Source organism: Asparagus officinalis, chromosome 2 (genome assembly GCF_001876935.1).
Source record: "Asparagus officinalis chromosome 2, Aspof.V1, whole genome shotgun sequence".
NCBI lineage: Eukaryota > Viridiplantae > Streptophyta > Magnoliopsida > Asparagales > Asparagaceae > Asparagus > Asparagus officinalis.
In genome coordinates this window covers 47,308,540-47,380,628 of record NC_033795.1, presented here as the reverse complement: position 1 = coordinate 47,380,628, position 72,089 = coordinate 47,308,540, and the positions used below count along the sequence as shown (strand labels likewise).

At 39.3% G+C, this 72,089-nt stretch overlaps 1 protein-coding gene across 3 annotated transcripts; it reads left to right on the top strand.

Moving 5' to 3' along the window:
* On the top strand, window positions 13,169-64,139 carry LOC109831117 (alpha-L-arabinofuranosidase 1-like). Of its 3 annotated transcripts, XM_020398458.1 has the most exons (20): window positions 13,169-13,264; window positions 13,953-14,146; window positions 14,885-14,939; window positions 15,848-16,050; window positions 16,504-16,625; window positions 16,718-16,871; window positions 17,187-17,256; window positions 18,525-18,670; window positions 18,789-18,834; window positions 18,912-18,964; window positions 19,683-19,827; window positions 21,125-21,243; window positions 21,433-21,504; window positions 21,597-21,700; window positions 21,798-21,854; window positions 22,437-22,635; window positions 29,246-29,389; window positions 29,631-29,664; window positions 43,554-43,614; window positions 63,903-64,139. In XM_020398458.1, the coding sequence occupies exons 2-19, from the start codon at window positions 13,964-13,966 to the stop codon at window positions 43,583-43,585; spliced, it is 1,938 nt and encodes a 645-aa protein (XP_020254047.1). In that variant the 5' UTR covers window positions 13,169-13,264; window positions 13,953-13,963; the 3' UTR covers window positions 43,586-43,614; window positions 63,903-64,139. The 3 variants fall into 3 exon arrangements, with proteins under 3 accessions (XP_020254047.1, XP_020254048.1, XP_020254046.1); XM_020398459.1 differs by lacking the exons at window positions 43,554-43,614; window positions 63,903-64,139 and adding an exon at window positions 42,222-42,241; XM_020398457.1 differs by lacking the exons at window positions 43,554-43,614; window positions 63,903-64,139 and having other exon boundaries at window positions 29,631-29,982.

Here is a 72,089-nt window from a genome sequence, read left to right as displayed (position 1 = left end):
ATTGTAACTCCCGATATTGACTGTGAATGCTGTTGAATCAGAACTTTCATTGGTTGTTGGGAAGGTTGTCAGGTTGTAAACTTTGTCGGTTGATGTGAAAGTCTTTAAATTGTAATCTTCTAGAAGCCGTCAAATTATAACTTTCATCATCAGTGTTTGATGGGGATCAACAATCTGTAGTAATTTTTAGACAGCCTACAACACCAATGGGTGTCTCGCACGTGAGAGACACTAATGTGTCTCGCAATTCGAGACACACATGGTGTCTCACACAATGAGACTCCCAAGACGCGGTTTTCGATAGATTTCTCGAGATTCGTGCGATCCACTGCCTCCACAACTGCCTTGGGAATATCCTTAAACACGGAAAAGTCATTTCTAACTGAAGATCAACTCAAATCACGAGATCTTATAAACACAAACACATGTTTTTATACTGGTTCCACCTCCCTGGTGTACATCCAGTCCCCAAGCAAATCCCGCTTGAGATTTCCACTATGATTTTGAAACCTTACAAAATCAAAAAACAAACCTAACCAATTTGTAAGACCATACAAATTGCAAATAATCTCTTCACCAAGAGATCAACACCTCTCACACCCGAGAAAACTTTTTTTGAATCAACAACTCAATTCCTATAAGCCTTGAAAGTGTAGTGATGTGTAACAATAGCTTAGGAACGTTTTTAATCTCTAAAAGTTGCCTAAATAAGTTGTATATTGGATGAAGATAAAAGGCAAACTCAGAGAACACTTGTTTCAACACTTAGGCACAAATCTGAATATTTTTCTCTTGAAAATGCACAAAAATTAAAAGCTTATGGATAGGAATTCGTGTGTGCAAAATCTGAACTTGTAACCTATATATATCCCTTGAAAAGACAATTTTTTAAACCAAAGAAACGGATATAAACGATTACAAACAATCATAAATTCAAAATCTGAAAAGTTAGAAAACTGTCTCTGTAGTCGACTACAATATTTAGTAGTCGACTACACTGAGTCAAAACAGACTCTGTGAAGTCAGATTATTTTATATAGTCGACTATACTGTAATGTAGTCAACTATAATATAGTTTGACAGAAACTTAAAAAATTGATTTTGGCTTTTGTAGTCGACTATAATATGTAGTAGTCGACTATACTGACAAATGATAGAAACTGATATTTTGATCAAAGGCTTGAGTAGTCGACTACTATTCTAATTAGTCGACTACTAAGGGTTGAAAAATAATATGAATGAAATATTTTTGAGACTCATTAATTAACTAAAAACTCTAATGGTTAACATAGGAGATTTCTATTGTTAACCAACACACTAAGCATGTGTTAGTGTTTTCTAATCTCTATGTGTGTGTATGTGTGAGTGATCAACGCTTGTAAAAAATTTCTAAGTAAAGAAAATGTAAAATTTACATTTATATATAAGCTCTTCATCTTCTTTACTTCACGATGCCTTGAACTCATCTTGCACTTGTTCATATTTGATGTTAAAAGCTGCATTGATATGTTAGTGCACAATAATACACATAGTAATACACATATGAATAAATTGTTATCATCAAAATTATATCTTAGAGACATGATATCCAACATTCTCCCCCTTTTTGATGATGACAAATAATTTATGGATATGTAAGTATATTCTAAAAGAATTAAACATTTAGGAACAAAATATATTTACTCCCCCTGTATAAAAGCATATTAGAGTCCCTACAATTCATAGACCCTTCTCCCCCTTTGTCATTAACAAAAAGAATTAAACATTAAATCCTAAACATGTTAGTATTTCACCTTCGTGAGCCAAGACGTCAAATAAGTCTTCCAAATTGTGAACATAGTCTATCACTTCACCCATCCAAATAGATAAGCAAAGACTTGCCAAAAAAAACAACATTTCAATAATTTCCATCTTCACAATCTGTTTTTAAGATAAATAGCTCATGAATACACAATATATATAGGAAATTTTGCTGACACAAAGCTTTATAATATAATATACGAAGCATGATAATATCAAACATAGATTCATACATTGTCTTAAACACATAAAACATAACCATAGTAGCAACATAAGACATATTACAAAAACTAACACATAGTTTTGACACATAATTAAACACACAAACAAACTAAATTGTTTTTGACACATAAACTGAAACTAGTGCAATTCCTACATGATGCATGAATGAACTTCTAATTGGACGGGCCTGATGGAGGTTGATGTCCTTGGAAATATGTATCAAACTTAGCATTAAGGTCCTGCATTATCCGCATTATTTCGTGCTATGTCTCCATGAATTCACGCTGGTTGTTCATTATGAAATTGTTCTGATCATACAGTGAAGATTGACCAGTCTCTAATGACAAAATACGAGCAGAGAGGGTGTTGTATTGTGCATCCGAAAAACAGGAAGTTTCAGATTGTATAGTGGAGGTATGGTTTGACTTGTTGAGGGTCCAGCTGTATGTGGAATATCTTGGGGTAATGGTTCTTGTGTAAGATGAGTCTCATTTTGTTCATTGAATTCAAAATTGGTCAACTTCATCTTTGATAGGGCATTGGAATTAAAGAATTCAACAGTACGAACCATAGAAGTTTCAGAGGCTAGGTCAACATCAAAAGCCTCAAAAATTCGAGTTAGAAATGCTCCAAATGGAAGAGACCATTTAGGAAGAATTAAGAAAATTTCATAGTACACTTCAGTCCAATTCACTTCTATATTAGCCATAATGGCATAAAGGGCCAAGGCTACATATTGTGAGATAAAATGAAATCTACCAGTTTTAGGAAAGAAATTATAGGCTAAGATACAAGCGATAAATCTAGGAATTGGTCGAAGTTTGCTGGAGTGATTCAAGGGTAGACTACGACCAGGAAGAAGAATGTGATTTGCAAGCAAGTTTTCATCCGACATTTTGATATCATCAAGACGTACACCTTTATAAGGAATATTTAAAATTCTTCCAATTCTTTTGGGAGTTAGACTAATCTCAATTCCCTTAACAAGAGTTTTAAGAATGTCGGATTTATTATCAGATTCATGACGAGTGATATTGATGTAAAAGAGTTAAACTAGTAGAGGATAATGAGGTTTTCTATTTTCAGAAGCAAACAGTGTATGTAGTCCAACATTCTCAAAATAGGATTTGAAATTATGGGTCTGAAAATCATCAAACTTAATGAATCTACCTGGTAGTATCTCAAGAGTTTAGATTTCTTTGAATTTGGCAAGTAAACTAGGATTTTTGAGATAAATTGAGTAATCATCAACAACATTTGAAGGACTAGATCTTGGCCTCTTTGATCTAGACATGATTCAAGTATGAATTTCAAATAAAAATCAAGTGAAGAAGAACTTACCCAACTGTTGAAAAACCCTAGAAATAGTCGGCTAATATTGCTTGTAGTTGACTATAAGAACTGACAAACTACAGAAAACAAAGAGAACTTGAGGAAATTTTTGAAAAAATGAAAAGAAAGAGGATGCCTTAATCTGGAATCGGATGATCTGAGGAAGGAGAATGGTCAGTCGGTTTTTGGGAGAGCGAGAGTGGGTAGTTTTGAGGAGTTAGGGTAGTTTTCTTATGTGAATAATCAATGGTCAAGATTAGATCTAAAATACAAATGTAAGGTTGAGATTTGATCTAAATAAAAGTTGATTTAGGGCTAGGATTGATCAGGTAAGAAATGAGTGGTTGTGATCTATTTAACTTAAGTTTAACGGATATTGGGTTTTGGGTTTGGTAAAAAATAGGATCCTATAAGATATATGAGATACTACCAGTCTTAGTAGTCGACTATAATTATTTGTAGTCGACTACACTATAATCGACAGAAAGCAGATAATCGATTTGAACTTTTAGTAGTCGACTACTCAATCTATTAGTCGATTACAAATAAAACAACAAAATGATATATATGCAATGCTTGTGCACGTAGTCGGCTACTAATATAAATAGTTGACTACAAAAAGTGTATATGCATATGTATTGATCTTAAAACTTTAATTTAAATCTTCAATTGAACATATACCTAAATCCATTCTTAATTTAACATAAATTTCTTCTTTTAATGGTTTTGTTAATATATCTGCTATTTGTTTATCAGTAGATGTAAATTCTAATGAAATATCACCTTTAAGCACATGATCACGTAAGAAATGATGTCTAATGTCAATATGTTTTGTACGTAAATGTTGAATAGGATTTTTAGATAAATTAATTGTACTAGAATTGTCACACATTTTGGATGATGTGGGACAAACTATGCCATAATCAGATAATGTTTGTTTCATCCATAGTACTTGAGCACATGCTAAACTTGCAGTAATATATTCTGCTTCAGTCGTTGATAATGATACCAAATTTTGTTTTTTACTAAACCAAGATACAAGTGAATGTCCTCAGAAATGACACGTACCACTTGTACTTTTTCTATCGGATTTGCATCCGGAAAAATCAGCATCACTATATGATAATAAATCAAATGTGCTATTATTTGGATAAAATAAACCATAATTTGTAGTATCTTTGAGATATCTAAAAATTCTTTTTACTGCTTTAAGGTATGATTCTTTAGGATTAGATTGAAATCTAGCATATAAACAAACACTAAACATAATATCGGCTGTACTAGCAGTAATGTAAAGAAGTGATCCAATCATACCTCGATAGAGCTTTTGATCAACATTCTTACCCAATCATACCTCGATAGAGCTTTTGATCAACATTCTTACCATTTTCATCTTTGTCAAGTGATGTAGTAGTACTCATTGTTGATCAACATTCTTACCATTTTCATCTTTGTCAAGTGATGTAGTAGTACTCATTGGTGTTGGTTTGCTTCTTGTATTTTTCATTCCAAAGCGTTTGAGTAAATCTTTAGCATACTTGCTTTGATTGATGAATATTCCTTCCTTTAATTGTTTGATTTGAAGTCTAAGGAAGAAGTTGAGTTCACCCATGTGACTCATTTCAAATTCATCCTGCATAGTCCTAGCAAACTCTTGACAAAGATCATTGTTAGTAGAACCAAATATAATATCATCTACATATATTTGAATTAATAATATATCTTTATTTATTTTAAAAAAAATAGTGTAGAGTCAACCTTTCCAATTTCAAATCCAGAGGTTAAAAGAAAGTTCTTTAATCTATCATACCAAGCACGGGGTGCTTGTTTAAGACCATATAAAGCCTTTTTAAGTTTAAAACCATGGTTTGGAAAACTTTCATGCACAAATCTGGGAGGTTGTTCTACAACAGCTTCTTCTTTTATAAAATCATTTAAAAATGCACTTTTAACATCCATTTGAAATAGATTAAAATTTATAAAACATGCAAATGCAAGTAAAATTCTAATTGATTCTAAACGAGAAACCGGTGCATAGGTTTCATCATAATCAATACCATTTTCTTGATTATAACCTTGTGCAACTAATCTGGCTTTATTTCTAATAACTTGTCCAGATTCATCCAATTTATTTTGAAATACCCATTTGGTTCCAATAATGGATTTATCTTGAGGTCTAGGTACAAGATCCCAAACGTTATTTCTTGTAAATTGATTTAGTTCATCTTGCATAGCTTCTATCCAAGAATTATCAAGTAATGCTTCTTTTACATTTTTAGGTTCAATAGTAGAAATAAAAGCTGCATGAGCAATCAAATTATAATGAGATCTAGTGGTGACTCTATTAGAAATATTACCAATAATCAAATCATGTGGATGATTTCTAACTTCTACAAAATCCTTTGGTAAATTATTTTGTAAATTATCATCTTTTGAAATATCTAGCATTGGAGTATCATGAATAGAATCAACTAAATCATCATCATTATTTAAAATATTATGTGTTTTTGTAAAAATCTCATCAAAAGAAACATGCATAGATTCTTCAATAACTAATGTTCTTTTGTTATATACTCTATAAGCTTTGCTATGATTAGAGTATCCAACAAAGATTCCTTCGTCAGATTTAGAATCAAATTCGTCCATGTTATCTTTTGTATTTAAAATAAAGAATTTACAACCAAAAACTTTAAAATAATAAATTTTAGGAATTTTATCATAAAATAATTCAAAAGATGTTTTTTTTTAAAATAGGTCTTAATAAAACTATGTTTAGAACATAACATGCTATAGAGACAGCTTCCGCCCAAAAGTACTTTGGTAGGTTACTATCACACAACATGGTTCTAGCATATTTTTGTAGAGTTCTATTCTTCCTTTCTACAACTCTATTTTGTGGAGCCGCTCGAGGGAAAGAAAAAGTATGAGAAATACCATTTTTATCACAAAATTTTGCAAAGAGTTTATTATCAAATTCTCCTCCATGATCACTACGTATAGTAATAATAGAAAGAGACTTTTGATTTTGAATTCTTTTGCAAAAGATAGAAAACTCATTAAAAGCATTATTTTTATGTTTAAGAAATTTTACCCATGTAAATCTAGAAAAATCATCAACAAGTACAAATACATATCTACTTTCATTTAAAGATGCTACTCTAAAAGGACCAAAAAGATCAATATGAATCAATTCTAGTGGTTTACTTGTAGAGATTACATCTTTAGATTTGAAAGAAGATATATACATTTTTCCTTGTTGACATGCATCACAAAAATTATCTTTATAAGAAAGCTTAGATAAACCATTACAAGAATTATTCTTAGAAATCTTAGAAATATGTTTAAAGTTAACATGACCAAAACATTTATGCCATAAAATAGAATGACTAGAAGATGTAAAAAAGACAATGTTCATTAGAAACATTCTTCATAGATAAAACATATATATTATTTTTTCTATGGCCTTTAAATAAAATAGTAATCAAATCAATATCATAAATTAAGCAAGATTCTTTTTCAAAAACAATTTAAAAACCTTTATCACAAAGTTGACTTATACTAAGCAAATTATGTTTAAGACCATTAACTAATATAATAAAACATTATCGATAATAGGTTTATTTGGATTACCGACGGTTCCTATACTAATGACCTTTCCTTTGTTGTTATCCCCAAAAGTGACAGTACCACCATCCTTGTTTTGAAAAGACGACAATAATTGTATGTTTTCGGTCATATGTTTTGAGCAACCACTATCCAAAATCCATCTATCTTTCTTAGGTACCTGAAATAATAAACATTTTCAACTTTGGTACCCAGGCTATGTTGGGTCCATAAAAATTAGTCTTTAGGAAATCAAACCCATGAAGAGTTTGATTTGCCTAAATAGTTAGTTGATAAACAAACATCTTTAATAAAGGCAGAAATATAAGACTTTTTCTTAAATGAAGTTAATTCTTTAGGCACCCAAATAGATAAGTATTTTGATTTCTTTTCACATAAAACATCATTTTTCAAATAAGCATGCGAAGAGATAACATTATGTTCATGCAATTTAGAAGATGATTTTACAAAAGTGGTTTTCTTAGAAATATCTTTGTTAACATGAAAACCCAAACCTTTTGCCTTTTGAGATTCTTTTTGATATGAAAGTAAATTGTTAATATTTTCTTTACCTTTATTGAATTTACTAACATTCAAACACATATCATCATATTTTGATTTAATAGAATAAATATCTTTATCTAAAACATTAATGCGAATCTTTAAATCATTGCATTCTGATTTTAGATAAATATTCTTATTAGTCAAAACATGATTTTCTTTAAGCAAAAATTCATTTTCCTCTTTCAATTCAATTACTTGAGAATTAGAAAAAGTTGAAGAATTAAAATCAGAAATTTCGTCAAGTAATCTTTTATTTTCACCTTTAAGAAAATTGTGTGAAGCCTTTAATCTCAAAAAAGTTTCATATAATTCATTGAAGGCATCTAAAAGCTCTTCATTGTTATTTACCTCATCTTGTGCCATAAAGCACATATGAGCGCTTTCTTTTTCTTCAATTTCTTCATCCGAAGACGAATCATCATTATCATCCCATGTAGCTGCCAAAGCCTTCCTTTTCTCGTTGCTTTGAATATTGTTGAAGTTGTTGAAATAATTCGTTTTTTGCTTATTCTTCAACAATGGATAGTCTTTCTTCACATGTCCTGGTTTGTTATACTTGAAACAAACAAGTAAGTTATTTGAATTTGAATTTTTGGATTTGAACTTACTTTGTTTTATGAACTTTTGAAACTTGTGTGCAAACATGCTCATTTCTTCTTCATCATCCGAATCTTCTTTATCGGAAGTAGTATTGAATGCAAGCACTTTCTTGTTTCATCCTCACTTTTTCTATCTTCAAGTTGAACTTCATAAGTCATGAGGTTGCCAATAAGGTTTTCCACCGTAAGAGTTGATAAGTCATTTGCTTCCTCTATTGTTGTAACCTTCTTTTCCCATTGTGGAGTAAGTGAACAGAGTATCTTTCGCACCATCTCCACTTGAGTGTATACTTTTCTAAGATCGATGAGAGAATTTGTGTCTCGATGAATCTTGTAAATATCTCTCTAATGGTTTCATTTTCCTTCATTCTAAACAATTCGAACATGTGTACAATAAAAAAAATTTAGATTTTTTAACCTTACTTGTGCCTTCATGAGTTACCTCGAGCATGTGCCAAATATATATTGTATGCAAATGTGGCCGTTGACACCCTGTTGAACTCATTTTTGTCAAGTGCATAGACAAGGCGTTCATTGGTTTAGAATCCAAATTTGCGCTATTCCTTTGAGATGTAGTCCATTCTTTGAAAGGAGTAGTTGGCTTCTTGTATTTTGTTTTCACAACGTTCCAAAGACCGTGGCCAATTGATTGGAGGTAGATTTTCATCCGACACTTTCAATAGTTGTAATTAAGCCATCAAACATTGGTGGACGATTGGTAGAATGTCCTTCCTTGAATTGTGAAGTCGAGTCGGAAGTTGACGCCATTTCTTCAACCTTGCTCTGATACCAAATATAGGATCTGATCCAATGCACACTTAAACACTAGAAGGGGGGGGGGGGGGGAGGGGGGGTGAATAGTGTTCTTTTAAAATTTATGCAAAGTAGATTATAAATGGCAATAAAGATAATAACAATCATAGAAATTTACAAATACAAACACAAGTTTTTATACTGGTTCCACCTCCCCGGTGTATATCCAGTCCCCAAGAAAATCCCGCTTGAGATTTCCACTATGATTTTGAAACCTTACAAAATCAAAAAACAAACCTGACCAATTTGTAAGACCATGCAAATTGTAAACAATCTCTTCACCAAGAGATCAACACCTCTCACACCCGAGAGAAAACTTTTCTTGAATCAACAACTCAATTCCTATAAGCCTTAAAAGTATAGTGATTTATAACAATGGCTTAGGAATGTTTTTAATCTCTGTAAGTTGCCTAAATAAGTTGTATATTGGATAAAGATCAAAGGAAAACTCAAAGAACACTTGTTTCAACACTTAGACACAAATCTGAATATTTTTGCTCTTGAAAATGCACAAAAAATAAAAGCTTATGGATAGGAATTCGTGTGTGCAAAATCTGAACTTGTAACCTATATATATCCCTTGAAAAGACAAATTTTTAAACTAAAGAAACAGATATAAACGGATACAAACAGTCATAAATTCAAAATCTAAAAAGTTAAAAAACTGTCTCTGTAGTTGACTACAATATTTAGTAATCGACTACACTAAGTCAAAATAGACTCTGTGAAGTCAGATTATTTTATATAGTCGACTATACTGTAATGTAGTCGACAATAATATAGTTTGATAGAAACTTGACAGAAACTTGAAAAATTGATTTTGGCTTTTGTAGTTGACTATAATATGTAGTAGTCGACTACACTGACAAATGACAGAAACTGATATTTCGATCAAAGGCTTGAGTAGTCGACTACTATTCTAATTAGTCGACTACTAAGGGTTGAAAAATGATATGAATGAAATATTTGAGTCTCATTAATTAACTAAAAACTCTAATGGTTAACAATAGGGGATTTCTATTGTTAACCAACACACTAAGCATGTGTTAGTGTGTTCTAATCTCTATGTGTGTGTATGTGTGAGTGATCAAGTCTTGTACAAAATTTCTAAGTAAAGAAAATATAAAATTTACATTGATGTATAAGCTCTTCATCTTCTTTACTTCACGATGCCTTGAACTCATCTTGCACTTGTTCATATTTGATGTTGAAAGATGCATTGATATGTTAGTGCACAATAATACACATAGTGATACACATATGAATAAATTGTTATCATCAAAATTATATCTTGGAGACATGATATCCAACATTATCCACAAACACGGCGTCCGAAGCCTATAAATATCCATAGCACCCATATGCACGGGCAATGGGGAGATCTGAATTCTTGGGCGAAGTGCTGACGGTTTGAGAGCAGAGAGCCACGAATTTTAGAGAGAGAGAGGAGAGATCTTGGCGAACTTCTGAGCATAAAGAGAGAATTTCGAGAGATCTAGAAGCCTTCACCCATTTCCTTGAGTTCAAACTTCATTTTGATCTCGAGAAGAGTATTTATCTCACATCGCTGAGATATTTACTTCTGTTCTAGTTTCCTCGTTGAAATAAGAACACCGAGCCTTCTTCACGATCAATCCGGATCTGTGAATCGGTAGTCCACGGGCTAACGTATTTTCGGCACAGACAAAGATCCCACGCAAGCAGCGACCGATAAACGATTTCTGCGTGTGTTTCTAGGAGATTATCTATTTGTTTCTTGTGTAGCGAGAAATCTTATAAAAAGGCTCACTCCTTTCGAATCTATTGTAATCGATAAATAGTGTAAATGGATTCCTCAATGAAACTGATTTCTGACGCAAATAGGTGTAATTCCTTAACCAAGTCACATCAACTATATGATTCGAAGATCATTAACGGCGTCGTTACCCCTCCGACGTACATTGACATATTATTCATTCCATAATTAATTTTCTCACCATAAGAGCAAGTAATAAAAATCATATTGTTCAACCTATGCAAAAGAAGATTATATCATTTAAATATAAAAAATTTAAAAAAATATTATCAGGGCATCTAATACGAGAGGAAAACCCAAGATGCAAATAATCTCATATAATTTTGACCAAAAACCCTAAACCCCAAAATAATAATCCTAAATCCTAGAATTGAGAATTCTATGCCCTAGAAGTTTAATTTCGATTACAACAATCAACCCACAAAGTATTCGAACCACCACAAATAGAGTGGTTGGTAATAAATTTCAAACCATAGAAATTCATTTTTGAGAGAAAAACCCTAGATTTTTACATGTTAAAAGAGGAGAGAAGGACGAGAAATTACCCTAGAGATCTTAAGCAAACTTTCACGATGAATTTCGGTCGCAAAATAGGGTTGGGAGAGATGGGTTGGCGGCTAAACGAGAGAGAGACCGAAGTTGGAGAAGAGAGAATTCAGGGTTTTGGGGAAGAAGGGTTTTGATCAGTATTTATAGGGGGGCGGGACCCAAAACAAGTAGTTGAGGTTGACAACCCCGACTATTCCGTCATTTAACCATTTAGCCACTTCCCCAACTTCAGGTTGGGGTAGTCTCTGCTAAATGGTTGGGGTTGGGAACGCCAACCTTTTCAAATTAGGGGTTTCGAAATGGTCGGTGTTTCCAACCCTCACCATTTTGTGCACTGCTAAATTAGTCGGGGTTTGGGACCCCAACTAATTTAGCTGTCAAATCACGACAGTGTTGTGGGTGAGGTCCTAATTAGTCGGGATTGGCAACCCCGACTAATTAGGATTACAAATTTTTTTTTAAATCGACCCATTTTCTGGCCATGAAGCTGACGTGGCGAGAAAGTGGGTCGATTTTGATAAAAAAACTTTAAAGTGAGTTGATTTTGGTGATTAAAATTAGGAATGGATTTATTTTTTTTTTTTTTGAGAAAAAGGATGGACTACCATAAAGATAATCCAGCCAGCTAAATTAATCAAAAGTGGTTGTTACATAAAAAATACACCCCCAACCAAGAGTGAGTATTATAGTCCATATCAGTAGCTATAGAGCATGAAAAACAACACCCCTCTGTACATAACCATGGATCTCCAACAAGTGGAAGATCAAAATAAGATCTAACAAAAACCAAAAGTAAAGCAGTTCACAAGGGAACAAAGTTCTAAAGGATAACAAACAGAAAACATCACTACTGAACCATTTGTAACTCGTTCTAGCTGAATCACCATACTCTCCACACCTTTGTCCTCTCTTCTAACCGCTCCAGCAGCTTGAAATCTATTAGCATTCCTCTTTCTCCTCCTTTCCTGTAATCTGGCAGCTCGAGCAGAAGTCTTTTCAGAACCTAGCCAAAATGTTGCGAATGTCATAATTTTGTTCAAAAGCTCAAGGGACTTCTTCCTTTTATTAGAAAAGATTCTATCATTGCGTTCCTGCCATATACACCAAACTAAAGAACAGATGAGCACATCCCTTTTCAAATTACAGTTCTCAGCATCACCAGTATTCCAAATAAGCCAAACTTCTTTCAAAGAATCAAAACTAAAATTTTCCTCAATCTCCAATTTGAATTGAATTGATCTCCATACTGAGTAAACAAACTCACATTTGACGAAAAGATGTGTGTGATTCTCCTCCAATTTAGAACATAAACTGCAAGTTTTATCTAAAAGAACTCCTTTCTTTTCTAGAACATCTTTTGTATTCAAACTTTGTCTTAGAGCCAACCAGACTAGGAATTTCACTTTTAAAGGAATAGGAAGCTGCCATAAATTTGCACAATCATATCTTACATCCCCATCAATTAAAAATTGATAGAAAGATTTCACTGTGAAACTCCCTCTTGTCTCCCACAACCATTTTCTTTTATCCTCCCTTTGCTCTAAACAGATGGAATTTATTAAACTCATCATAGAACAGTATTGGGAAACAAGAACCCCAACTAACTGTTTCTTAAACTGAAAATTCCATCTCCACATATTATTCTCTTTCTTTCTCATGCTATTAACGGTAGCAAAAGGATACAATGTTATAGCAAATAAGGATGGAAATAAAGAAGCAAGAGTAAATGAGGAATGGATTTATTTTGAAAATTTCTTCAAAAAAAACTTGACTTTTTTTTCCTGCTCAGCGGTATGACTAATGTAACTTGCTTATAGAAATGAGTTACCAATAAAATGCCACGTCGGCAACAGTCGCTAAGCTCAACTGCTCCCTTTGAAAAAAAAAAAAGTTCTCTCTATAAATACCCGCAAACCCCTTCCCACAAAATTAAACCCGAATTCAATCTTCATCCTCTTTGGGCCTACTGTTGAATTGGTTTTTTTGGGTAAGGTTCTGATTCCTTTCATATTGATCAGGTTGCAGGAAATTTCATATGGGTTTTTATTGATCGACCCATCATAATTTGATTCTGGTGTAATATAGTACGTATATAAATAAGATCAATAATGATCCGTGCTGGTGATTTGCTTGATTAAATGCGCATGCTGATTGTTTTGGTTGTCAATTTTCGACCTTTAGTCTCTTAATTGGACGGACATTTTCAGAGCTCAGTGATTTTTTTGTGATTAATTGTGCTGCGCCAGTTCAAAAGAGGTTTTTTTTTAAACCCCAAAAATATGGTTTCCATTTTTGGGTAGAATCCCAAGAAAGAAAACGAAGAGAGGGGATGCAAATGAACTGATGGTGATTCTATGGATTTTGGATCCAGAGAGAAGTTTTTATTATCAAACAAAGAGTCCACAAGGAGAGGGAAGATGATAAATTTAGTATAGGGAGTTGCATTCAACTTTATATGGTTATAAACAAACCAAAGGGCCTAATGGATAGATCAATGTTGCATTGCAAAAGCTCTTTCATGAGTATGTACTCACTTTTATGAGAGAAAAAAAGTACATAATGTCCTGTGTAGTTTATTGCGCTGTGACGTTGAATTTATACGCGAATGTTTTATTGTACTTTCTTACACCTTCTGATGCTTATTGTCGGTATTACTCTTTTCGGTGGTTAAATAGTGTACAAGGAGATGATGATCGGCCTTCAGAGGACAACTTCTGGTGTCTTGTTTTGTGCTCTGTTCTTGATATCAGCTTCTTGTCAGAGCTTTGCCTATGATTTGGAAGTAAATCAGACAGCATTCCTCAAGATAGATGCATCACCACAATCAGGGCGGAAGATTCCTGACCATCTATTTGGTATCTTTTTTGAGGTGAATTTCTTTATTTCTTATGCTTGTGGAGATGTGTTCTAAAATAGTTTATAATTGGCCATGAACACCGCAGAAAGCCTACTAAATGAATTTAAGCATCTTTGGGACATTGATGTTTGTGACACCTAATATCTTCAATTATATTGACGGAAACGAAAACACTACGCTCTCGTTAAGTTATTTCCTCATTTCATTAACTTATCGTTCTGTGGAAGGAGGAAATGAATATGCTTTGAAGAATTAAGCCTGAGAGGACTTTTTGCATTACCCAGAGGTGTTTGATCTTATGAGGAACAGTGTTATGATTTATGCAGTGAAAGATTTCTGTAACGCAGGCTATTTACTATTTTCTTTTCAGAACTTTTATTGGTTGAAATAGAGAAACAGCATATTAATTGCGAAGTGGTAGTTCATTGATCATTCATTTGATTCTGACCTCAGTCTGCATATAAATGAGCTTTTGATGTTGTCCATTTTACACTAGATCGTCAAACATAGCATCTGAAGTGTATCACATGTATCTTTTAAGTTCATCGTTTATAGACGTGTTAGCTCTACCAATATTTATAAGGAAATGGATTTTCTGTGTCATTGTGTTCTCGAAGGAACAAGTTAAAAATGCCACATTAGGACTTCTATACTTGAAATCCCTTGCATGGTTTGGTTGCACTAAAAATTTAGTAACTATAAATTCCTCAATGACTGTTTGTTTTCTTTATTCCGACGTCTTCCATGTAGGAGATCAACCATGCAGGAGCTGGTGGGATATGGGCAGAACTTGTCAGCAACAGAGGTAATAATCAAAATGGAATCACACAATGACAACAGAAAAGAAAACTAGGAGTTCCATAGTCACTATTATAAATGTTTTAGGTGTCACAGAAAATATTAACATTCAGATAGACATAATATGTCATTTCCAGCCCATGCATGTAATATGAGTCGACTTCATAAGCCCTTCTCTGGTTCACCTATAATGGCATCTTTTCAAGTTTGACGAAAATGGCTTTGCAACAGAGTGCTGCAGGGCTGATCCACAAGTATTACAAAAACATATAGACAAGCTTTTACTGTATAATAGCAACTAGCTGCTATAATGTACTGAGGCAAACCCTCCTAAACGATAACAAGTTCTGTATACAAACTTTGTTGTGTTTACTGTATTCAATAACCTTGAACAGATGATAATTCAAGGTTTTTTTTGTCAAGAACCTTGTCGTACTCAAATTTAGATTGGAGATAAAACATTCAAATTTGTAAATTCAATGATTCATGTTGTCTTAAATATTTTGAAACTAACGAAATTTCAATTTAGGTCTCCATTAGAAAGCTGATACTGCAATTGTAACTCTTGTTTTCTACTGCAAGCAACCTGGAAAATAAACCTATAAGTTTCAGTTTCAGATATTTTCACGTAATTGGCTGGATTAAGAGATTATAGAAGAGATCAAGGAGTTAGGATTATAGTTCTTGGTGGAAAGGAACTAACATTTAAACTAACAAAGGAATTAGAAATATTGTACCATACATCAGTTTGTTACGCCCAATTTCATATTTAGTGTTTAAGATATCAAATGGTTGGATTCATTTAAATTTGAATATTACTGACCAAAGCAATGAATGATTTGCCAGTGATTCGTGTTGTTTTCTTGTGATGAATTTTCTCTCTCTGTTTGAACTCCTCACAACTTGTATTTTCAGGATTTGAAGCTGGAGGGCCAAACACTCCTTCAAACATTGATCCATGGGGCATCATTGGGAATGAAACTTTCATTAATGTGTTAACTGATCGGTCATCTTGTTTCAACCGTAACAAAGTTGCCCTTCGTATGGAAGTTCTTTGTGACCCGGTGGGATGCCCAGATAGTGGTGTTGGCGTATATAATCCCGGATATTGGGGCATGGTACTTTGTGACCCGGTGGGATGCCCAGATAGTGGTGTTGGCGTATATAATCCCGGATATTGGGGCATGGTACGTCTCATGCGTGATAAGTAGTTATTCTATAAAAAAAATTCTTTGGAAGGAAATTACATTTCTCTTAGCCCCACCTCCCCCCCTACCCCACCAGGAAAAAAAAGAAAAAAAAAAGAGAAACCCAACCAACAAACCAAACAAACAAACAAAAGAAAAAAAAAAGAAAAGGAAAAAAATCCACCTATAAAAAAATTAAAAATTAACAAAAAGAAAAGGTGAAGGCAGGTAAGGAAAACATAGAAAACATGTACTTATATGCATGAGGAAACATAAGGAAGGAACAACTGACTGTTTGAAAAGCCAAAGTTTATTCTTGACAGTCCTTACATGAAAGGTTGTTTTGCGTTAAATCTGTTTCCTTATTTGATTATAATATTACAGAATATTGAACAAGGGAAGACATATAAAGTTGTTCTTCACGTTATGTCATCTGGCTCATTGAACTTATCAGTTTCTCTTACGAGTTCAGATGGAATGCAGACCCTGGCTTCTAATAATATAATGTGAGATCTCATTCATGATTAACTGTTTAATATTCAAGTTTAATTTTTTATATATATTTTTTATTTTATGCATAACGTGCTTCTCCTCGCAGAGCTTCAGCTTCACAAGTGTCAAATTGGACAAAAATAGAGTTTCAGTTGGAATCGAAAGGAACAAATAGTAATTCCAGACTTCAGTTAACGACCAATCACGAAGGAGTTATCTGGTTGGATCAAGTATCAGTGATGCCTACAGACACCTATAAGGTAGATAGTATATACTTGATGCAAATAATTAGATTTCTAGTTCCATGCAAACAATTACCCTGTTTTGTTCACGATTTTTTTACTAGTAGGTGATGATTCCTTTTTTTTCCTAGTACTTCTCCTATACACTGAAGAATCCGAGTGCCATTTAAATTTGTATTCAAGATCTCAAAAATTTCGTATAGTTTTTTTTCATATCTATATCAATTTGAAAAGGAGAACAAGGATGTGATCATGGTATTTTGGGATTTGTGTTACCTTCAACCATATCAGAACTGAAATATATCCTACCTTATTGTTAATATTTTTTTGTAGGGGCACGGCTTTCGGAAGGAACTCATTTCAATGATAGAAGGAATACAACCCAGATTTATAAGATTTCCAGGTATGTAGTCTCACTATAAATCATAAAAGTTTCTTATCGGTTTGTCATTATAAATGATAAATGTTTCTAATCATTTGTCCTTCCTACAAGCAAAAATGGACATGAGATCTTCTATTCTATAGTTGTCCAGTACTCTTTTGACATACCTGTTGCAGTTATCTCTATTCAGTAATCAACCCTCAGAAAGTCGGCCAATGACTATATAAAAAGATAATTGCTAAGTTCTATCAGGAATATTTCATGCTTATTACATTGAGAGTATCACCTTCAGCATATTCTAAAAAAGTGGAATTTTTATCTGGAATGACAGTTTACCTTAATGTATACCATGTTGATAGGATCCTGTGCATTAATCATTCCAGACACCCATTCATTTCCTTACACATGCTTTAGTGTTCATACAGGTATTGTTTTATGGTAAAGCTTAATCTTCCTAGAACGATGAATTTCCGGACCTCATAAATTTTGAATATGCCCATAAATACTTGGGATAAAAGAGAGCACCAATATCTAATGCTAGATACTTGATCACTTAATGAACACTTGTTGAATACTTCTTTGATTTATCCTAAACTTGACATAACATCCCGGATGCCCCAAAGGCGTGTAAGAGATGTAACTGAGACATAGAAGTCAACATCTAGTACATGACTGGGTTCAGAATTTGATGTTTAGATACATTTATGTAATTTATCCACTTCACTGGTGGAAGTTATGATTTTTTGGTAACTATTGATATATATTTAGGACCATAGAAATGAATGTTGTATATAGATAAATAATATTAAATCACATGCACATCGATTTATTACTTTTGTAACTATGAATCATGATACACCCCATATCCTAGGTTTCAAGGCCTTTATGTATCTATTACCTGTATTTATACCTGAACGACATAGCTATCTATCTAATATAGATAAATAAGTAAATAAAAAAGAAAGAAAGTAATTTGACAGATTGCATTTATACAATATTTCGATTGATTTATTTTCTGTTTTTTTGTGTGACATAAAGGTACCATAAGCTATAGTTTGTTATCTTCAACAAACATGTGGCTTCATTTCCTTCTCTAATTCTCATGCGCTAGTACATAGCTATACCAAGGTGGTCAGTCAAATATGCAAGTTCATAAAGCTTATTCCCTCCTAATGAGATAAAATCATTTTCTTAAGGAAGTTGTCAAAAATGAATAAATAGTCTGTGAATATATCATATTTCCTTTGTTAATACTAGAGTAGGATTCTGAATACCTTTCTCTGTTTCAGGCGGATGCTTTGTTGAAGGTGAATGGTTAAGAAATGCATTCAGGTGGAGAGAATCAATTGGTCCATGGGAGGAGAGGCCTGGACATTTTGGTGATGTCTGGATGTATTGGACCGATGATGGACTTGGATATTATGAGTTTCTTCAGGTGGGCAATTGACAATCATTAATTTATATTTATCACATATGATGCCTGATTTCTTAGGTATATCTACACGCACATTCAGAAAGCTGTTTAAGTAGCTAAACTTTCTCATTTGTTGCAGCTTGCTGAAGACCTGGGCGCCGCCCCTATTTGGGTCTTCAATAATGGTAAATTTCTTGTATAAATAAAACTATGTACTATGATAATAATCTAGACATTTAATATGGTCCTCCGTTTATTCCAGGAATCAGCCATCAGGATGAAGTTGCTACAAGCAGCATTGCACCTTTTGTGAAGGTATATCTCAACTCATTACTCCCTTTTCTTTCCGAGTTAATGGTGAGTGAATTGCCCCAGTGTTCCAATATTAAGAGTTTAATGAAATAACTCACAAGATTACAAGAAAAGAAAGCCAGGAGCAAAAGAAGCTGAAGCTAAACCGTGGCAAATCAAAATGAAAACAATTTAATACAATGAACCAAAAAAAAATAACGGAAGAACAATCGGATGGATCTGAAAGGAACTACTCATTAATCTTTGATTTACTGTTTTTATAGTCTGCACCCTTATCGTTGAAATGCTATATCATCTGGTAAAAGTTTCACATTAATCTGTGTTTTCAGACTTGCCTTAAACTATCTAATTTATTTCTGTTAATGATTAGTGGTCCAATACTTTTTCAGAGATTTCCAACTAGAATTTTCATTGGCTGTAAACTTCTGTTAATGATTAGTGGTCCAATACTTTTTCAGAGATTTCCAACTAGAATTTTCATTGGCTGTAAACTCGGAAGTAACTTTGAAAGTAGGACATATCAATACTTCTCTATTATGAAAGTAGAGACATGCTACCTATCATTATGTATTTAAGTTACATGATACATATTGATTGTAATTCTGATATATCATTATGGATACTATCCTGTCAAAAATTTTAATGCCTTTGTTTTCCTGTGGAAATGAGAATAGGTTCGCGGCTTACACCAGTCCTTACTGATTAAATTTTATAATTGCAGGATGTTCTTGATAGCATTGAGTTTGCTAGGGGTAGCACTAATTCAACATGGGGCTCCGTGAGAGCAGCAATGGGACATCCAGAACCTTTTGAGCTGAAATATGTTGCAATTGGAAATGAAGATTGTGGAAAACCCAATTACCGAGGTTTGTTTTCTTCATTGGGCTTATATGGAGTTTCTTATTGGTGGTCAACCAGTGAATCAAAGTGTGCACACATTTCTTCTTTATTCAGCAGTTAAAATTATATGTCTGCAACTATTTTTGTAAACCACTTAAAGCTTTCTATCTGTACACTAAAAACTGATAGAAGTTTAGATGTGCATCAAACTGATGCTTTTGGAAGGCGTCTTAGGCAGAACATGGTGTAGACGTGCATCAAACTGATGCTTTTGGAAGGCATCTTAGGCAGAACATGGCAACTACACTCCTCACACATCTCTCTTGAAGTTCAAAGGAAAAAGGATGATATTCTGGTTATTTAGATATTAAATCTTTGTCAACATTTTCTTCAACGGCATAGTTGAAAAAAAAAATCTTCCTTGACCGAATATTTTGATGAATAATTCCTTGCAAGAAAGGGTACCATTGTTCATGGAATTCTGGTTTTAATGGGTCTGAAATCAAGCCAATTATCATTCTCTCTTCAAAGAGAAAGAGCCAAGAAGAGAAGGAGCTATTTTGATGTGGATCAAAGGAAGAAAGAAAGGATAGATTTAAACTTAATATATCTTATAGTCAAACCTTAGGCCTTTGCTGTATAAAGATTCTCCATTTCAACCTTCCTGACAACTCACCAATTTCGTATCACCAGTTACAGGGAGCTTCAGCTGTCCAGTAGACAAAAGGGTAAAAAAGAAACAAGTTATTCTCACTACAGTTATAAGGAAATCTTTTTATTCTTCCATTGGGACATACTAGTTACCATGTCTAATAGATGATTTCCTAACATGGAGAAGTAGTCATCCTCAAATCTTTTATTCCGAGAGAATGCCATCCTCAAATCTTGTTTTTTCCCAAGAGAATGCCCTCCTCAACTCCTGTCATTGATATTTGTTAATCCTTCTCTACTTTAATTAATTTACTTTGTGTGTAGACTCACAATGGTTCACGTGAATGCTTGGTTTGACAATCTATTCATTCTTGTGAATAATCATGGAATGAATAACTTCTCTCTCCACTGCATTAAGCATTTATGTACATGTATGATCTTTTTGCGTTAGGTAGCAATTTATATTCTTCTACTAAATGTAGCCAGTTTCAGTTAACTGTGAGAATTTCCTTTGATATTTATTTTGGTATAGAACATATCTGGAGTTTTGTTGATTTCATATTGATACGTTGAGTTTTTAGGGTGGTCTGTTTAAATATGCTACCTTGCTGAAAGTATATTTAAAAAAAAAAGAGGACCATCTGACATATTCCTTAACTTGTTTTTTGCTAGGGAATTACCTTAAGTTCTACGATGCAATAAGAAATGCTTATCCAGATATTAAGATGATTTCAAACTGTGATGGCTCCTCTAGCCCATTGGATCATCCAGCTGATCTGTATGATTTTCATGTAAGAATAAACGAAAACTACCACTAGCAAGTTTGGATATGTCAAGTTTCAAGTTTTGAGTAATATGTGATATATATATCCGTTTTCTTTTCTTTACTTTCCTTCTATTCATAACGAATGCGGAGAGGTTTGTGGCAACCGTTACTCGTCAAATTTAGACAGTTTCTTACTGCGTTACTTCTTTGACAGGTTTATAATAATGCTAATACCTTGTTCAACATGGCTAATCAATTTGATAGAACATCACGTACTGGTCCCAAGGTATGATGATCGGAGAGTTTAAGTTATAAAAATCCTTCCACAATTTTTTTTTTATTTCTAAAAAGGTTAATTATACTGTGATATGTTCACAGGCTTTTGTTAGTGAGTATGCGGTTCAAGGAAAAGATGCTGGTACTGGTAGCCTCTTAGCTGCATTAGCTGAAGCTGCATTCCTTATTGGATTGGAAAAGAACAGGTATGTTCATTCATTTGGTTGATAAGCAACTGGATATATCTCTTTTATTATTATTGATTGAGTCCTGACGAGTAAAGAGATGGCTCTTCTCTTGCAGTGATGCTGTTGAGATGGCAAGCTACGCCCCTCTCTTTGTCAATACAAATGATCGCCGGTACGTACCATACTTCAGCTTTTGATCCTTCGTTTTTGTTCAATCCACTGTTCTATTTGTTAGTATTATTTTTGGGTTCTGAGAAGATAGATGATGATGGGGTAAAAAAATCCTGAAAATCATTTTGGGAGGAAGAAGAAAGCTACATGTGTGCCAGTATAAATCTCATAGCCTTTAATTAATAAAGCAGGATGCAACAATGTGTGCCCAAAAAAAAATCTTTGGAAATGAATATTATTGACATAGGACCCTTCCGCTACTCCAAAACTCGACAACTAGGTCATGGTCATGGGTGAGGGTTATAATTTTATATGCTAATGTACCCTTGCAGGTTGAGGACTCTTCTCTTGGGCCAAAACCTAGACTCATGCGGTGATATCATTTTTTTGTTTAAAATCCGCTTTAATCCATGGATAGTGGTATTTGCATATGAGTTGCTCTAAAACCATGTCAAATGACCCTTCCACTACATCAGAACTCCAAACTTTTCCTTTTACAATTCCACCTTTAAAATTCTGTTTCTCATGTAGGATTAACTATTACAAACAGCCTTAACAGTTGTGACACATCTAAATTATGTAGGGCGAATCCTGACGCCATTGTTTTCAATTCCTGGCAACAATATGGAACTCCTAGCTACTGGATGCAACATTTCTTTAAGGAATCAAGTGGAGCAACCCTTCTTTTAGCCACTATTCAAGCTAATTCATCAGTTCCTGTGGTTGCATCGGCAATTATTTGCCAAAGTTCAGAAGATAACAACGAATACTTACAAATAAAGGTAAGTTCTGATTATAATCTCTTTACTTCTTATAGTTGTTTGTGAACGTGGGGGCAATGTGGGGGCCACCATATTCCTGAATCGGAGCACCCACATGAATGTTCCGCTGCCAATCTCATGCGGCCCACCCGAATGTCACTTTGGCTGCTATATATATATATATCTTTGCAGCCTAGGGTTTTGTGAGCAAAGTGGGGGTTCGGTGCAAGGAAGAAAAATTGGTAGGGAGTTTTTGGCTGTGCAAGCAAGGACGTGCAGAGGGGAAAAACGGCGACTAAGTCTGCTGTGTTGAGGAGATTTTGAGCAGTCCTTTGTGCCGATTTTGAGAGGGTTTATGTATCCTTTTGAGAGAGAGATTGTGAGGGATTTGAGAGATTGTTTGACGGTTTAGGTTGTGTGATTGTAAACCCTAGTTGTATTCTCTCCTTCTAATAGTAGATCTCCCCCCTCCTTGCCCCGTGGACGTAGGCAATTTGTCGAACCACGTAAAATTGGTTGTCTCGCTGTTTGTGTGATTTATAATAGCTTATTTAGGTTCCCTCGACAGGTCAGTCCTAGAACTGATGAGAGGAAGAGCTGATATCCCACTTTGTTGAGATATTTTACTTTTGGTTCTTGTTTTCTTTGAGAAACGAGAATTCTTATTGCTACCTAACTCTCTTGTTGTGCTGTCGAAGTGTTGCCGAAATTTCCGCTGCGCGCAACAAGTGGTATCAGAGCCCCAGGTTTCAGATCTAGGGTTTTTGAAATTAGGTGGATGAAGATTCTTGTGTGAAGCTTGGTTCTTGGAGTTCTACGCTTCGGTGGAGATAGCATTAGGAGTTGCCGTTGGAGATTTCGCTTTCCTCGTGTGGACAGGAGATCTATTTGGAATCTGATCTAGGGTTCAGTTGGGTAATTCTTAATTTCTATCAAAGTTTGATTCTTTCTCTACAACTTGGAGTTAGTTTGCAATGGGAGAAGAAGGTGAAAGCAGCAAGTTGATGGCGAGTACAGTTCAAGTTGGTTTTTAGAACACCAAAATTAGTGTGATGAAGTATGACGGTAAAATCAACTTTGGTTTGTGGATGAGCGACATACAGGATACGCTTAATGCTCAGAACTTGGAGGAGACCATCATGGTCCACGAAAGACCATCAAAATATGAAGAGGCGATATGAGAAAAGATGAATATGAACGCTTGTGGGATGATCAGGTCCTATTTGGGCCAGGAGTTGAAGTATGATGTGATTGGGGTGACGTCTGCAATAAAGATGTGGGAAATTCTCAACAACAAGTATCTTACGAAGAGTGTTGAGAACCGTTTGCATTTGCTGCAGAGATTATTCAGATTTCAGATGTCCAGAGGCACCTCGCTAGCGGCTCATGTGAACAACTACACTAAGTTGTTGTCGGACTTGGCGAATGTTGATGAGAAGATTTCGGATGAGTACAAGGCTATTATCTTATTGGTCGGACTTGGCGAATGTTGATGAGAAGATTTCGGATGAGTACAAGGCTATTATCTTATTGGGCTCCTTATCGGATGAGGAGTATGACACCTTTGTGCTCACTTTGTTGAACGAGAGATCTTCTATCAGCTATAGTGAAGTGACTAACGCTTTGACAAATTACGATTTGAGGAGGAAGGATAAGGAGACTTTCCGCGCTAGTACTTCAGGAGAGGCCTTGTCGACGAGAGGTAGAAGCCCATATCCGAAAGGTGGTAATAGAGGAAGGTCAAAGTCAAGATGTCGTCACCAGCTAAGAAAGAACCAATGTGCATTCTGCAAGGAGCATGGACATTGGAAAAGAGATTGTCCAAAGATTAAAGAGAAGGTGAATAGCAAGAAAAAGGGCCCGAAGGCCAATGAGGTGAATGTTGCAAAAGACAATAATTCCGATGATTTGAGCTTTTCTCTTTTGATTACTCCGAAGGTGAACCATTTGGATGCATCAGATTAGATGCTTGATTCTGGCGTTACTTATCATGTGACCCTTAGGCAAGATTGGTTTGTATCATTCGAGAGACTCGATGGGGGTGTTGTTGTCATGGGAAAATATCAATCCTGTGGCATTTGTAGGATAGGTACCGTGCGGATTCAGATGCACAATGGAGTAGTCCGTGAATTGAAGGAGGTGAGATTTGTTCCTCAGCTGAAGAAGAATCTTATTTCTGTTGGAGCTTTGGAGGTGAAGGGATTCAAGGTGACCTTTGAGGACCCTGTAGCAAAGGTTACTAAGAGATCTTTAGTGGTGATGAAGGGAGTCCGCATTAGAAATTTATATTATCTGAAGGGGAGCACCGAGGTTGGCCAGGTTGCTTCAGCTATTTAAGAGGCGGACATGAGTAGACTTTGGCACTATAGGTTGGGGCAAACGGAAGAGAAGTCACTGCAGGCTTTGTGCAAGCATGGGCTATTAAAAGGAGCCAAGAGTGGTAAAGTGGAATTCTGCGAGCACTGTGTACTTGGCAAGAAGACGAAGGTGAAGTTTGGGACTGCTATTCATAGGACGAGAGGCATCCTGGACTACGTGCACACAGATGTTTGGGGTCCTACCAAGACGGCATCACTTGGTGGTCAACATTGGTTCGTCACTTTTGTAGATGACTATTCTAGGCGTTATTGGGTGTACACCATGACGAAGAAGAGTGAAGTCCTAGATATATTTGTGGAGTGGAAGAAGAGATTGGAACTGCAGACTGAGAGAAAGATTAAGACGTTGCGATCCGACAACGGCGTCGAGTACACTTCAAATCCCTTTCTACAGCTATGTCGAAACGAGGGCATAGAGAGACACTTCACAGTTAGTCATACACAGTAGCAGAATGGGGTGGCAGAGAGGTTAAATCGGTCTTTGCTAGAGAAGATTCGATGTTTATTAGCGCAGAGTGGTTTGGAGAAGATCTTTTGGGCTGAGACACTTTCATATGCGAGCCACCTCATTAATCTCATTAATAGGCTGCATTCATCTGCGATTGAGGGGAAGACCCCTATGGAGATGTGGTCGGGAGAGACAACACATGACTATGACCAGCTCAAGGTATTTGGTTGCCCTGCATATTATCATGTTAGAACTGATAAGTTGGAACCTTGAGCTAGGAAGGCCATATTTGTAGGATTCAAGCGTGATGTTAAGAGATATAAGCTATGAGATCCAGTTGATAGGAAGATTGTGCTGAGTAGGGATGTCACGTTCGATGAGGCTTCTATCTTGACGCTTCCCAGCTCTCATCAGGTGGAGAGCGACCTGACAGAGGAGATATCGCAGGTGGTGGAGATCGATGCAGCTCCACATTGTCCAGATGGTACAGTATCCATTAGAGTGCGGACTGAGGTGACGCCAGGCGAGCACGGCAACGACAAGGAGGATACGAGTACAGTTATACAGGATCAGGGACCGACGACTCAGGTTCAAGATTCTATTACGGTTCAGAGACAGAGGAGAGACATACGGATGCCAACACGATATGCCGACAGTTGCGTATGCACTTCCGGTGGAGAGTATCGATGAGATGGTGCCTACTACATTCAGAGAGGCCGAGCAGAGTTCGGAGGCTGATTCGTGACAGGTGGCTATGCAGGAGGAGATGGAGTCTCTTCATAAGAACAATACATGGGAGCTTGTTGAGCTTCCAATGGGACGGAAGGCAATTGGTTGCAAGTGGGTATACACGAAGAAGGAGGGCATTGAGGGCACTCCATTGAGGTTCAAAGCTAGGTTGGTTGTGAAGGGCTATGCACTGGAGGAAGGTATTGACTATAATAAGGTTTTCTCTCCGGTGGTGAAGCACTATTCGATTCGGATTTTGCTAGCTTTGGTGGCACAGTATGGTTTGGAGTTATATCAGTTGGATGTGAAGACGACATTTCTTCATGGTGATCTTGATGAAAAAATATACATGACTCAGCCATTGGGATTCCGAGCTGTAGGGAAGAAAAAATTGGTTTGTAGATTGAAGAAATCGCTATACGGTTTGAAGCAGTCTCCTCGACAGTGGTATAAGCGATTCGATGGTTTTATGATCGGTCATTTGTACATTCGGAGCCAGTTTGATCCTTACGTATATTTTCGCAAGTTGAAAGGAGGTGCGTACCTCTATTTGTTACTTTATGTCGATAACATGTTGGTTGCCTCTATTTCCAGATCTGCTATAGATGAGTTGAAGACACAACTTTCAAAGGAGTTTGAGATGAAGGATTTGGGTGAGGCGAAGCGCATTTTAGGGATGGAGATTGGCAGAGACAAGAAGAAGGGCAAAATTTGTTTGACACATGTGGCTTATTTGAAGAAGGTACTACAGCGATTTCATGTTAGCATTGATACAAAGCCAGTTAGTGTACCTTTGGGAGCCCATTTGAAACTTTCAGCTGACCTTTCACCGAAGACAGTTGAAGATAGAGAGTTGATGTTGAAGACTCCATATGCGAGCGCGGTTGAGAGCTTGATGTATGCGATGGTATGTACGAGGCCGGATTTGTCACAAGCGATGAGCATGGTTTCGAGATACATACACGATCCAGGAGTGAGTCATTGGGACACCGTGAGATGGATTTTGAGGTACATTCGAGGTACGCTCAATGTTGGTTTAGTTTATGAGTGGGACACTACAGGTGGGCAGTTGTGCATTGGCTATGTTGATTCGGATTATGCCGGGGATTTGGATAAGCACCGGTCCACGACGGGGTATGTGTTCACTTTGACCCGTGCGCCGGTGTGTTGGAGATACACTTTACAGTCTACGGTGGCTTTGTCTATAACGGAGACAGAGTATATGGCGGTTACGGAGGCTGTGAAGGAGGCTATTTGGCTTCGAGGACTTTTGGAGGAACTTGGTATATCGCAGCGGTCTGTCACCATTCATTGTGATAGCATGAGTGCTATCTATTTGGCGAAGAATCAGGTTTTTCATGCGAGGAAGAAGCACATTGACGTGGGTTATCACTTCGTTCGATATGTTCTTGAAGATGGAGATGTGGAGATAGTGAAGGTCCACACGAACGATAATCCGGCAGATATGCTCACTAAGGTGGTTCCGAGCAACAAGTTTGATCATTATCGAAACTTGTTGCATATTCGTGATTGTTGAGGCCGTTGACAACCATTTGGGTGAACTACGTTCGACTTGATTCCTTAGGCAAGAGGATACGTAGGCAGTCTTTCAGATGCAGTCGGTTTGGATTAGTTGATTTTGATGGGGGTAAGATTGTTTGGACTCTCGTTCGGGTTCCTAACTTGTTGTGGATTGAGTCTGTTGCCGTGAATTAACTTCACGGCGTATTGGACACAACAAGTAGGACATTTTGTTGCTTTGGTGTCGGCTCAGTTTTGGGAAAACTTCACCGAGGTGGAGAATTATGAACGTGGGGGCAATGTGAGGGCCACCATATTCCTGAGTCGGAGCACCCACGTGAATGTTTCGCTGCCAATCTCGTGCGGCCCACCCGAATGTCAATTTGGCTGCTATATATATATCTTTGCAGCCTAGGGTTTTGTGAGCAAAGTGGGGGTTCGGTGCAAGGAAGAAAAATTGGCAAGAAGTTTTCGGCTGTGCAAGCAAGGACGTGCAGAGGGGAAAAACGGCGACTAAGTCTGCTGTGTTGAGGAGATTTTGAGCAGTCCTTTGTGCCGATTTTGAGAGGGTTTGTGTATCCTTTTGAGAGAGAGATTGTGAGGGATTTGAGAGATTGTTTGACGGTTTAGGTTGTGTGATTATAAACCCTAGTTGTATTCTCTCCCTCTAATAGTAGATCTCCCTCCTCCTTGCCCCGTGGACATAGGCAATTTGCCGAACCACGTAAAAATGGTTGTCTTGCTGTTTGTGTGATTTGTAATAGCTTATTTAGGTTCCCTCGACTGGTCAGTCCTAGAACTGATGAGAGGAAGAGCTGATATCCCACTTTGTTGAGATATTTTACTTTTGGTTCTTGTTTCCTTTGAGAAACGAGAATTCTTATTACGACCTAACTCTCTTGTTGTGCTGCCGAAGTGTTGTCGAAATTTTCGCTGCGCGCAACATTGTTTATATCATGCTTTAACAATGTATCCTTTTGCATGGTAGTTGTCGGTTTTATTGGCGCATATACAGAAATATTCCTGACATTAGTTAAAAACCAAGCTATTTTATAGTATTCTTTCTGCAATGAAACATTTTTCCTGTTGGGTTGTTTTCCTAATTGCTTTTTAGTTTCAGTACCGATAGTTATAATTTTGAGGTTATATATATAAATGTGTATTCAGTTTGAAATATTAATAGATGAGGTTGCTAAATGAATACAAATGAAATTCACCAACACTCTCGACCTTTATGATCCCTCCCTTTAATTTTTGAAAATAATCATCTATTTCTCTGTCATTAGTAAATTCTAAACATGTAAACCTGCACTAAGATTGCAATCATTATATTCCAAGAGTAGAATATACTTTTTTTAGCATATTTTCTTTCAGTTTACCATGCTAAAATTGGCCAGCTATCAATTGATTGTTATTCTATTTCTCTTTTATTTTGCTTTTGACTTTGAAAACTGCTGTTTGCTTCTACAAATTGACCTGGTGCTGGCTATGATTTCAATTTACTCTATTTTTACTTTTTTTGACGATCTTTCTTCTATTTATCACCTTTGTGCAGGTTGTGAACTTTGGCAGTGAGCCTGTAAACCTGATGTTCTCTATTTCTGGTTTGCAAAATACTGTTAGCTCATCGGGATCAAAGATGACTATTCTTACATCCAGTAATGTAATGGACGAGAATTCCTTCCAAGAACCAAATAAGGTAAAAATAATTACTGCACATAATAAGGTACAAAGATGCATGAAAAAGTTGGAAGAGTTCAAATACTTTTTGCTTGCATTATCTATGCTTTTGAATTTTCATTAAACTTGAAACAAAGAAATTACCAAATATAAGTAGGTTACGTTACTCCATTAAGCAAATGAATAAAAGAGATACTCAAGGTTCTACCCTAACATAAGATGGAAGCAACATAAATCTAATCCAATATCCATTCATGCAGGTCGTGCCAATTCAAAGTACGCTACAAAATGCAGGTTCTTTGATGAACGTCGTGCTTTCTCCACATTCCTTTACTTCATTTGATCTATCGCTTTAACGTAGCGCAAAAGTGATAACCTTATGTGCAAATCCGTGATTTACTGCCTGATTACTGGGAATTAGTTGTCAAGATTCAGTTTAGTTTGTTTCCTAGAATAAAGAGATTTGGGTATTAATTACCTGATTCTCCTAGCTGTTAATTTTAATTTTTAAGTTTTCAGTTTTAAGGAAAAACTTCACTTCTTCCTCCTTAAATAGCCGTGTACTCCTATTCAGAAAATAATGAGAAAAATACAATTTCATTCTTAATTTTCCACATGGTATCAGAGCCAGCTCTGAAACAATCCAACAAAATTTTCCGATGACCAAATGCGGTATGGCCACGGAAAAACAATTCTCCTCTTCATCCGAAGTCACTTCGAGTGCTGCACTCCCTATCACCATCACTCATGGCGTTACAAATTGTAAAACCCAGTACATTTTTTAAAAAAATACTATGGTAAATAGTAGTAAATAATTTATATTATGATAAATATCATTTAATGATGAATGAGCATGATAGTAATTGATTTGAGGCCAATTAAGATTATATATGTATTATACATAGATGCAATTCGAATCTGGAAAAATGACCAGTTAAGAATATATACGAATTACACACTGATGCAATTCGAATCTGAAAAACTCAAAAGATAAAAGTTGTAGATATCTTCAATATCTTTTCAACGCATCTTAAATTACTTTATTCTGAGGTCGGACGAAAAACTTACAGCCAAAATACCAAGGACTATTTTTTCAGTCTGATTGGGTTTTCTGTTTCGGGTTAGATTTGTTTGTTTCGGGTTTGCCTCTATATATACCGATGTTTTTCACGAAAATTCTTTTTTTCTATCATACTTCTGAACCCTAGCAGCCACCCTCTCCCCTCAAAATCCTAGATCACATCCTTGGTGATTTTTGAGAGCTTTGTGAAGCAAATACCGAGAAGAGGGCGAGATCATCGGCGTTTGGTGAGGGAGAACTTGTTTTCTAGCATCTTTGGATTTCCCAGCAGCGTGTTGAGGCAAGATCATCTTCCTCCAAACCTATCCCATGTAGTAATTCATGTTTTTAATATGTATAACTGGTTAATCTAATGTGTAGTGTTTATGTCGACGATTTAAATCCTAGTTTTGACGTTAAATCTTAAAACAACAAAAAGATCAATAGAATTTATCTTTAATTGATAAAAGTAGATGATCATGATCATTAGTTTTTTTAGATTTATTGTTAATTTTTGTTTTACATGGCCTAAACCCTAATTGTCGATGTATAGAAACTTGAGGCTTGAACATGAAACAATATAATGATATGAGTTTGTGGATGAAAAACCCTAGTTTAATGTGTAGATTTGTGAATAAAATCACCAAATGAAGAAAATGTATTAACTTAATGTTTAGATCCGTGTTTAATTGCTAAGATGCTGAACTAATTAGGTTTTGAACCCTAATTATACAAACTTAATCTGATTAGTTATGTTTAAAGTATTTTTTTAAACTCCAAAGATCATGTTATGATGATAAATAATTGTTTAGTCAAACCCTAGTATGTTAAACACATGATTAAACTTGTTTCTATACCTCATAATGATGTTTTATAAGTTCTTTTTGTTGAAATTGTCTTAACTTCACGAGACTCAAACCTAAGTTCTGGACTCTGGTAGGTCGACTGAACCCTGTGCATCAGTCGACCGATCCCACCCTGAGTTTGTGTAATTCTTTATTCGACCGAAGCTTGTTTTTACACATGTTTATGCGAATTGGTCATCGGTCGACCAATGCCCTAGGGTAGTCGACTGACATCATGTCTTGTTTGTGATGATTTTTCTTGCACGTTGTTCGTGAACACGGGATTCGAGACGTACAATAATTTACACACACGACATAGACGTACACCTATGGAGGCTTGGCACACGCGGACTTTCGGGAAGGGGATAGTTGCGTGTATTGTTTTGACCATGACGGGGAGACGATGTAGGATGTAAAAATTGGTTCTGAATTTGTATTAATTGAAATTGTATTATAAATCAATAAATCACTTTTTACACAAAAGTGGAGAGAATTGATTTGATCTCTCCTTGTCTAACGTGGGTTCTACGGGGTGATAGGATGCCTTCCTCGATGCTCGTATCGAGATTGCTTCCCTTGGACGATTTGAACGAGATTGCAAAATGAACTTCAGCGCTTGGTAGAAGTTCGATTAGCAGAGTTCAAATACCCGAGCTTGAATATCATGGTCGAATGCACAAGGAAGGCTTGAGTTTGGTTCTTTTGAATCTCCCTCAAAAGTTCCAAAAGCCTAAAAATGCCAAGAGTCCAAGATCTGAAGTTAAGATCCAAGCCCCCTCTCATGTAGCTGAATATGGCTATTAATACCTGAGGAGAAGTGGGTGTACTCACTCCCACAAATCAAGCAGGCAGCTTCTAACCGCTCAGGCGAGCTAGGCTAGCTTGCAGGCGAGTCTGGCTCATGCAGGCAGCTTTTAAGCATGTACGCGAAGCTGGCGAGCCAAGCATCCAGGTGAGCTTGGTTGACAGGCAAGCTTCAAGCATTCAGGCGAGCTTTGAGCATGCATGCAACCTTGCAAGAGGGGTCGGCGAGCTAAACGAATAGGCGAGGTTGTCAGGCGGACCTTAGAAGCATTCAGGTGAGCTTAAACCTTGTTGGCGAGCTTGGTTCGTGTGGGTGAACCTCCTACAGGCGAGCTTAGCTAACTTGCGAGCTAGCGAACTGAGCGTTCAGGCGAGCTCAATTCTTTTTAGTCGAAGTCCACTACTTAGCTCGCACCTTGTCGGGGTCTATGTGAATCCCCTTCGTCGTGATGACAAATCTGTGGAATTTGCCACTCGACATTCCCAAAAATGACTTCGTAGGTTTCATCTTCAATTGATGAGATCGCATGAGTTCGAACATTGCTTTCAGGTCTTGAAGATGATCATCTTTGCTGCGACTCTTCACAACCAAGTCATCCACGTAGCATTCGACTATTTTTTTGTAAATGATCTCGGAAGATTGTGCTCATGGCGTGTTGGTAAGTTGCGCCTGCGTTCTTGAGTCCAAAGGGCATTACTGTGTACTAGTAAATTCCTAACGGGGTCCTGAACAAGGTATGTTTCTCATCTTTAGGGTACATTTTGATTTGATTATACCCTGAAAATCCGTCCATGAAAGACATCCTTTCGAAACCGCACGTATTGTCTATGATGACATCCGTGATGGGTAAAGAAAAATTTTCCTTCGGACATGCAGTGTTGAGATCTTTGAAGTCGATGCAGATACGAATTTTTTAGTTCTTCTTCAGGACCAGAACAATGTTTGCCACCTAGTCTGGGCGTTGCTCTTCTCGGATGAAGCCTGAATCGATCAGCTTCTTCACTTCAGCTTCGATCACCTCCATGATTTGTGAACGAAACCATCTTTGTTGTTGTTTGACAGGTTTGGCGTCCTACTTGATGTTAAGACGATGCATGGCTACTTCAGGATTAAGGCCAGACATATCCTCGTAATTCTAGGTGAAGATGTCAATATATTCCCGGATGAGGGATATAAGGTCTTCTTTCTCTTGGGGAGGTAAGCTGTCACTTATAAATATGGGTTTGGGGTTAGTCACATCTCCCATATTTACTAGAGTACTTTGTCCTTTGTGGGTGGTTCACGCTGTTCAAACCGACCACTCCACTGGGTACTGTCATGACGATCCCATGCTTCATCGTAAAGTGGGACATGATCATCCTCTTTGATTTCGGAGGATTCAACTGTAGCTATATTGTCTGTAAGATTTTTGAATACAACTCCTATGCTGACATCTGAATCCTACATTGAGGATGTTGATGATAAATCTCCGGAATGGATTTCTTCAGATTCTTATCCGGAGTCGCACCATAATTCTGACGAAGAGGAGATATAGCCTAGCCCTCTTCGGGTTTTATCAAAATAATCGATGGGCTTTCCTTTCGGAATGAAAGGTTGGGCAATTGTTCTTCGTCCCTTGCCGTAGTTTAAACCTTCTTTGCGGAACAAGTCATAACCCATGTTCTCCATCATACGCCTCACTATTTTATCGTTATGCGAGATCCATCCCACAGCGTACGCAGAGGTTGATCTATCCTTCCAAAGATAATATCCTTCTTATAATTATCTTGGGCTGGTATGATAAAGAAGGCTTGTGAGGACTCAATCATTTGTTTATCTGTAACAAACGATGAATGCACATGCAAGTGTAAAGAAGAGTTATTATATAATCCTGCAACTAGATTGCTAGACTCATCATTACTAGACTCTGAACTAGATGACAAGTAAGCAAAGTTGAAGTCTTTATTCATGGCAAATTCATCCGCTTCGTCAGCGTCGACTACATTGAGGCCTTCATAGCTGATTATAATGGGTTCAATATCGTTCAAGATAAGACCCTCGTTGTATTCAGACTCACTATCGGCCTCGTTGCCGCTACCAGGTTCCTCAACCTATGGTTCATCCCCCGATTCACAGTCCTGGTAAAGTAAAGAGTCGGTGAAGTAGTTTTTGACTCCTTTGAAGGATCACTTTTTAGCAAATACTGTCTTCACTTGATCGTAGTCATCCACATACTTCAAACACTGGTGTAATGTAGATGGGACTATCCGGTTGCTATGGATCCATGACCAACCCAATAACATGTTATAGGAAGGTTCCGCGTCGATCACGTACCAGGTCACCTCTCTCTTCATGTCGCCTAGCTGGCATTTGAGACGAATCTTCCCCAATGGTTGGGTTCCAATGGCATTAAAGCCAAAAATTGTTGTAGTTGTTGCAGACAAGTGTCTCTGAGGTATCCCTAAGTGTTTGATGAGGTTCACGGGGACAATACTCAAAGCAGATCCTACATCTACTTGGATTTTGTCCACTCGGGAAGAACTGACGTATCCAGTGAAGTATAGAGGCAGGTCGTGAGCTGTACACTTGATAAGCATATCATCAGGAAGGAAGGTTATGCAGGGGATCTGCTGTTTAGATACTTGGCAACATTGTGGACACCCTTTTTCTGCATCTTCTTTGGGAGTGGGCCGGAAATGCGTTGCAAAAGCCTCAGAGTCAGCTAGCGCTTCTCGTAGAGCTTCCCGAGTAGACTTAGATAGGCATAGGAGCTCATACAAGGTGATTCTGGGCGGGATATTAGCCAACTGTGCGAGCACATCGAACTGAAAGGTTCGACTGGTTGAACTAGCAGGAATCTCCTTCATCAGTTCCTTCTGCTTAGATTTGTCGAGACCTGGCTGAACTGCTAGTGACAGCCCCACCGAATTTTTCGCCGTTGGAGGGTAGTGCTTAGCAAAGTCCTTTCCTGCCCTGTTAGCTAGTGCGTCCACCTTGTTGTCAGAATCGGTAAGGACCGTCGCTTTCACTCTGTCATCATCTGGAATTATAGACGCAACGTTACAAAGTTTAGCCTTACCTTTAGACTTCTTTAAAGGCTTATAAGTCCATTGCTCATCATTGAGGAGGTCGGGGTGGACCCAAATTGTTTGCCTTGACAACAAAGTTTATGATACTAAACCTTCCCTTGCTGGTTGTGGGGATCAGTGTTGATGATCTTCAACTCCGCTTTGGGGATGTGCATGATCCCTGCTGGCGCTTGGACTTCTGGGAGGTCTGTCCCGAATTTCAAAGTGACCATATTCGTAGTCACTTTCTTCTGCACATTTTCCTTTCTCAGGACCCCTGCATCATAAAGAGCCTGGATCTTGTCCTTGAGGACATAACATTTAGAGGTAGGATGATGAACCATCCTGTTGTATGCACAGTAGTTCAGATCATCTGTATTGTTCAGGTCCTTAGTCCTCCTTACCTCTGGGAGTTTTATTCTGTTGTTCTTGACCAGGGTGTCGAGGGTAGCAGCAACTTGATCCTCTTGGAAGTCGTATTGCTTCTGAGATCATGGTTCAGAAGAGGTAGATTTTAGTTTCTGAGCCGACTTAGGAGCTGAAGCATTTTTGACAACCAAGATCTCCTTCCCTTTTGACCGAGGAGGATTTCTAGATAAATTCTGCTCCAGAGCTCCTCTTATAGGTTGGGGATCTTCGGCTTCCAATCTTTTGATCATGTTTTCTACTTGCTCACCCTGTCGAACAAGCTCTTTCCAAGTTCGGGTTTCCACCGCGCCAACCTTGGACAAAATATTGATCGAGAGGTTGTTGCGGCACATCTCAATCAAGGTGTTTTCAGAGACCTGGTCCCGACAATGTAGTGACCGATTCCTGAATCTCTTCACGAAGTCATTGACTGATTCTCATTTTCTCTGCTTTTCAGCTAGCAGAGTGGCCATTAACACGTGTGTCGTCATCAAAGAAATGGGCCAAGAACAGTTTCTCCATGTCAGCCCACGATTTGATGGAACCTGGTTCCAACTTGTGGAACCTGGTTCCAACTTGTGGAACCATTCGAAGGCTACCCCCTTCATGGTTCCAATGAATAGCCGAGTGAGGATAAGATCGTTCCCCGTAAGAGAACCTGTTTGAGACATGAAGTAGTAGACATATTGTGAGGGAGATCGTTTGCCATCAAACTGGACTAGGCTCATGGGCTTAAAATTTGTTGGGTAGGGGATTGTATCCCATACAACCGGATATGGTCTGACTACCCCAGCTCGTTCATGTTCTTCTGAAGCTTTAAGGCATCGAGTTGACTTTGGAACTCGTCGAGCCTCTTGTCTCGGGGATTGCTGCTAGCTCGTGACGTTCCTCCTGACAACCTAGGTGAAGAATCTGAAGATGACCTAGAGTTTTCTTCTCCTTCCGTCGTGTGAGGAGGAGTAGGTTCCTGCTCTTTGTTCTTCGAGGATTTTGGGGAAGCCCACAAAGTCTTCTTCTTTATCTTCTTCTTCTCGCTCAGGAGCTGCTCTAACATCTCCTTCATGGAGTAGATGGTTGCTTGCTGCATAGCAATTGCAGCCTGTTGTTCCCCTAATCTTCTGGCTACTTCATTAGGGACTTCGGCCATATGCACTTTTGCGTGGTTGCCCTGATCTGAACTTGAAGCCTGGGATATTGCCACCGCTGAGCAATCATTATCATCATCGTCAAAAACGGGGCGCTAAGCTTGTGTGGTCAAACGAAATAGCAACCCCCGTTTGAGTGTGGGTGTGCTGGTAAACACCTTTACGCCTAATGGGGAGGCTTTTCAGTCCCGGTGAGAATTCCGGATCCGAAGAATCTAAATTCCTAGCCTTGGATTTCCCCGTCACATTGACTATTACAATTGGGAGATCCAAGTAGTCAGAAGCTTGTCTCCCTTGACGATTGCATCTTCGACGAGGAGGTCTTGACTCTAGTGGTTGGGAGAGCCTTTCGAACACTGATGGTTTATGTATCTCGGCACACTGGAAATTAACGAGTATCGCTATAATAAGCCGATCGCAGTGACACTGAGGAGTTGCCTCGTGGATCATGCGTTTGTGAGTCAAGCACTCTTGGATATCCTCTGTAGGTTGATGGTGACAAACCCCAGCATCAGAAAGACCAGATGAGCAGTTGTGCAAAGCATGTTCATGAGAACATTTGAAAGAACACTCAGAAAATTCTTTAAGTGTCGAATTCTGGCGAGCTCGCCTTGACAGGCGAGGTTGCCTAGTCAGGCGAGCTTGCATCTGCTGGCGAGGCTCGGCTACTTGTTCGTTTAGGCGAAGTTCGCCCATTCGGTGAACTATTGCCTTGCCTTTCTGGCGACGGCTCGCTTTCGGGCGAGCTTGGCAAGGTTATCCTATATGCTGGTCTTCGCCTGAAATGCAAAGTTTGCCTGATGTGCGAAGTTCGCTAGTATTTGAAACTTGATAGCAAAACCCGCCTAAATTATAGGGTTGCCTGATTTGGGTAGTTCACCAGATTTGGGAATTTTTCCAGTGGAGCGAAGTCCGCCTGAATAGTTGGGTTCGCAGTTCGCCAGAATTGGGAACGTGGCTAGTAAAGCGAAGCCCGGCTGAATTGGTGGGTTCGCCTGATTTACATAGTTCGCCAGAATTGGGAACTTTGCTCATAGAGCGAAGTCTGCATGTATTGCTAGGCTCACCTAAAACGCTGAGTTTTCCAGTTTTGAGAACTTGGTGTAGTTCGCCAGAACTGAGAACTTTGCATTCTTGATTGGCTCTTTTCAGGCCTGAATAGTAATTCAGGCCGTCATAGGAGATGCAGTCACGCGCCTCGTGACGAGCGAGGGCTTGTCGTCGTCGTTGCTTGGCTCTCTTTAATAGAGGAGCGTTCATGTTGATGGTGAAGGCGTGGTCCGCGCCGACACGAACCGTCATCTCCTCGAGAACAGGAGTTTGCGTTGATTGCTTAACAACCCATCGAGCACCCCTTGGGTTTGCATTCTTGGCCTTTTGATCAGCCTCAATTGGCTCGAGGAAATAGAACCCTTGGCACTTTCTCGGGTAGAGCTTTTAGGCGTGGTTGCCTTTGCCGCTTGGGGCTGGGCCACACGCTCAACTTTGCAGCATTTGCGAGATGCTTTACTGCCAGAAGAAGCTGAGGATAAGTACTCTTCGTACTTAGCCTGATCGAACTCGATTATGAGGGAGTCAACAGTCGTCCCCACTGCAATTTCGTCAAATTGCGCCACCACCATCTCGTTGGAAAGAATGTAATCTCCCACTGTGATCGCCATCTTCTGTAGGATGTAAAAATTGGTTCTGAATTTGTATTAATTGAAATTGTATTACAAATCAATAAATCACTTTTTACACAGAAGTAGAGAGAATTGATTCGATCTCTCCTTGTTTAATGTGGGTTCTACAGGGCGATAGGATGTCTCCCTCGATGCTCGTGTTGAGATTGCTTCCCTTGGACGATTTGAACGAGATTGCAAAACGAACTTTAGCGCTTGGTAGAAGTTCGATTAGAAGAGTTTGAATACCCAAGCTTGAATATCAAGGCCGAATCCACAAGGAAGGCTTAAGTTCGGCTCTTTTGAATCTCCCTCAAAAGTTCCAAAAGCCTAAAAATTCCAAGAGTCCAAAATCTAAAGTTAAGATCCAAGCCCCCCTCATGTAGCCGAATATGGCTATTAATAGCTGAGGAGAATCATTATCGGTGCTGGCATCGATACCCAGCCTTCTCCTGTTGTTGTCCGAGCTTCTCTCTTTCTTTGGGCTTGGGCTTTTTGATTTGGTTTCTTCTTTTGGGCTTTTGCGTTTTTTTCTTCATTTGGGCATCATCACTTCATTGAATAATGAAAGAAATTGTTTGCTTTCATGGGCTTCATTTCTTCAATAAATCAAGGGGTTTTTGTTGAGAGATTAGAGTTTGAGATTTATTCTTCATTAACCTACAATTAAAGATAAAGATAATTATTAGTAGTATATTTATTCATATAAAATAGATAATGAGGGTATAAAATTGCAATAAAATATGATTATCAAAATACAAGTTAGTACATATATAGATATATAAAACATCTATCCTGGACTAAGTGGAGATTGATATTTTGAAATCCACAACACAAGAATTAGTACGTCGAGCGAATAATCCAAACAAGGAAACCCTCATATATATACCATGTCCCGAGTTGTGAATCGCTAAATACCAATTCCAAATTCTATGAATAAAACAATAAATAAAGGATATACAACTCCAAACCTCATCCAATATAAGTCATGTCAAATCACACTACCCTCGGATAGATGGCGCAGTCACAAGAACAAACATTCGGTAAAATAAAGCTCGCATGAAATATGTCATATAGGACAAACTCAGTATTATACCATACTCTCGGGTAACTAACATGGGAGCATAAATAAAATATGTCAAATCCTCTATCTGAAACAATGATACTTTTGTAAGGTGCTCACAATATCATGTGGCATCAACAACCTTACTCAATCGCCCTGCAGAAATAGACATATCATTAAACTTGTTTAATGTAATTAGGGTTCAATTTATCTACATGAAACTCAATTATTATATTTAGGTGAATTATATAAACCCTAACATGTTCATGTTCGTCAGAAACATCATGAAAATCATTTAAATCTCAACAAAACTCATGTTAAATTTATTTCAAATCTTAAATAAAATTCAGAGAATTCGTTTATAACTTTTTACATCCGAAAGATCGAATCTTTGGATCAAATAATTTAAAAGAACGATCGTTGTTCTTAAACTAGGTTTTAAGGCCAAATAAAGCCAAATAACTCTCAATAAAACCCAAATAAAAATGAGGTTGGGATTGGAGGAGATGAAACTCGCCTCAACACGTGCAAGAATCCTTAAATATGCAAGAAAACATGTTCTCCCTCGCCAAACGCTAATGATCTCACCCTCTTCTCAGTATTTGCTTCTCAAAGCTCTTCAAAATCACAAAAATTATGATCTAGGATTTTGAGGGGAGAGTGTGGCTGCTAGGGTTCAGAAAAATGATGTAAAAGAGAATTTTCGGGTGTATATACTCATATATATACGGGTAAGACCGAAACAAATCCAAAAAGACCCGAAAGAGAAACCCAGTCAAACTGGGAAACTCCCCGTTGGTTTACTAATGCCTTGCCATCAGTCGACTGATAGGTGCCTATCGGTCGACTGATCGTCAAGCATCAGTCGATCGACCCGAGGCTTTTTTAGCCTACAGGTTTTGTGCATGTGTGTATGTTTTCACTTATTTTGTGTATGTTTAACACTTGTATACTCTCATGCATACACTTACTTGATCTCAAATCATTTGTTAATATAATCATTCATCCATAAATAATCTCAAACATATTAAAAATCATTTATCACTATTTATCATAATATTTTCAAAAATTCACAATGTTTTACATTCACCTCGCCTTAAAAGAATTTCGTCCTCGAAATTCTGCAATCGTATCTTAGAGATTATTAATACGAGAAAAGCACGTTCAGGGTATAATCCAGACAAGGAAACCTTCACATACATGTCTCGTACCATTAATTCCAAGATATAAACCACATAAGCAAACATTTACACTTAACATCTAAAATGTAAATACTCTCACTTAACCCCTAATTAAACGGAACTGGTATGTCAAGCTAAAAATCCAAACAAGGAACCCCTCATGTATATATCATGTGTTCTGAATGATTAGGAGCTAAGTGTTAATAGCCACATTCTAGCGTTAAGTATAAATGCGGCTATACATATAACATGAACGCAAACAAATCATAACTTACATTATACCTGCTCAAACAGGTATAGGTAGTCACGACGCATATCCTCCTCGCGCTCCCAAGAAGTTTCTTTAGCTCCCTTCCGGTTCCACTGAACTTTAACTAAAGGAATGACCTTATTTCTAAGTCTCTTGTTCTCTCTAGCAAGAATACGAACCGGGGTCTCAATAGTGGTCAAATCAGCCTGAAGCTCTAAGTCTGGTGCGTCAAACACCCTCTGCTGCTCCTCATCGCACAAGTGCTTCTTGAGCATCAAAACATGCAAAACATCGTGCACACCCGGCATCGATGCTAGAAGATCTAGTTGATACAAGACGACTCCAACACGCTTAACAATCCTAAATGGACCAACAAATCTCGGGGCAATCTTTCACCATCTGCCAAATTGCTAGACACCCTTCATAGGTGACACCTTCAACAACACATAATCTCTAACCGGGAACTCTAAAGGTCATCGCCTCTGATCTACGTAGCTCTTCTACAAACTCTGGGCTGCAAGGATACGCTCTCGAATCAACTCTATCTTATCCAAAGTCTGTCTAACCAAATCTGGTTTAAGTAATAAGCTGTCCTTCGGCTCTGCCCAACAAATCGGGGATCTAAAAGGCCTCCCATAGAATGCTTCATAAGGAGCCGTGCCTATAGTTGATTGATAACTATTATTGTAGGCAAACTCAATCATTGAAATATGATCCTCCCAGCTGCCCTGGAAATCGATAACACATGCCCGCAACATGTCATCGAAAACTTGGTTGACCCTCTCTGTTTGGTCATCTGTTTATGGGTGAAAAACACTACTATATAATAGCTGGTTACCGAAAGACTTCTGGAAGCTCCTCCAGAAATGGGATGTGAAAACTAAGCCACGATCCAACACAATCGTCGCTGGAACTCCATGTAATCAAACTATCTCCCAGATGAAAATTCTTACATAAGTCTCTGCCGTAAAGGTAGTCTTCACTAGTAAGAAGTGCGCTGACTTCGTCAATCGATCAACTATCACTCAAATAGAATCGTTCCCTCTCTTAGATCTCGGCAAACCTACAATGAACTCCATAGAAATATCTGCTCACTTCCACTCAGGAATGGGTAAGGACTGTAGGGTTTTCACGGGTCTCTAATGTTCTACCTTCACTTGCTGACAGGTAAAACATTTAGATACATACTCTGCCATATCCCTACGCATGCTGCTCCACCAAAAATGCCTCTTCAGGTCCTTGTACATTTTGGTTGTGCCCGGATGCACTATGTAATTGGTGCGATGTGCCTCTGATAATCACTCTTTATTACAATTTTATACCCTCATTATCTATTTTATATGAATAAATATACCACTAATAATTGTTTTTATCTTTTAATTGTAGGTTAATGAAGAATAAATCTCAAACTTTCATCTCTCAACAAAAGCCCTTGATTTAATGAAGAAATGAAGCCCATGAAGCCAAACAATTTCTTTCAAATATTTTATGAAGTATTAAAAGCCCAAAATGCAAAGAAAATGTCAAAAGGCCCAAGCCCAAAGCCTACAAGAAGAAGGATTTTCGGAAAAGCAACCAAAGTGCGCTGGGCATCGATGCCAGCATCGATACCTCTATAGATTCTGGTATCGACGCCATCGTCATTCTGTTACGAATCTAAGGCTGAAATTCATGGTTTTTGGATAAGATTTCGATCCAAGGGCTCTCATTCACTGATGTTTACTATAAATAGGGGTAGAGAGTGAGGGGTTAGAGGTGTGAAACTTTTTATAACTCCTTTTGGAGAGGAGGACTACTCTTAATTAGAAGGCCTTCCAAATTTGAACTTTTTGTTACAATTAATAAAATAAATTTTTTACCACTTTAAATTTTTCTCTTCTTCTCTTTGTTGGATGATGAAGATGAAGATGAAGATGGAGATTAATTTGAAGGTTTATTTTTCTTATTTCTCTTTTATTGCTTATTAGTTTGGATTTATTTTTATGCTAGTAATTAGATTTTATTTTCTTGTTTAAATAGCCAAGAGGCTAGAACCCTCTTGCCTTAGATTTATTTCATGCTTATAGATTAGATTTATTTTATGTTTATAGAGTAGATTTATTTTCTTACATTTAATTCTTGTAATTTATTTTGTAGTTTAGATTTTTATAATTTATTTTGTAGTTAGATTTTAATTTCTTGCACTATTCACCTTGAGGCTAGAACCCTCTTGGGTTTAGTTTTTCTTTTTGTTCATTTTTATTTTCTTTGATTCGCCTTTAGGCTAGAACCCTCTAGGGAATCACCTTTTCTAAGAAGTGGATTTAATTTTAGATTACCCATATCTTTAATTGAATCCGCTATCTTTACATTCTTGATTTTTATTTGCTCTTGATTTTTTCCTTCTTGCCTTGTTGATCACATTTATATTATCACTTCCACTCTCAAATATATTTATTTATACAATCATTTTCATTCTCTCCATCTCTCCACAATCACATTCACTCATCAGTCCTATTTGTCACATACACAACATAAGAACCGATTTTATATTTTCTCCTACAAAACACCTTCCTCGTGGGATCGATATCTATATATTATAACTTGACACGGTTGTGCACTTACAATATTTTTTGGTACATGTTTTTACCGCATCAAGTTTTTGGCGCCGTTGCCGGGGAATGTGCTTAAGTAGGTTTTAATTATTTTGGTTCTTTAACTTGTGTTTTTCTTGTGAAGGAACCGCTTTGAGCTTGAAAAGCTTGGATTGACGATCAAGAACTTGGAGAATTGCTTTCGGGTAAGTCTGCTTTCTACTATTTTCAATTCCACCCTTTTTAGTTAACTTCACAATTAGAGACAATTAAGATTTTAAAAAAAAACAAAAAGATTTTATTTTTGTTGACCATAATAAAATCCACCTTTCACTTGGACATTAACTAACAAGATAATAAATTCAAACAAGAGCTCTCTTCTCACATTTGATTGTTTTTTACCATAATAAAAAATATAAAGATTTTTTTTATCATCCTTTTAGTCGCTTTTAATTTCTAGGGCTGCATTTCATATATTTTGTAGGAATTCACCAAAGTGATTGTAGCACTTGATTTGGCACACACTTAAAACATTCTTAAGAGCAAAACCCATAATCAAGATAAGGTAAGGGATTTCATCACCCTTTCCTTAGCCCACAAATCACTAATTCCTCACTTCACAAACCCAAGCCTTCTAAAACTCATTAGACGTTGGCCCCTAATGATTCGAGCTCAATAAGGAACAAGAAATCTTTAAGTGAACCGGTTTAAGTTTTCTCAGATTAGTTGGTGTCTAAGGTAAGGTTTAGGGGTTACGTAAAGCGCTCCACAAGGAACGAGGTACTTAATTGATCTCTGATCACCTTCTAGTACTATCCTTACCTAGCTAACTACCTGGGTAAAACTTTAATCTTTTCACTGTAGGAGTTTTTGGTTAGGAGCTGGTCTAGTGAGTTAGGCTAAACCCTAGAATTAGAGTGATTGAAAAGTGATTGCTTTGATTTGTTGTAGTTAGGGTTTTTCTTTATCCTTTTCTTCTCAAAAAAACTAATTTTTTTCTTTCTTTATAAAAAAAATAAAATAAAACAAAAAGAAATAGTTTTGGTGTATGCAACAGTGGATTAGGGATAATACACGTCGATTAATTCGCTTTGAACCAATCATAGAAATGGAGCATCCTAATCCACCCGTTCTTCATGATATGTGCTATCCCATTAGGAATGCAATCCCCTCTTGCATTAGGCTCCCCGAAACAAATGGAATAAATTTTGAGCTTAGACCGCATTACATAAACATGCTTCCCAAATTCCTTGGAAATGAAACAGAAGATGCATATATTTTTATCTCGGAATTTGAGGAAGTGTGTATTATGATTAAAATGAGAGAATTAACAGAAGATGTGATCAAACTCAGATTTATTCCATTTGCTCTCAAAGACAAAGCAAAAAAATGGCTGTATAGCTTACCCGTAAATTCCATCACAACGTGGGAGGAATTTATCACCGTTTTTCTTAAGAAATTTTTTCCTATCCATAAAACGGTGAAGCTAAGAAACAGCATCATGAATTTTAAAATTATCCCGGGAGAACCCTTTTGGAAGTATTTTGACCGATTTAAAGATATTCTCATCCAATGTCCTCATCACGGTTTAGAAAAATGGCGATTGTGCCAAATAATTTATGAAGGATTAGATTATTCTGCAAAAACTTCCTTAGAATCAATGTGCCACGGGGATTTCATGAGGAAAAACGCTGATGAAGCTTGGGAGTTTTTAGAGAGTCTTTCCGAAAAAACCATGCAATAGGAACACTGTGATAACCGAGTGTCATTAGCTCCCCAACCCAAATCCAGTGACATTTCCTTAGAGTTGAACATTGCATCTGAAGCTAGGATGGCCACAATCATGTGTAGGTTAGAAGCTTTAGAAATCGAAAGAGCCCTGGCTCAAATCAATCAAGTTTCAGCCTCAGGATGCCACAACTATTTGTCACCATCTCATATTTCAGAAGAATGTCCTCTCTTAGGAAATAATCAGCTATTAGGACAGGTCAACGCTGCATTCCAGCGTTCTGCAAATGATCAATTTTCTCCAACCTACAATCCAGGTTGGAGAAATCATCCCAACGTTGCATGGAATCGAGGAAATTCTCCCGGAACTCAAAACTTTACACCCGCTTCGACCCAACATTTTCCTAGGGGAAACACAGTTCCTTTCAATTCTCATCCATAATATCAACAACCCAATCTGCCGTATCAAAATCAGTCTCCTCTTCATCAAGCTGTAATTCAGACTCCTCACAATCCAGATCAGGATAAACGTCTCAATGTCTTGGAAAGGGGTTTGGAAACCATAATTAAGACCTCCACTCAAACCACGAATATGTTGACTCAAACGTCCAGCACTCTGAATTTCTTTATGCAATCAACCGGACAAATGCTCAACTCCAATACTCAAGCTATAGCTAGATTAGAATCCCAGCTTGGTCAACTAGCTAGTGCCGTGAGTGAAATAGAGAAAGGAAAATTTTCGAGTCAACCCGTGGTCAACCCTAAGGACACAGGATGTAGTTCATCCTATGAAGCTCAAGTGAATGCAATCCATTCACTTCGGTCAGGTAGACAGGTCGATAATCAAGTGAGAACTCCTCCAAGTCAAACTTTTGATCCAGAAGAAATTCCTTCTCCTTCTGATGAATCTATTCAATAATCATCCCCCTCAGATGATCAAGAACCTGAACCGGAACCTGAGCCTGCTTTTGATAGGTTTAGACCAGTTGCTCCTTTTCCAGATAGACTCAGGCTTAGGAAACACTCCCTCAAGCATGTTAAGGTCAACATTCCTCTCTTAGATGTAATTGAACAAATTCCATCTTATGCTAAATTTTTAAAAGAATTATGCACTAAGAAGAGGAGAATAAATATTCCAAAGAAAGTCTTTTTAGCCGCCAATATCAGTGAAATGCTATCAAATCCCATACCTTTGAAACGTAAAGATCGTTCCCCCATCATTTCATGTATCATTGGTAATACTCACATTGATAATGCGCTTTTAGACTTAGCGACCAGTGTCAATTTGCTTCTATATTCAGTCTACCAGCAATTGGGTCTAGGTGTACTGAACCCAACAAAATGCACCTTACAGTTGGCTGATAGATCTGTTAAAGTCCCTATGGGTGAGTTAGAGGATGTTCTGATTAAGGTTGGAGATTTTATTTTTCCAGTAGATTTGTAGTCTTGGAAACACAGCCTGTTTCCAATCCCAAAGGACAGACACCGGTCATCTTAGGACGATCTTTCTTAGCCACTTCTAATGCTCTCATCAACTGTAGAACCGGTCAAATGAAGCTGTCCTTTGGGAATTTGACTGCTGATCTTAACATTTTTAATCTAGGGGACCAGCCAAATAATCAGCCTCTAGAAATAAATTACATTCAGGAAAGATCAGAAGAAGAAGAAGAAGAAGAAGAAGAGTCTGATTTGAGTTTTGAGGAAATTTTTGATGAAGAGTTAGAGTTTTTAGAAGAAGCAGATCAGGTCCTTGAGAATAATGAAACTGAGTTAAACATTTGCTGCTTTGAATTAAATTTTGAAGAACTTTTTCTTGATGAACTTAGATTCTTGGAGAATAATCAACAACCAAATTTTCAGAACTCTACAGAAGAATTGGTTGTTAGAGAACAAAACTTTATAGTACAAGAGTCTTAGTTCATTAAGCAATACAAAATGCATGACACCAATAATACCTACCTTACTTTGTTGCAAGAATTATTGAACACCCCGAAATGCTTGGAATTTCACATTATTGATTATATCATTCTGAATTTATTTAAAATCCGGGGAAGAATTTTCAACAATAAGGTAGGATTCAATGTAGAATACGAGCTCTTCGTGTTGAACACTTCATTCTACATTATTTGTTTTGTTTATTTCAGAATAATAAAAAGAATTTACTCTTCTCTCATTCGAGAGTTTCTTATTCAGTTGAAAAAAAAGAAAAAAAAAGAAAAAAACGAGAAAAAAAACAAAAAAAAAGAAAAAAAAGGGAAAAAAAGAGAGAGAATAATAAATTTTTTATTTTATCCTCCACAGACCAAAGGTAATTGCAGATTTTTATCAGCTGATCAAATGTAAGTACTTCACTTCTTATCTGCTTTACTTTGTGCATCATAGAGTTTGCATTGAGGACAATGCAAAATTTAGGTGTGGAGGTGGGAATTAGTTAAATTTTCTCTTTGTTTTACATTTTTTGTTGTATTTTTATCATTTTTTTTCTTTTTCTTTATCTAAAAAAAATTATAAAAATATCGTCACTTGCCAAATTGATAGAGTTTTATAATAATTGATTTATTTGATAAATTTTAAATTTTCTAATTTGTTATTTACTCAAGTTCACCTTTTATGATAACTCTAAATAAAGTTCTTAAGAAATAATTTTCAAAGTAGTATACTTTACTTAAGCCTTAACTTAGATTTTTATTTAAAATAATGGAATGCATGCTTAACTTAGAGTTAAAAATAATTTTTCAAAGTGGCTTGACTTACATATTTTTCAGAATATATATACATATACATATAAAAAAACTGTAAAAAGAAGAGTGCGAAAAATGGGCACCAAATGAAAAAAAAAAACTCTTAAATTCAAGGTGATTCTATCTTATAAAGCCTAAGCTGATCGAGTAATTAAGCATAAGGAGTATTTCCATACTTAATGACCTAAGCCCAATTGGGTTGGGATCCATTGGCCCAAAACTCGTTAAATGGTCGCTTAGAAAGCCTGTTAAAGTAGAAAAAAAATCACCAAGGAAGAAAGAGTTAAAGATAATATAAAAAAAAATAAAAATAAAAATACTAATAAATGTTTTATATATGTATATATGGCCTTGGAAAATATTTTAGATCAAGCAACTTGAATATTATTTTAAACAAAGAGTTAGCATGTTCTTTTCAAAACTTTTAAATTAAATTTCTAAGTTTGGTTTGGTTTTGTATTGCTATAATGAGAAGATTTTCTAGGAAATATACCTTAGAGTTATATATAAAAATGTTTTCTTGAGTAATAACTAGCTTCAATTATCAAGTAAATTTAGTTATTTACTAATTTTTTTAATGTGGCAAGTTGACCGAATTTTGTGGGTATATTCACTGCAAACCCTCACGAGACTACAACTCGTCCACTAGGATAACCTAGGGGTTTAAAGGCTTGTTGTATGCGCTAAATACAACCGCGATTCCTGCGAAAGTAAGTTAGGTTTTCTTTCATTTTTCTTTCTTTGCTAGAGGACTAGCAAAAGTTTAGGTGTGGGGTATTTGATAATCACTTTTTATTACAATTTTATACCCTCATTATCTATTTGATATGAATAAATATACCACTAATAATTGTTTTTATCTTTTAATTGCAGGTTAATGAAGAATAAATCTTAAACTTTCATCTCTCAACAAAAGCCCTTGATTTAATGAAGAAATGAAGCCCATGAAGCCAAACAATTTCTTTCAAATATTTTATGAAGTATTAAAAGCCCAAAATACAAAGAAAATGTCAAAAGGCCCAAGCCCAAAGCCTACAAGAAGAAGGATTTTCGGAAAAGCAACCAAAGTGGACTGGGCATCGATGCCGGCATCGATACCCCTATCGATGCCGGCATCGATACCCCTATCGATGCTGGTATTGATGCCATCGTCATTCTGTTACGAATCTAATGCTGAAATTCATGGTTTTTGGATAAGATTTCGATCCAAGGGCTCTCATTCACTGATGTTTACTATAAATAGGGGTAGAGAGTGAGGGGTTAGAGGTGTGAAAGTTTTTATAACTCCTTTTGGAGAGGAGGGCTACTCTTAATTGAGAAGGTCTTCCAAATTTATAACTTTTTGTTACAATTAATAAAATAAAATTTTCACCACTTTAAAGTGTTCTCTTCTTCTCTTTGTTGGATGATGAAGATGAAGATGAAGATGGAGATTAATTTGAAGGTTTGTTTTTCTTATTTTTCTTTTTTTGCTTATTAGTTTAGATTTATTTTCATGCTTGTAATTAGATTTTATTTTCTTGTTTAAATAGCCAAGAGGCTAGAACCCTCTTGCCTTAGATTTATTTTATGCTTATAGATTAGATTTATTTCATGCTTATAGAGTAGATTTGTTTTCTTGCATTTAATTCTTACAATTTATTTTGTAGTTTAGATTTTTACAATTTATTTTGTAGTTAGATTTTAATTTCTTGCACTATTCACCTTGAGGCTAGAACCCTCTTGGGTTAGTTTTTCTTTTTGTTCATTTTTATTTTCTTTGATTCGCCTTTAGGCTAGAACCCTCTAAGGAATCACCTTTTTCTAAGAAGTGGATTCAATTCTAGATTACCCATATCTTTAATTGAATCCGCTATCTTTACATTCTTGATTTTTATTTGCTCTTGATTTTTTCCTTCTTGCCTTGTTGATCACATTTATATTATCACTTCCACTCTCAAATATATTCATTTACACAATCATTTTCATTCTCTCCATCTCTCCACAATCACATTCACTCATCACTCCTATTTGTCACATACACAACATAAGAACCGATTTTATATTTTCTCCTACAAAACATCTTCCTCATGGGATCGATATCTATATACTATAACTTGACACGGTTGTGCACTTGCAACATTTTTTGGTACATGTTTTTGCCGCATCAAGTTTTTGGCGAGCCTCATCAAATAATTTTTTCTTCAACTGCGGAATATCTGACACCACTAGTCGGCCTTTCATTCGAAGGCCCCCATCTGACCTGATGGTCTAATCAGCCTTGGGCTCTTTGAAAATCTCTCCCTTTTGGATTTGAATTCAAGAGTCGTCTGACTAAGCACTGACCACTCTATCAGTCCATGGTGGTTGTACTGTTAAGGCTATCAAAAATGTGTTGCTCCCATCAATCTCTGGCCTAAAGTCAAACTGACTGAGGGTAAGTAGATCTTGATACAACGAGCACCTCAAAGCTGTAAGCCCATGATGACGCTTCCTACTCAACGCGTCCGCTACTACATTCGCCTTCCCTGGATAGTACTGAAGCGCAAACTCGTAATCCTTATTGAACTCTACCCATCGTCACTACCTCTGGTTGAGTTCCTTCTGGGAGAAAAGATACTTTAGGCTTTGATGGTCGGTGAATAGCTCGAACTGAACTCCATAAAGATAATGTCTCTACGTCTTAAGTGCGAAGACCATTGCTACCAACTCCAGATCGTGGGTGGGATAATTCTGCTCATGAGTCCTCAACTGTCGTGAAATGTACGCCACTACTCTCTGATTCTGCATCAAAATGCCTCCTAGTCCTGTGACGCCCCTGGTTTCATACACGGCTGCAGTCCAGGGTGAAACCAAGGATGTCAAACCTGCCATGCACCCAATACTATGCAACAATACGTTTCACCATCACAGTTATATCTCTCTAGTGGAATCAAATAAAAATAGTGTAGGTACAAGTAGATATAAGAAAGGTAATAATGCAGTGAACATGATAAAAAAAGAGACATCACAGGTAACTAAAATCATGTTCCAAAGATATTAATAACAAGTCTTATCTGAAGAAAAGATATACGTCCAATAACTAAAATAAGAGTAAGTAATCTCAAATACAAGAGTCACATGAAAAACAAATACATAGGCTCTCAGCCTTCAAAATGAAGTACAATTCTATAAATCAACTAAATAACTACTAGACTAATGTGGAGCATAAGCTGACTATTAAGAAGTGACAGTGACTATGCGGATACTCCGTCAACCTACGACTCTCCGGAACTCTGATCTGCTGCCTGAAAAGAAGGGAAAACACAAGCGTCAGAGCCCTAGCAAGATCATCTCCATCCTCCCCCAGGGGAAGAGCTGCTACGTGTGATGGAGTCTCTACCTATATATGCATAGTCTACCTAAATCATTTATCCTGTACTAAATGAGGTTAATACTTAGAAACAAGGTTTTAAATGTCGGATGTCGGGTTCATGTCGGATGGCTGAAATCCATGTCGGATAGCGGAAATTGGGGATATATCGGGGGATATTGACTAAATATCGGATTGTCATATCGGGTAGTACGCATATGTATAATATCATGTCCTAAATGTAATCTAAGCATTCACAAATTCAATATAACCATACTTTATAAGTTCTATAGACTAAACATATAAAAAAGTAAATAATATATGGATTTAGGTTCATAAATTCTTTCCATCGGGTTCATAAGAAACCCTTAAACATGAGAACGGGTCAAACGTGTTTGAGTATTTATCACTAAACCCAAACCTGATAATAAAAAACAGATCTTAAAAAAAGTACCATATCGGTCGATTTTTCAAAGCTAAAAAATAGGCTGATATGCCCGATATGACCCTGATATTTCTGATTTGGCCCTGAAAACTGACATACGAGTTGAAAACGTCCATATCGTGTCGGTCAAGCCCTCAAACCGATATGTCGACCGACATGTCGGACATGTCGGGCGACATTTAAAACCTTGCTTAGAAACCCACAACACGAGACTGGTACGTCGAGCAAAATAATCCAAACAAGGAAACTCTCATGTGTATACCATATGTCTCAAATTGTGAATCGCTAAATATCAACTCCAAAACTAAAAATAAAGGAATAAAGAAATGCAATACTAAAATGTCAACCAAACCAAGTCATATATGTCGACCCAACATCTCATGCTACCCTTAGGTAGTCAATACAAATATCAGTACATAATCCTGTGAATTCCACAATACCATATACCCCGTCATAAAAGAACTCAACAGTGAACCACGTAAATAAATGACCTCCCACCTAGGACTCGAGCTGTCCTAGGTTTCACAGTACTATCTCTTACAAAGTTCTATGGTATCATCACATCATTATGCGAAACAGACTACTTGTTAAGGCATCCTAAGTAATTACGACCCACTAGCCTCATCGCATCACCGTGCTGAACAGACTACCTCCTCGGGTATCCTACAGGTACGGCTAATTAGCCTCATCGCATCACCGTGCGGAATGGACTGTCTCCTCAGACATCCTCATCGCATCTCCATGCGGAACGGACTGCCTTATCTGGCATCCTATAAATATGGCTCACTAGCCTCATCGCATCACCATGCAGAACATACTTCCTCCTCAGGCATCCTCATCTCATCACCATGTGGAATGGACTACCTATTCAGGCATCCTGCAATTATGGCTCAATGGCCTACTTCAACAGTATACCGACGCACTACCTTAAGAAGTACTGAGCTGTGCCCACCAACGATATCCATCCACACACATATATTGTTCTAACTAATCGTCTCCCCGTCATGGTCAAAACAATACACGCAACTATCCCATTCCCGGAAGTTCGCGTGTGCCAAGCCTTCATAGGTGTACGTCTATGTCGTACGTGTAAATCATTGTACGTCTCGAACCCCATGTTCATGAGCAACGTGCAAGAAAAATCATCACAAACAAGACATGATGTCGGTCGACTGCCCTAGGGCATTGGTCGAACGATGATCAATTCACATAAACATGCGTAAAAACAAGCTTCGGTCGAATAAAGATTTACACAAACTCAGGTGGGATCGGTCGACCGATGCACAGGGTTCGGTCGACCGACCAGAGTCTAGAACTCAGGTTTGAGTCTCATGAAGTTAAGAAAATTTTAACAAAAAGAACTTATAGAACATCATTATGGGGTATAAAACATGTTTAATCATGTGTTTAACATCTTAGGGTTTGACTAAACAATTATTTATCATCATAACATGATCTTTGGGGTTTAAAATACTTTAAACATAACTAATCAGATTAAGTTTGTACAATTAGGGTTCAAAACCTAATTAGTTCATCATCTTAGCAATTAAACACGGATCTAAACATCAAGTTAATACATTTTCTTCATTTGGTGATTTTATTCACAAATCTACACATTAAACTAGGGTTTTTCATCCACAAACTCATATCATCACATTGTTTCATGTTCAAGCCTCAAGTTTCTATACATCGACAATTAGGGTTTAGGCCATGTAAAACAAGAATTAACAATAAATCTGAAAAAACTGATGATCATGATCATCTACTTTTATCAATTAAAGATAAATTCTATTGATCTCTTTGTTGTTTTAAGATTTAACATCAAAACTAGGATTTAAATCATCAACATAAACACTACACATTAGATTAACCAATTATACAAATTAAAAATATGAACTACTACAGGGGATAGGTTTGGAGGAAGATGATGTTGCCTCAACACGCTGTTGGGAAATCCAAAGATGCAAGAAAATAAGTTCTCCCTCACCAAACGCCAATGATCTCGCCCTCTTCTCGGTATTTGCTTCACAAAGCTCTCAAAAATCACCAAGGATGTGATCTAGGGTTTTGATGAGAGAGGGTGGCTGCTAGGGTTTAGAAATATGATAGAAAAGAAGAATTTTCATGAAAAACATCGATATATATAGAGGCAAACCCGAAACAAACAAATCTAACCCAAACCAGGAAGCCCAGTAAGACTGGGAAAATAGTCCTCGGTATTTTAACTATAACGTTTTCATCCAATCTCAGAATGAGGTGCTTTAAGATGCGTTGGAAAGCTATTGGAGAGACCTACAACTTTTGTTTATTTAGTTTTTCCTGATTCGAAATGAATTGATGTGTAATGCACATAAACTCGTAACTGGTTATTTTTCCAGATTTCTTCTTTGTGCATGTTTTACTCGTTTTGTGCATGTTTAACCTTTGTATACTCTCATATATACTCTTAATTTATATCAAAACAATTATTAGCATAATCATACATTCACACTTTATATTTATCATAATTAAAACTTATTTATCAATATTAATCAAAATATTTTCAAAAATTTACGGGGTTTTACAAGTCTCAATAAGGATGCATCCGTGTAGACAACAAACGTCTTGCCACTGCTCAGGATAATCAACACTGGGGCTGTAGTCAACTTAGCCTTCAAAGTCTCAAAGGTTTTTTGACGCTCTGGCCCCTAAACAAACTGAACACCCTTCTTCGTAAGGCGTGTCAACAGGGTATCAATCTTTGAAAAGTCCTGGATGAATTTCCTATAATAGCTGCCAAGCCCCAAAAAGCTACGAATATCTGTAACGGTCTTCGGCGGCTCCTAATCAAGAACTGCTTCCACTTTGGCTGGGTTTGCAGTAATGCCCTCATTGCTAATAACATGGCCCAAAAATCTAACCTCAGATAGCCAAAACTGCATTTACTAAACTTAGCATACAACTGGTGCTCCCGCAAAGTTTGCAATGCTAATCAAAGATACTGCTCATGCTCGGCCTCTGATCTCGAGTAGATGAGGATGTTGTCAATAAATACAATCATGAACTAGTCCAAGTATGTACAGAAAACCCGGTTCATCAAATCCATGAATTTAGCGGGTGCATTGGTCAGCCCAAATGACATGACAAGAAACTCGAAAGACCCATATCGAGTCAGAAAGGCGGTCTTGGGAATATCCATCTCCCAAACCCACAACTGATGATAACCAGATCGAAGATCAATCTTCAAAAAACACTACGTTCCTTGCAACTGGTCTAATAAGTCCTAAATCCTTGGTAGTGGATACCTATTCCGGATGGTGACCTTATTCAACTCACGATAATCTATGTACAAACGCATGTTATCGTCCTTCTTCTTCACGAAGAGGACTGGTGCTCCCTACGGAGAATGACTCCGGGGAATAAAATCCTAAGATAAAAGCTCATCTAACTGAATATGTACCTCCCTCATCTCAGCAGGTGCCATACAATTAGTTACACAGGAGATCGATGATGTGCCCTGCTGCAACTCGATGCAGAACTGAACCTCTCTCACTGGAGGCAATCCAGGTATATCCTAAAAGACATCCTGATACTCTGAGATGACTCTAGTCTCATACAAATCAATACCCTGATCTCGAAACAACACCTCCTCGACATATGCCAGAAATGACTCCGCAAATTGGTTGCCCTGTGAGGTCGCTAAAACTAACTCGGTCCCATCGGACGTTCGCAAGCTGACTGCTTTTACAAAATAGTCGATACTGACGTGGTAGGACGATAACCAAACCATACCAAGAATGACATTAAACTCAGACATACATAATACGATCAAGTCAACAACGAACTCAGGCTCGTCTAAGCTGATAATGCATCTCCTACAGATACTCTCTAAGAGGGACACCTCTCCCAAAGGAGTAGAAACTGACAAGGGAAAGTCTAATTACTACGCAACTAACTAGAGTCTAATCATGAAATCCTACGAAATGAACGAATGCGACGCTTTGGAATTGAAAAGAATACGGGCTGGGAAGGAGTTCACAAGGAACGTACCTTCCACAATGACCCCGCTCGCACCATGATCGCGAGGCACAACTGTATATACTCTGCCTGAAGCTCCGGACTGCTGTGCTGAAGGCTCTACGGTATACGGGACTATCTGTCCTTGAGGAATCTCCTGAATAGCTCGCACCTTCCCCTCAATCCTCAGAACCACTGGCGGTGCCTCAAATCTCAGCTGATGGCCTTAACCTCGGCCCTGTCCATGATTTTGCTGCTGCTGACACTGATTCTTACCGTGCTGACCTCCAACTGGCGCACTGCGGCTCTATGCCCAAACTTGTAGCAGTGAAAACAAGTACATTGAAATCTGTGTTGTTGCGGTGCCCTCTGATCCTGATGAGGTCCCTTCTTATAAGGTCCTTGCTACTGCGAACCCTTGCCCTGCTGCTGTGGTCCTTCGGGTCCTGAAAATGGTCTCTTACCATTGTCCTTGTCTCTAGATTGTCCCACTCTAGCATTCCCTTCCTCTCCCTTCTGAAACATAGCCGTCTTTTACTCTTGTGCTATAGCGGTATCAGCCACCTCCCGCACTGAACGAAATCGTCTGGATACAAGATAGCGGCGTAAACTTAGATGAAGCTCCATAAAAAATATCTGAGCTTGTAAAACCTCGTTAAATTTAAAAATTTATGTTATAAATGATAATTAATATGTTATACTGTGATAAATAACATGTTTTGATGTTTGACTATGTTAGGAATTGATTTGAGACCAATTCGATGTATATATTTTTGAGTATGAGAATGAATCAGTTTGCACATGCAAATAGACTCAGAGTAGTCGACTAATGTCCTTAGTAGTCGACTACTCTGAGCCCGTATACAGTTTGTAGGCAATGAAAATTGCCTAAGTGAGAAAGCTCGCCTGGTTATGGCTCAACTGGCCAATGGCTTTGGCTGACCAGCATTCAACGACCCCAGTAGAGCTCGCCTGTGAGCACGAACCAAGATCGTTTGATTGTTGAGCTCGCCCACATGAGTTTAACCCCGCATGTTTACTTGACTCACTAGCACGAGTCAAGCTTGCCTGATTTTTGAGTTCGCTCACTTGACTTTGACCCCGCCTATTTTCTTGACTCTCCAGCACGAGTCAAGCTCGCCTGATTGTTGAGCTCACCCGCATGAGTTCGACCCCACCTATTTACTTGACTCGCTAGCACGAGTCAAGTTCACATGATTGTTGAGCTCGCCTGCATGAGTTCAACCCCGCCTGTTTACTTGACTCGCCAGCACGAGTCAAGCTCGCCTGATTGTTGAGCTCGCTTGCATGAGTTCAACCCCGCCTGTTTACTTGACTCGCCAGCACGAGTCAAGCTCGCCTGATTGTTGAGCTAGTTCAACCCCGCCTGTTTACTTGACTCGCCAGCACGAGTCAAGCTCGCCTGATTGTTGAGCTCGCCCGCATAAGTTCGACCCCGCCTGTTTACTTGAATCGCTAGCACGAGTCAAGATCGCTTGATTGTTGAGCTCGCCCGCATGAGTTTGGCCTCGCTTGTTTACTTGACTCGCCAGCACGAGTCAAGTTCGCCTGATTTCTGAGCTCGCTCACACAATTTCAGCCGGCCTGAATGCTTCGCTCACCTGCACGAGTCAAGATCGCCTACAGGAAGTTCACTCCCCTGAACGAAGCTCGCCTATAGATTCAGCTCACACGCTGGTGGGGTCTGCCAGCTGACCTTGCCTATTCGCCAAGCTCGCATGTAAGCTCTCCTGAAGCTCAGACAGCTCTCAAGCTCACCAAGCTCGCCTGTCAGCCTCGCCTGAACAGTACAAGTGACTGCTTGCTTGTGGGAGTGGGCCCACCCATGTCCCACATCCTGGGTGATGAGGCATGGCACCCATCACTCCTATAGTGGTCACATCCCACAGCTAGGGGAGGGTATGGTGCTCCTCACCTATTAGTGGTCAAATCCCACAAATCAAGGGATGGCCCATGCCATCCATTGCCTATTTATAGCCTCCTTTGGCCAATGTAAATGAGGCTGGCTCTCTGATCAACAAAAAGCCTCTAAGCCTTCGTTGCTAAGGGGCTCTTAAAAGGCTTGTCATTCTCAAGTCTCTCATCAAACAGAGACTTTCTTTGGCTTGCTTGGGTGAATATTCTTCATCCAAAGCTTGGGCTATTGAAGTAGACTCAATCTAAACTCTCAGATTTGAGGCTTTTAAGCTCTTTGTGAACCCTCGCAGCGTAGCCCTTTCTAAGCTTTCGGCCTTGATATTTGCCAAGCTCGGGTAGATTCAAACTCAACCACACCGAAGCTTCTATTGCGCACTGAAGCCCAACCACGATTTTGATCGTATCGTCCAAGGCAAGCAAACTCGATGCGAGCATCGAGGGAGGCGTCCTATCGCTGTTGAAGAAACCATGTTAAACAAGGAGGGCATTCCCTCCGCTTCTGTTGTAAACTTTAGATTTCATTGATTTGTAACAAACATTCAATCAATACAAATCTCTGATTGAGACCGACTATTACTCACCGTACAGAAGATGGCGACCATAGTAGGAGTAACTGTTTCTTCAACCGAAATGGTGGTGGCGCAATACGACGACATCGCGGAAGGGACGATTGTCGAGCCCCTTGTGATTGAGTTCGACCAAGCTAAGTACATGGAGTACTTATCTTTTTCCTCCTCCGATGGCAGAGCTTCTCGCTGATACCGCCGAGTTGCGCATGTGGCCCAGCCCTAAGTGGCCGAGGTAACCATGCCCAAGAGCTCTACCCGAGCAACAACAGGGGGTTCTATCTCCCCTAAGCCCATCAAGGCTGAGCCAAAGGCCAAAAATGCAAGCCAAGAGGCTGCTCGTTGGGTTGCTAAGAAATCTACGCAGTCCCCCATACGAGAGAAAATACTGGTTCGTGTCGGCGCGGACCAGGCCTTCACCATCAACATGAACACTCCCCTCTCAAAGAGAGCCAAGCAACGGTGACGACAAGCCATCGCCCGCCAAGAAGCCCAGGCCTTCATATCCTATGATGGCCTGAATTACTATTCAGGCCTCAAGAGAGCCAAGCAAGAACGTAAAGCTCCCAGTGCTGGCGAACTGCGTCCATCAAGTGAGCCCACCTACTTAGGTGGGCTTTGCTATGTTGGCAAAGTTCCCAAAACCGGCGGACTTGGCATTTCAGGCGAGACCAATATTTCAGGCGAGTCGCACTTTAGAAGAAAAGCTTCCCACTTCAGTGAACTGAGAATCTCAGGCGAGCCCACCAAATCAGGTGGACGTCGCTCTTCATGCCACATGTCCAGAGGTGGCAGACTTCCTAAAGTAGGCAAACTACCCAAGACAGGCAAGCTCCATGATTCAGGCGAGCCACGCCCTCAAGCAGGCAAGCTCCGCATAGCATGCGGGCTTCGCTCTGTTGGCAAAGTTCCCAAAGGTGGCGAGCTTATCATTTCAGGCAAGCCTAACATTTCAGGCGAGCCTCACTCCAGCAGTAAAGTTTCTCATTCGGCTGAACTTAGCAAGACAGGCGAGCCCACGAAATCAGGTGAGCTTCGCTCTTCAAGTTACTACTATAGATCGGGCGAACTGCGCAAGACAGGCGAGCTCCATGATTCAGGCGAGCCACACCCACAAGCAGGCGAGCTCCACACATCAGGCAAGCTTTGCCTCACAAATAGAAGCAACCTTATAGGAGAACCCCAGCAGGCCCGCCTGAACATAAGCCTTAGCCAAAAAGTCGCCACAGCAAGTCAAGCGAGTGAACCTCGCCTGAATGAACAAATGTATAGAGCTCGCCAATTGGCTGAAGCTCGCCCGAACTCGAGACCTCGCTTGTCAAGGCAGACTCGCTTGAACTCAACACTTGGAGAATTTCCCAAGTGTTCCCATTTGAGTTCCCTTGAACTCTCTTCACCAGAGTGCACATTTGGTCCTTCTAGCACTGGAGGTTGTCACCTTCAACCTATAGGAGATCTTCAGGATCATCTGACTCACAAACACACTATTCACGAGGCAAATTCTTAGTGTCATTTCGAGAGGCTCATCCAGATAGTACTTGCTGATTGTCAGTGTACTAGTCCACCAAGGCCATCGGTGGTCGAGAGACTTTCTCAGCAACCTCCAGGATCAAAGCCTCCCTGCTAGAGACACCATCATCAGAGAAGACGAACTGCTGGTGACCTAGAACTCTCAACAGCCACAGTCATCATGGCAGGGAAGGGGAAAGCCAAGTATTCGAACTCGTCGGATCCAGAATATTCTCTAGGATTTAGATGGCCCTCCGTTGAGCACGAGGGTGTCTACCTTCGCACCCGCACTCAAACAGGGGCTGCCATCCCATTCGATTATGTTCACCTGTCGCCCATCTATGACAATGATGACGAGGTTTTCTCAGCAACAGCAACATCTCAAACGTCAAGGTGCACATGGAGGAAGGCTCTGAAGACTTTACTAAAAAGTTTGAACAATAGCAAGCTACCATGGACGAGCAGCAGGTGACCATCGACTCCATGAAGGAAATGATGGACCAACTTCTCAGGAAGAAGAGGAATTCCCAGAATCGGCAGAGAGCCTCGAAGCACAAAGAGCGAGGGCCTACTCCTCACACAACTGAAGAGGAAGACAATCACGAATCACATTCAAATTATTCATCCCGGTCCTTAGGGAGAGCCTCACATGCCGGCAGCACCCCCCGGGACAAGAGGTTCAACAAGTTCTGGAATCAACTCAATGCCCTTAAGCTTCAGAAGAGCATGAACGAGCTGGGGGTGGTTCGACTGTATCCAGTTGAATGGGATACAATTCCCTACCTGGCGAAGTTCAAACCAATGAGCTTGGTCCAGTTCGATGGCAAGGCATCCCCCTCACAGCATATCTACTATTTCCTGTCTCAAATAGGGTTCCTCATCGGGAATGATGCTATTCTTAGCCGACTATTCATCGGCACCCTTAAGGGGGTGGCCTTTGAGTAGTTTCGAAAGCTGGAACCTGGCTCTATCAACATATGGGCCGATATGGAAAAGCTCTTATTAGCCCGTTTCTTCAATGGGGACACGGGAGTATCGATGACCACCTTGCTTGTTGATAAGCAAAGGAAAACAGAGTCGGTCAACGACTTTGTCAAGAAATTCAGGAATCGGTCATTTCAATATCGGGACCAGGTCTCTCAAAACACTTTGATCGAGATGTGTCACAACAACCTCCCAATCAACATCATGTCCAAGGTCGGCAAAGTGGAAACCCGATCTAGAAAGAACTTGTTCGCCAAGGTGAGCAAGTTGAAAATATGATCAAAAGTTTGGAGGCTGAAGAACCTCAACCTAAGAGGGGAACTTCCGAACCAACCTCATCCAGGAATCCTTCCCGGTCAAGAGGGAAAGAAATCATGGCTGTCGAGACTACTCCAGCCCCCAAATCGACTCAGAGGCAAAAGCCCAAGCCTTTTGAGCAGCGTCCCCCGAGGCACTACGACTTCAAGGAAGATCAGGTCGTGGCTACCTTCGACACTCTGCTCAAGAGCAGCATGATCAAGATGCCAAAAGTCACAAATCCTAAGGACGTGAGCAGAACAGATGATCCGAATTACTGTACGTCCCACAGATTTGTAGGTCATCACACCTCCAAGTGCTATATCCTCTAGGACAAGCTCTAATCTCTTTACGACGCTGGAGTCCTGACAAAGGAGAAGGTGCAGAAGAAAGTGCCAGTAGGTTTTGTGCCCATCCCCAAGGCAGTATTGAAGATCACAAATGCTGATCCTCATAATCAACGAGAGAAAGGCTTGGTACGACAAACTTTGCCATCAGGACAAGTGATGTGGGTTCACCCCAATCTCCTCAGAGACAAGCAATAGACTTCCAAGAAGTCCGAGAGCAAGCCTAGGCTCTGAAACATCTTTTCGGCCATTCCCGACGATGACAAAGCAGAGGTAGCGACCCTCACCGATTCTGACGAAGAGGTGGATGCGCTAATCACCAGAGCAGGGAAGGACTTTGCAAAGAACTACCCTTCGATAGTGGAAAGTTTGGCAAGGCCTCCGGTAGGACCATCACCAATGGTCCAACCGAAACTTGACAAGCCGAGTTCAAGTGGTCAGCCATTTCGTTTTGACCTACTCGCACAGCTGAAGAATATTTCGGCCAGGATCACTCTATATGAGCTCCTGCGGCTATCCAAGTCTACCTAGGGAGCTCAATGAGAGGTACTGGCGAACTCATAGGCCTTCGCCACGCACTTCTCACCCGATCCGAAAGAAGACACGGAAATAGAATGTCCACAATGCTGTCAGACATCCAAACAGCGTATTCCCTGCATCACCTTCACTCCTGAGGTCATGCTCATCAAGAGTACATCTCACGACCGGCCCCTATACTTCACGAGGTATGCCGGTTCCTCTCGGGTGGATAGAATCCAAGTAGACCCAGGGTCTGCATTAGGCATTGTCCCCCTGAAGCTCATCAAGCACATGGGGGGTACCTCAAAAGCAGTTGTTTGCAACAACCACCACCATCTTTGGCTTCAACGCCACCGCGACCTGGCTACTGGGGAAGATTCGCCTCAAATGCTGGCTGGACGACATGAAAACGGATGTGACCTGCTACATCATCGATGCAGAACCCTCCTGTAAAACCCCAAAATTTTATAATGAAAATGTGTGAATAAATAGTAATAAAATTTTCTTTTGTGATAAATAATCATATATATATAAGATGTATATGTTTATCAGTGTTGGGAACCCAACGGGTATTTATAAGTGAGAGAATCAGATGAATAGTCCAGCATGTCAATTTTTGAGTAGCTGGCATTCTTTGGGCTGCGCGGTCGACCGTGGCGGTCGACCGCACAGCGGTCAGAGAGTTTTCTCAGGTTGGGTTTTTACGGATTTTGTTTTGGTCTTATCGGGTTTCGGGTCGGGTTAGGGGATTAGTATACATACTAATCCAACCCAGGAGAGCCTCTCTTGATCTGAGACCTAAAACCCAAGCCCCCATCTCTCTCCTCTCTAAACCCTAGATGGATTTGGCGATTTTGGGAAGCTCGGAGGATTTTCAGGGGGTTTTCGCAGGTTAGATCGAAGGAGGATCATCTTCAAGGCATTCGTCAGCATCTAAGGCGAGTATCATCTCGCCCAATCCCTCACCCCTATTTTCTATGGTTTTCTTTTGATTTTTATGAGTTTTTGATGAGCTCAAATGGTATTTTCGTATAAAATTGAGTTCTCCATAATATGGATTACAAGAACCAATGGTTTTAGTTTATAAAAATTCACCAATGTTCTGTTTAATAAAGATCTAGATCTGAGGTTTGCCTAAACAAGAGTTAAATCATTTTTACTGTTGTTAAAACGTTTTTGATTTGTTTCTGATGTATTTGGAATATTGGAAATGTAGATTTCAGGCTTGGGATTAGCTGTTTATCTTCTGTAGGATTTTTGAAACATTAGAACTCCTGTTATCGTAGAGAAATGTCAAATTTTATTTCAGGTTTCGAGCTGACAGAAACTCAGATTTGGGTTTCTGTCCTCTTGGCGGTCGACCGGGGCGGTCGACCGCTGGGCTCGCTGTAAGGGCAGAAACCGTCTGCGGTCGACCGCGCCGGTCGACCGCGATGCTCTGGCGGTCTATATACTGATTTGGTTGTGAGATTGATAAGTAGATTTCACTACATGTATCGTAGCGATCCTTTTACTATTTTCTACAGTCCTCGTGTTGGACTATAATCCATAGAAGTCCTCGTGTTGGACTTTAATCCATTTCAGTCCTCGTGTTGGACATTTGCCACTTATTCCATGAGTTTGGAAACTACAATATATAGTTCCTGTTTCGGATATAGTTCTTAACCCTGCATATGACTTTCTCACAGCAGTTCACGACATGATAATTATGGGGATTTTGATATGACACTTATGTAGATTTTAACATGATATTCATGTAGGCTATGATATAGCACTGCACTTATGCTCTGAGATTAGTTGTATTTCTTTTATTATTGTTCCTGTATTAGAACCTCGGGTTTGGTGATTAGGGGTTTACAATTTGAGATATAAGGTATATACATGAGGGTTTCCTTGTTTGGATTATTTCGCTCGACGTACCTATTCTCGTGTTGTAAATTTCTAATTACTCAGACCCTCTTTAGTGAGATCAATGATTTTTAGATCTATTATATATTATCTGTATTTTCTTATACAACGAGCCCTGTTCCCTTGGGGTTGGTTGTGATGTTACTCGCTAGCGCTTTAACGCTCATTGTCCCTCCCCCTTTCAGGTAACGAGCCAGGAGCCCGGAGAGTCGCAGGTTGATGGGGATGCATTTTAGCCTCCTCCGTCTATTTGGTTATATATTTTCTTTTGGGAGTTCCACAGTAGATTTTTGCTTAGACATTTGAGAGTCATGTTCTAGAAGTTGTAAAGGCTGTGTGCCTTATTTCCTTTTCGTCAGATATTTGTATTTGAGACTTGTTGAGTATTCCAGTCTATCTACTCAGACCTTGACTATGTACCTCTGTATGTTGGATGATGAGATATTAATGTGATTATTATCAGTTCATCAGTATTTCTTGCATTATCTCTTACTTGCTTTTGTACCTACACCTGTTGTTGACTCTACTAGATAGATGTTAATTGTGATGGTGAAACATGTTATTGCACGGTGTGGTGCATGGCAGGTTTAACATTCTTGGTTTCACCTTGGACTGCAGCCTTGTGTGAACCCAGGGATGTCACACCTCCTATAACATGTTGTTGGGTCGTCCATGGATCCACAATAATCGGATAGTCCTGTCCACCCTACATCAATGTTTGAAGTACGTGGACGACTATAATCAAGTGAAAACGGTGGTTGCTGATAAACAACCCTATAAGGGGAATGAAAACTACTTCACTGATTCTTTACTCTACCAGGACTCTGAATGGGATGACAAATCCCTGGTCGAGGAACTCGGTAGTAGCAACAAGGCCGATAGTGAGCTTGAGAGCAACAAGGGTCTTGTCTTCAACGACATTGAACCCATTGTAATCGGTTACAAAGGCCTTGTTGTAACCAACGCTGACAAGGTGGGCGGGCATACCCTGAATGAAGATCTTGAATTTGCTTACTCATCATCTGGGTCAGAATCAAGTCATGATGAGTTTAGCAATCTGATTTCAGAGTTATCTATTAACTCTTCTCTTCACTTGCCCGTGTACTCGTTGTTTGTCACCGACAGACAGATGATTGAGTCCTTGCAAGCTGTCTTTGTCATACCTACCCGAAATAATTCTCAACAAGAAATTATCTTCGGAAGGATAGTCCAGCCTATGTGTACCATGTGGAACGAATTGAAAGACGACGAGCCCACTTCTTAATTCTCGCACTACGATCGAGTCGTGAAGCATATGATGGAGAGCATGGGTTACGACTTCACCCGCAAAGAAGGCTTGAATTATGGCAAAGGGCAGACGACACTCGTCCGACCTGCTTATGTGCCCAAAGGAAAGCCCGACAATTACTACAGCAAGACTTGAAGAGGGTTGGGTTACACCTCCTCTTCCTCGGAGTTGTATTGCGATTTCGACGAGAAGTCCGACGATACTCATTCTGAGGAGCTATCGTCGACATAATTGACATGGGACTCAGACGTCAGTATTGGAGATTTGTTCAAAAATCTCACAATCAACATGGCTATGGTTGATCCAACAAAAATTGAGGAAGATGACCAGGTCCCGCTTTATGATGAAGCATAGGATCATCATGTCAATGCCCAATGGAGTGGTCCCTTCGAACAGCGTGAACCACCAACAGAGGACAAGATCCTTCAAATAAACATGGATAATAAGGCCAACCCTAAACCCATATTCATTAGTGACAGCTTACCTCCCTAGGAGAAGGTAGACGTTATATCCCTCATCCAGGAATATATTGATGTCTTCGCTTGGAATTATGAGGACATGCCCAGCCTTGATCCCCGGATTGCCATACATCGCCTCAACATAAGCTCGGACGCCAAGCCTATCAAACAACAGCAGAGATGGTTTTGTCCACAAATCATAGAGGCAATCGAAGCCGAAGTGAAGAAGCTGATCGAATCAGGCTTCATCAGAGAGGAACAACACCCCGACTGGATGGATAACATCGTTCCAGTTCTGAAGAAGAGCGGGAAGATCCGTATTTGCATCAACTTCAGAGATCTCAATACTGCATGTCCCAAGGATGAATTCCCTTTGCCCATCATCGACAACATGTGTAGGTTTGAAAGGATGTCCTTCATGGACGGATTCTCAGGGTATAATCAAATCAAAATGCATCCCAAAGATGAAAAACAAACTTCATTCAAAACTCCGGTAGGGGTATACTATTATACAATTATGCCCTTCAAACTTAAGAATGCCGGTGCAACTTATCAATGCGCATGAGCACAATTTTCCAAGATCATCTGTGAAAGACAGTCGCATGCTACATAGATGACTTAGTTGTGAAAAGTCGCGACAAAGGCGACCACCTTCACGACCCGAGAGTGATGTTCGAACTCATACGATCATATCAACTAAAGATGAACCCTATGAAGTCATTCTTGGGTATTTCGAGCGGCAAATTCCCCAGCTTTGTCGTCACGACGAAAGGGATTCATATAGATCCCGACAAGGTGCGAGCTATTCAGGAGCTCCGACCACCTAGGAATCTCAAGGAATTAAGAGGACTACAAGGATGTTTGGCTTACATCCGAAGATTCATCTCAAATCTTTCGGGTAAGTGCCAATCCTTCTCCAAGATGATGAAGAAAGGCGTTTCCTTCATATGGGACGAGCCTTGCCAACATGCGTTCGATGAGATCAAGACTTATCTCTCGAATCCGCCCGTCTTGGCGGCCCCCGTCTCAGGAAGACCCTTCCTAATCTATGTGCGAGTGATGGAGCAGTCTCTAAGCGCTCTCCTTGTACAAGAAGATGATGCCAGCTATGAATAATGCATCTACTACCTGAGCAAGACCTTATAAGGAGCCGAACACCGGTACCCCATGGTCGAAAAGGAATGTTTGGCCCTCGTGTTTGCTTTCCACAAAATGCGACACTACCTGGTTGGTCAAACCATTCACGTCATCTCCCGGATGAACCCCATCTGAGTCTTCATGACACAACCAGGATCTTTGAATTGGCGCTGGCAAAATGGGCGCTCTTGCTGTCTCAATACAACATCCATTTCATGTCGTAGAAATCTATCAAAGGACAAGCAATCTGCAATCTCATAGCCAGTCATCCACTCGAGTCAAAGACTGACCTATTCAAGGATCTACCAGATAAGACCCTCAAGGTCAACGCAACCTCACATGAAGAGGATTGTGGTTGTTCTTCGATGGCGCATCTCGTGTAGGCACGAGCGGGTCTATCATCATGGGAGTGGGGTTGGTCTTGGTTTCTCCTCAAAACATCTATTACCCCGAGCTTTCTCCCTAATGGAGCCATGTACCAATAACGTGGCTGAGTAAAATGCGCTACTCATTGGACTTGACTTCGCCAAGGAGTTTGGGGTGAAGTACCTCGAAGCCTACGACGACTCTCAGCTCATTGTCAAACAAATGACAGGGGAGTATGAAGTCAGGAATGACGACTTAATCCCATATCACCAAGCGGCTATCAACCTAGCCGAATCATTTAAAAGCTCCCGCATCGAGCACGTGCTTCGTTCTAAGAACACGCACACAGATGCATTAGCATTATTAGCAGCTAAACTAGCCCAGCTGCTAGGGACAAGTCAACGCGTCACCGTCGCAAGCTGACGACTCTTTCAACCAGAATATGCTCTAGAGGTGAATACAACTCACCAGGCTTCCTACCAACTCGTAGCAAGAGATTGGCATTTCCCAATCATCGACTATGTCTTGTGCGGTATACTACCTGAAGACGTCAAGGAGCGAGATTCTATTCGCAGACGCGAGCCGAGATTCTACTATGATTTAACCACGAAGGTATTGCATCGTAGGTCCTACGACGGCATGTTTTTTTGGTGTCTCTCCATGACAGAAGCATAGGAAGCCCTGTAGGAAACCCACGATGGCACTTGCGGTGCTCACCAACCTGGATCCAAGCTCTAGGACCGCTTGCGGAGGTTGGGTTATTATTGGCCCAAAATGGTCAATGACGTTGTCGCTTATGCCAAACGTTGCCATGCGTGTCAAATTCACGCCAACTACATTCACAAACCACCCAAATAACTGCATCTGACAGCGACTTCGTGGCCATTTGAAACATGGGGGATGGATGTCGTCGGATCGATATCTCCACCATCAGCCAAAGGTCATCGATTCATCCTTGCGATAACCGACTAGTTCTCCAAGTGGGCCAAAACCGTTCCCTTAAGAGAAGTAAAAACCAGGGATGTGATCAAGTTCATTAAACATCACATCATCTACAGATATGACGTCCTGAGGCACATCATTCATGACAACGGATCGCAATTCATGAGTCACGCATTCACTCGGTTCTGTGACAAGTTCAGAATACAGAACCTGGCATCCACAGCTTATAATCCATCAATAAAAGGGTTAGCCGAAGCTTTCAACAAGACGATCTTCAAGATCTTAACCAAGCTGACATCTAATAGCAAGCGTGATTGGAATGAAAAGCTCAGTGAAAGTTTATGGGCGTATGACACCACGGTTCATACACCGACTGGCGCCACACCTTACTCGTTGGTATACGGCTACGAAGCCGTATTATCCCTCGAGATTCAGATTCCATCCCTACGCGTCGCACTCACAACATGAATGACTACTGAACTAAGTCATTAGAGACGTCTTGCAGAATTGGAGGTGTTAGATGAGAGCGGCTTAAAGCTTAACAACACATTAATTTCTATCAGGCCCAAATTTCCAAGGCTTTCAACAAGAAAGTCAAACACAGATCATTCAAGGAAGGAGAGTTGGTCCTTGTTGTCCATCGACCTATGATACTCAACTCCAAAAAGAAAGGAAAATTCTAACCTAAATGGGAAGGACCATTCATAATAGAGACAATCTATTCTAATGAAGCTTACCGCCTCGTCAAACCAAACGGCGATAATATTTTGATGCTTATTAACGACAAATTTCTGAAGAAGTACTAGTCGTAGTCTTCCTGCAACTCTCTAGAACCATCAAGTTAACAGCCACCTCTGATGGGCATTTTCCACCAAGTTCCCTCACCAATCCTCATCAACAGGATGACGGGTCCCGAAAGTTATCATGTTAACACTCACCTCTGATAACTAATCTTCTCCAGATTACCCCCGCCAATCCTCATCAATAAGATGGTGGGTCTATAAATTACTATCAAGTTAACAGTCACCTCTGATAGTCGTTTCTCCCTAATTTCCCCCTCCCCGTCGATCCTCTTCAACAGGACGACGGGCCTACACAAAGGTTATTATGTTAACACTCACCTGTGATAACTAATTCACTCCGACAAGTATACGAGTATAATCTGCTTCACCTTACCACTCCGACAAGTATACGAGTATAAACTGCTTCTTCTTACCACTCCGACAAGTATACGAGTATAAACTGCTTCTCCTTACCACTCCGACAAGTATACGAGTATAAACTGCTTCTCCTTACCACTCTGACAAGTATACGAGTATAAACTGCTTCTCCTTACCACTCCGACATGTATACGAGTATAAACTGCTTCTCCATCTATCCTCTAACTGGTGCATGAGGCTAAACTGTTCCTATCCTTCAACTAGTGCATGAGGCTAAACTGCTCTTTATTTCCTCCAACTAGTGCATGAGACTAAATTGCTCTTAATTTCCTCCAACTAGTGCATGAGGCTAAACTGCTCTTTATTCCCTCCGACCAGTATACGAGGTTAAACTTCTCCCTACCCTTCCACTATGGTCAAACCTTCTTACATTTAGGACCAAAGCCAATATCCCCTCTCAATTCATTACACGAACGAGAGGTCCACCAAATTGAACAATCAAACCTTTGCACAGTTAGGATCGTCTCAAACTCCCACTTGGTCAAACCTTCAGATAGTTAGGACCAAAACTAAATTCCCCCCGTCGATCCTCTTCAACAGAACGATGGGTCTAGTCTCACCGTCACGTTAACAATCACCTCTGACAATTTCAACCTACCAATCCTCTTTAATAGGATGGTAGGTCCTCAAAGTCGCTCTGATCGCGACAATTCTTGTCAGGTTAACATTATCACCTCTGACAAATCCTCCGCCAATCCTCATCAATAGGATGGTAGGTCCACATAACTATCATGTTAACGATTATCTCTGATAGTCGACCTCGTCATTCCCGCAAATGACGTTGTCTGATCAGTCGTCACCCTCATACGTCCCTGAACGACCTGATCCATTCTGTGTGTTCTAATATTCTTAAAACAATAAAAGGGTAGTAGCCTACCATGCGATGGCTTCTACATCAATCAATCGTCACACTCATACGTTCATGAACGATCTGATTCCCCCAACACCGTCATTCTCGAAAATGACGTTGTTCGTCGATATCGGCCTACCAAGTGATGTGCCTTATCGACTCCCGAATGGCGACCCACCAAACGGTGAGTTGTTATTTAGATTCTATATTGGTCGCGCACGCAGAGGACCGTTCAAGTTTAGGCTAGGTCGTTAATATTTGACGGCATAACCTAACTTAATTACGACTTAACAGTTGTAATTAGCCCAACCCGACGCTTCGAATGGCTAAGGGCAGAGAAGAAATCTTACCATTAAGTCTAAGAGAAACTTCTCAACGACTCATCATACTGAGGGGAATAGTATGGCTAGCCAGATTTAAATGGTAATCGGTAAAGGTAAATCAAACCCGTTGATAGCTGGAGGTTTGCTAAAAATCCTAAGTGTGGGTCAAAATGAGCAAAGAAAATGCACAAGTTATTCGAGAAGCGATGATTGGATGACAAAAGTATAATTTCATTCAGCAGATTTTGAGACAATACATAATACATTCAAACAAAGTTATGATAATAACAAAGTCATAACAATACATTCAAACAAAATTCAAGCAAAATGTCTCAAAACCAATTCATCCCGTCGAGCCTTGGCAATCAAACTAAAGGATGCGAGCTCGGCCTTGACAGCGGCTAACTCCTTCGCCCGGTCCGCGTGGACCTGGTCCTCCGCTTCTTTCCGGATCTTGGCCTCGAAGGACACAGAAGCGGCAACTTCTTCTTGATGCAGCACCTGAAGGGTTTGCATCTCCCTTGTAATAGCGCGATGCACGTTCACATTCTCTAGCTACAAGCCTTTCAAATTTGACTCTTCCTTGGAAAGTTGAGCCTTCATTCGAGCAATAGTAGAGGCGGAAGTGTCCATCTCAGCCTGCAATAGGCGTTGACGATTAAGCAAGTGGGTAATGAGAGCTTCCTGATCCGATATGCTCCTCTCACAATCTTTGCGCTCATGCATCCCACGGATCCGAGCCTGGGCCATGAGTTGCTCCATCTCATTGCATGAATCGGAGAACACCAGCCCTTCCAAGCGATGCACAGTCGCCTCCAGCAAATGATTTTCTGTTCACAGTGCCTGGACAATTGATCACCAACGGTGCGTTGAATCGCCTTCAAGCTATCGTCTATGAAGGCGTCAAACTCCATAAAGGTGCCTTTCCCAAGCTAATGATGGAGATCGCCTGTTTCATTGCGTTCTCCAGCCGTTGGATAAGGCCCTACACAGATCTAGAATCTAGAGAAGCAGATTCTTAGCCAGGGGAAATCGTGGCGATAGGCTGGACCCGTGGAAGAGGACCGTCGTCATTAATGGGTGGCCTCCACCCATGACCCCCTATGCTGGCTGGGTCAGGGAAACCAGGCTTAGGCTAAGGCTGCTAGGGGAACTGCGAAGCAGATGCGGAAGTGGGCTCTTCTTCTTCTTCGGAGATCGTGATGGGTTCGGGTTTGGTAGGCTCTGACCTTGCTTGTCTCCTTTTGTGGGCCCTCTCCTCATAACAGACTGCCTCCTCTGCGGTGAGGGGTCTTTTCCCGAAGGATCTTAAAATACGAGGCCTAATGGTTAGGGCTTCCTCTCGAGCTGCAAGATGCGACAAAGAGGAGTTAGGAATTTTTTTTGACTCAAAAGTTGAATTTTTTTCTAAGTCTTTGAAATAGGTGGCTTGCCATGTGCAGGTGAGCTCCATCAGGTAGGCGGGCTAACAAAGCTCACCTAACGTAGATCTTGCCTGACGCAGAGCGCGTCTGACCAGGGCAGAGCTCGCTTGACGAAGCAAAAGTTCGCCTAACAAGTGGAGTTTGCCAGTTAAGCAGAGCTCGCCTGATGAGGGTAGGAGCTTGCCAATCAAGTGGAGCTCGCCTGACGAGCAAGCTTGCCTGAATAGCAGAACTCCGCCGGAGTCGACGAAGTTCGCTACAGAAGATAAACAAAACGCTGTTCATCTTCCCAATCCCATTCGTTTATGCTTTCCTTTCACACCCACAGTCCTTAACTTACCCTGATGAGTTTGGGGTAAGTTGG

What these genes read in the sequence shown, in the direction of transcription:
- LOC109831117 (XM_020398457.1), top strand. Translation starts at nt 13,964, where the DNA reads ATGATGATCGGCCTTCAGAGGACAACTTCTGGTGTCTTGTTTTGTGCT. An exon ending in GATATTATGAGTTTCTTCAG is followed by an intron (nt 18,671 to 18,788) that starts GTGGGCAATTGA and finishes CATTTGTTGCAG; the next exon opens with CTTGCTGAAGACCTGGGCGC. An exon ending in CCTTCCAAGAACCAAATAAG is followed by an intron (nt 29,390 to 29,630) that starts GTAAAAATAATT and finishes CCATTCATGCAG; the next exon opens with GTCGTGCCAATTCAAAGTAC.